Source organism: Eucyclogobius newberryi, unplaced genomic scaffold (assembly GCF_026437365.1).
Source record: "Eucyclogobius newberryi isolate DKJ021-1_F unplaced genomic scaffold, fEucNew1.0.hap1 SCAF_7, whole genome shotgun sequence".
In the NCBI taxonomy this organism is placed as follows: Eukaryota; Metazoa; Chordata; class Actinopteri; order Gobiiformes; family Gobiidae; genus Eucyclogobius; species Eucyclogobius newberryi.
Genome location: NW_027316389.1, coordinates 41,136,855 through 41,204,883, shown reverse-complemented (window position 1 = coordinate 41,204,883; position 68,029 = coordinate 41,136,855). Strand labels below are relative to the sequence as shown.

General features: G+C 48.3%; 2 protein-coding genes across 2 annotated transcripts; both read left to right on the top strand.

Annotated features, from left to right (window-relative positions):
* The first annotated feature begins 38,582 nt into the window (after positions 1 to 38,582).
* On the top strand, positions 38,583 to 62,787 carry LOC140348529 (cadherin-12-like). The gene is made up of 3 exons (XM_072434456.1): positions 38,583 to 38,746; positions 62,412 to 62,536; positions 62,739 to 62,787. Exons 1-3 carry the CDS (start codon positions 38,669 to 38,671, stop codon positions 62,785 to 62,787), a joined length of 252 nt encoding a protein of 83 aa, XP_072290557.1. The 5' UTR covers positions 38,583 to 38,668.
* A 2,588-nt stretch (positions 62,788 to 65,375) lies between these two features.
* On the top strand, positions 65,376 to 66,675 carry LOC140348528 (uncharacterized). The gene is made up of 2 exons (XM_072434455.1): positions 65,376 to 65,533; positions 65,597 to 66,675. Exons 1-2 carry the CDS (start codon positions 65,376 to 65,378, stop codon positions 66,279 to 66,281), a joined length of 843 nt encoding a protein of 280 aa, XP_072290556.1. The 3' UTR covers positions 66,282 to 66,675.
* The last annotated feature ends 1,354 nt before the right edge of the window (positions 66,676 to 68,029 follow it).

The following is a 68,029-nucleotide window of genomic DNA, read 5'->3' as shown; positions in this document are numbered from 1 at the left end:
GATGAAAAGAAAAGAGATTGAGGAAAGTGAGATAAGGTACCCACACCAGGCAATGCACATGTGGGCCTCCTGCATGATACCACTGAACCACCAATGCGCACAAGGCGCATTTGTATGGCCATCTATTTTTTATTTTTTTTCCTTCAACCACATTTACGGACGCATTTTGCCCTCGGACATGGCTATAACAGGAGCTGAAAAGAAAAGATAAGAAAAGATAAGAGATGAAATGAAATGAAATGAAATGAAATGAAATGAAATGAAATGAAATGAAATGGAATGGATATACAGCCCCGGATTATTTTTTCTTGATGCAAAGAGCTCGTCTATAACGTATAATTTGCAATATACGGCATATAATCTTGTACATTAAACCAAATTAACCCTTTAAGCGCCAAAGTCGCAGAAATGCAACTTTACCGTACAAGGAAATTAATGAAATAATAGTAGAAAATGAATCACTTCAGTCATTGGTCGGTTCGGTGCAACTTCCCTTTATTAGCCAGGTATGATCCAGGGCAGATCCGGTAAGGAAAAAAATGGCTGGAGGAAGTACACGTGGCATGCAATTTACAGCAGATTCTGACTCTGAAGGGTATTATCTCCCCGAGAGTGACGATGGATTTCCAAGTGGAGATGAAGGGACTTCGAAACAACGGACAGGTGCAAAGGACAGACGGAGGCGAGGAACCAGTGGAACCAGTGGCTGCAGTAAAACTTGCCCGGTGGATGAGAGCTGGGACATGCTGAGAGAGGTCGAGGTATTTGAGGCATGGATCAAACCTTTTGAAGACCCAGTTGGCTACACAGGAGAGATGGATCTGACGGATGCTAATCCATTTGATATTCTGTCACTCTTTCTGACCGATCAGTTTTGGACTTTCATTACTGATGAGACAAATAGATATGCACATCAGTGTATGGCACCTATGATTCTGAAGCCACATTCAAGATTTCTTGAGTGGTATGATGTATCAGTCACCGAAATGAAAGCTTTCTTCGCTTTGCATCTCTCCATGGGCCTTGTTGAGAAACCTGAAATCGAGGATTACTGGGGAACATTTTGGCTTACACAAACGCCTGGATTTGGAAATGTAATGTCAAGAAACAGATTTGAAATCATTCTTTCGTTCTTTCATTTTGTCAACAATAATGATTATGTGAGAACAGGCGAGCCCGGGCACGATAAACTGTTCAAAGTCCGCCCAATAATAGATTTGATTATTCCCAAATTTGCAGCAGTTTACAGTCCAATCAAGGAGCTTTCTTTAGATGAAATGACAATAGCTTTCAAGGGGAGATCTTCACTAAAATGTTACTCTCCGAATAAACCTGACAAATATGGCTATAGAGTGTATGCCCTGAGTGAAAGCTGTTCAGGGTATGTTTTGCGCTGGTCAATGCACACTGGACAGTACAAAAATAATGCAAGCAACATCAGTGCAACACACGCAGTTGTCCGTGAGTTGGTTTCTCCCTTTACGGGCAAAGGACACGAGATTTACATGGACAGTTACTATACCTCGCCTGTAATTGCAAATGAATTAGCAGATTTGGAAACTGGACTGTGTGGGACGGTAAGGATTACCAGGTTGGGGATGCCAAAATGCCTTGGTAAAAGTGTCTTACAGCTGAAAAAAGGAGATGACCCAGTTTTTTGCAGAAAGGGAAAACTCCTGGCTTGTGCTTGGCACGATACTAAACGTCTCACCATGTTGTCCACAGTCCATGGAAATGATTGTGTTCAGAGGAGGATCCGATCCAAGACAGATGACACTGGCTTCCGTGACATCAAAAGACCTGTATGTGTCGACCAGTACAACGCCTACATGGGTGGAGTGGACACTGCTGACCAGAGGATGAAGACATACCTCTTTCCACACAGGTCCCGGAAATGGTATCATCGCATATTCAATGCCATTATAAGCATAAGTATTGTCAACTCACACATCATATACACCAAATCCACTCCAGGCCCACACAAACCTTTAAAGGTTTACATTCAGAAGATTATTGATGCATTACTGGCTGATCACTCCAAAAAACAAGAAAGGCGCTCAAGACCGGAGGGTGAAATGCCACAGAGACTCTTGGCTTTGTCATTTGTCAAGCAGAGGGACGTCCAGACTGCGCCGTGTGCTCTGACCGCTCTCGTACCAAAGGCAGGCGGCAAACAAAGTACAGGTGCCGTCAGTGTGGCGTTGGCCTCTGTGCGGTTCCACGCAACGAGAGATACCATACGCTAAAAAACTTTAAATGCTGTCATTTGGATATGTAAAAGTGCAGGGTACCTTGACCCTGGATGGACATCTTTTCTGTGATGGCTCTCTCCTTTCTTCACTGCTTTCTCCACAACCTGCCTGGCACCAATGATGGATGTATAAGTTGGAAAAATAAAAAAAAATGAAAAAAATACATAATAAATACCGTGTTTGTCATCATTTGGTCAGAACTTGTAATCAGGGCCCGAGTTTGAAGATGTGAGCAAAAGGGGTGAAAATGGGTTAAAATGTGAAAAAACACCAAAATGAGCAAAATGAAATAATCCCCCATCATCAGTGCACAGTTTGCCCCCAGAAAAGCACTCCCCTGGGGCCTGGAGGTGAACTGACCACCAGAATATAGTACCATATACCCCTGCTGGTCTTAGAAAAAAAAACGAGCTTCCAGCCAATAGTACACTATACCCGAGGGACTCTGTCGTTTTTCGGCAATAGTACACTATACCCGAGGGACTCTGTCGTTTTTCGGCAATAGTACACTATACCCGAGGGACTCTGTCGTTTTTCCGGGCCGTAGTATGAAGTTGTGAGCAAAAGGGGTGAAAATGGGTTAAAATGTGAAAAAACACCAAAATGAGCAAAATGAAATAATCCCCCATCATCAGTGCACTGTTTGCCCCCAGAAAAGCACTCCAATGGGGCCTGGAGGTGATCTGACCATCAGAGTATAGCACCATATGCCCCTGAGGGACTTAGAGTAAAAACCGAAATAGTACACTATACCTGAAAAGACTCTGTCATTTTTCGGCAATAGTACACTATACCCGAGCGACTCTGTCGTTTTTCGGCAATAGTACACTATATACCGTTGGACTTAGTCGTTTTTTGGGCTCGTGGGAATAAGCGTTCAGCTCAAAATTCCCGGGCTAAATCACGCTGCTCCCGAGAAATTCTTACGCTGCTCTCACGCGGAATGTGCAAAATGGTAATGCTGGGAGGGAGGGGCGGGCGGTTTTTGAGAATGACGTTTTTCGCAATCGAAACAGGTACATTTCCTGGTTGTGCGGCTACCGGGCAAGGAGCTCGTTTGACGGGCACACGAGAACCGCGATCGATGGGCCCCGTTCTGGTTTTATCCAGCTTCCAAGGCTCCTTCACAGCCGTAATGTCAAGTCATGGTTCGGAGGTGCGGAGGTGAGCGTCGGATCACGGAGCCTCTGAATGGAGCCCCGCGCTCCGCGCTCCTCCGGGCTCTAAGCGCCGCTCAGACCCGGCATGAGAGGGTCTATTTTCGGCTTGATTTTACCAGACTCCCGGGCACTTCCAGAAGCTTCCTGTTTGCTCTGATTGCTCGGGGCAGAGCACGGTGTCACGCTGACCACGGGCTGTACGCGGAGGTGACCCGCTCCGTGATCTTAGCGCCGCCCAGACCCAGGGCCATCCACCCCGCATACGGCCAGACTTTGCCCGGCCAGGGAGCACCTTCTGCGGGTCGGAGGCTCCGGGTCGGAGCCCCTGGAGCCTGGAGCCCTCACCGGGCCCCGAACTCGGCTGCCGGAGGCAGTGCAGTGCCTCATGGATAAAAGGCACCCAGCCGTCCAACTCGCGTGAGGCGGAGCAGGGATCATCCGTGAATCAACCATGAAAATGGTACAAATCATGGTTCTATGTATACCAGACAAGGAGCTTGGTCTATTGGCACTCAAGACCCGCCATCGTAGGGCCCCGTTCTGGTTTTATCCAGCTTCGAAGGCTCCTGCGCACTGCGGGTTTGTTTACATTTTGCGGCTGTGGTTTGCTCCGGCTAACCTCACGCCGGACACGTTGGAAGCGAGGCCGAGACAGAGGTCCCACCAGGCGCGGGGCTTCAGTCTGACTGGCTTCCCCCGCGCCTGGCCCCTTGTCTCCGGAGATGGGACCGTCACTCACCCCCGCACTGAAGGACGCGCGGCTTGAAGGATGATGGCTGCGCTTAGCCCCTGTGCCAGGGGCTCTGAGCCAGTCCCCTTCAGCCTCAACGCGTCCGGTGGGAACACAGTCCGGGTCCATTGTCACTCACCCCTGCGCAGAAGGACGCGCGGCTTGGAGGATGATGGCTGCGCTTAGCTCCTGGCACAGGGGCTCTGCACCAGTCCCCTTCAGCCTCAACGCGTCCGGTGGAACAACAGTCCAGGCCCTCTGTCACTCACCCCCGCACTGAAGGACGCGCGGCTTGAAGGATGATGGCTGTGCTTAGCCCCTGTGCCAGGGGCTCTGAGCCAGTCCCCTTCAGCCTCAACGCGTCCGGTGGGAACACAGTCCGGGTCCACTGTCACTCACCCCTGCGCAGAAGGACGCGCGACTTGGAGGATGATGGCTGCGATTAGCCCCTGGCACAGGGGCTCTGCACCAGTCCCCTTCAGCCTCAACGCGTCCGGTGGAACAACAGTCCAGGCCCACTGTCACTCACCCCCGCACTGAAGGACGCGCGGCTTGGAGGATGATGGCTGCGCTTAGCCCCTGTGCCAGGGGCTCTGAGCCAGTCCCCTTCAGCCTCAACGCGTCCGGTGGGAACACAGTCCGGGTTCATTGTCACTCACCCCTGCGCAGAAGGACGCGCGGCTTGGAGGATGATGGCTGCGCTTAGCCCCTGGCACAGGGGCTCTGCACCAGTCCCCTTCAGCCTCAACGCGTCCGGTGGAACAACAGTCCAGGCCCACTGTCACTCACCCCCGCACTGAAGGACGCGCGGCTTGGAGGATGATGGCTGCGCTTAGCCCCTGTGCCAGGGGCTCTGCGCCAGTCTCCTTCAGCCTCAACGCGTCCGACGGAACCACAGTCCGAGCCCATTGTCACTCACCCCCGCGCAGCAGGAGGCGTGGCTTGAAGGATGATGGCTGCGCTTAGCCCCTGGGCCCAAGGGCTCTGCGCCAGTCCCCTTCAGCCTCAACGTGTCCGATGGCTCTGCGCGGGACGGGGGGCAGGGCCGGCGCATATTTTTGGTCCGACTCCGGTCCCTTCCTCGTCTCTGAGTTTGTCAAATGCAGCGCCTGTCCAGGGCTCACTTTGCTATCAACTGGCTGGTCACCGCCATCGTAGGGCCCCGTTCTGGTTTCATCCAGCTTCGAAGGCTCCTGCGCACTGCGGGGTTGTTGGCATTTGTGGTCCTGATTTGCGCTGGCTCACCCTTACGCTGGACACAGCGCCAGATGATATATTTGGTCCGACTCCGGTCCCTTCCTCGTCTCTGAGTTTGTCAAATGCAGCGCCTGTCCAGGGCTCACTTTGCTATCAACTGGCTGGTCACCGCCATCGTAGGGCCCCGTTCTGGTTTCATCCAGCTTCGAAGGCTCCTGCGCACTGCGGGGTTGTTGGCATTTGTGGTCCTGATTTGCGCTGGCTCACCCTTACGCTGGACACAGCGCCAGATGATATATTTGGTCCGACTCCGGTCCCTTCCTCGTCTCTGAGTTTGTCAAATGCAGCGCCTGTCCAGGGCTCACTTTGCTATCAACTGGCTGGTCACCGCCATCGTAGGGCCCCGTTCTGGTTTCATCCAGCTTCGAAGGCTCCTGCGCACTGCGGGGTTGTTGGCATTTGTGGTCCTGATTTGCGCTGGCTCACCCTTACGCTGGACACAGCGCCAGATGATATATTTGGTCCGACTCCGGTCCCTTCCTCGTCTCTGAGTTTGTCAAATGCAGCGCCTGTCCAGGGCTCACTTTGCTATCAACTGGCTGGTCACCGCCATCGTAGGGCCCCGTTCTGGTTTCATCCAGCTTCGAAGGCTCCTGCGCACTGCGGGGTTGTTGGCATTTGTGGTCCTGATTTGCGCTGGCTCACCCTTACGCTGGACACAGCGCCAGATGATATATTTGGTCCGACTCCGGTCCCTTCCTCGTCTCTGAGTTTGTCAAATGCAGCGCCTGTCCAGGGCTCACTTTGCTATCAACTGGCTGGTCACCGCCATCGTAGGGCCCCGTTCTGGTTTCATCCAGCTTCGAAGGCTCCTGCGCACTGCGGGGTTGTTGGCATTTGTGGTCCTGATTTGCGCTGGCTCACCCTTACGCTGGACACAGCGCCAGATGATATATTTGGTCCGACTCCGGTCCCTTCCTCGTCTCTGAGTTTGTCAAATGCAGCGCCTGTCCAGGGCTCACTTTGCTATCAACTGGCTGGTCACCGCCATCGTAGGGCCCCGTTCTGGTTTCATCCAGCTTCGAAGGCTCCTGCGCACTGCGGGGTTGTTGGCATTTGTGGTCCTGATTTGCGCTGGCTCACCCTTACGCTGGACACAGCGCCAGATGATATATTTGGTCCGACTCCGGTCCCTTCCTCGTCTCTGAGTTTGTCAAATGCAGCGCCTGTCCAGGGCTCACTTTGCTATCAACTGGCTGGTCACCGCCATCGTAGGGCCCCGTTCTGGTTTCATCCAGCTTCGAAGGCTCCTGCGCACTGCGGGGTTGTTGGCATTTGTGGTCCTGATTTGCGCTGGCTCACCCTTACGCTGGACACAGCGCCAGATGATATATTTGGTCCGACTCCGGTCCCTTCCTCGTCTCTGAGTTTGTCAAATGCAGCGCCTGTCCAGGGCTCACTTTGCTATCAACTGGCTGGTCACCGCCATCGTAGGGCCCCGTTCTGGTTTCATCCAGCTTCGAAGGCTCCTGCGCACTGCGGGGTTGTTGGCATTTGTGGTCCTGATTTGCGCTGGCTCAACCTTACGCTGGACACAGCGCCAGATGATATATTTGGTCCGACTCCGGTCCCTTCCTCGTCTCTGAGTTTGTCAAATGCAGCGCCTGTCCAGGGCTCACTTTGCTATCAACTGGCTGGTCACCGCCATCGTAGGGCCCCGTTCTGGTTTCATCCAGCTTCGAAGGCTCCTGCGCACTCGGGGTTGTTGGCATTTGTGGTCCTGATTTGCGCTGGCTCACCCTCACGCTGGACACAGCGCCAGATGATATATTTGGTCCGAATCCGGTCCCTTCCTCGTCTCTGAGTTTGTCAAATGCAGCTCCTGTCCAGGGCTCACTTTGCTATCAACTGGCTGGTCACCGCCATCGTAGGGCCCCGTTCTGGTTTCATCCAGCTTCGAAGGCTCCTGCGCACTGCGGGGTTGTTGGCATTTGTGGTCCAGAGCCCCGGCTCTAAATTAAACCTGTTACCCTAGTAGGCCGGCCTCCGGGTCCCCCTCTCATCTTCGGTTATGGAGTACATTGGGCGCGGGGGCAGCCAGTGGAGGGCAAGGGCCCTGCCTCCAAGTGTGGTGTAGGGGACAGGGGAGCCAGGGCCTTGGGGTCCTGGTGCTTTTTATCTTTTAAAGTGGCTCAGAGTACCAAGGGCACGGACTTCCAGGGGGCTGCACCAAGGGTGTGTAGCTCGTGTTGGGGTGCTTAAGTGTGGGTACCCGGGGACGAAAGGTGGGCCGGGGCCGGCGCGAGCCTCTGTGGTGAGTGCTGGGCCGTTCCCTTGGTACTCCAGTCGGAGTACCAAGGGCACGGACTTCCATGGTATAGTACCAAGGGCACGGACCTCCAGGGGGCTGAAACAAGGGTGTGTAGCCCGTGTGGGGGTGCTTAAGTGTGGGTCCCCGGGTTCGAAGGGAGGGCCTGGTCCCCGGTGGTCATCCCCGGAGTCCCAGAGCCTGCAACCCGGGGAAGAGTGGCCCGTCCCCAGACTGAGTTTGGGGGAATGCGGGGTGGCTCTGGAGGGGCTCCAGGGGTTCCAGGGGGTGCTCGGCGGAGGCCATGCCCAGCCAGAGTGGCCCTTCCCCGGGCAGAATCTGGGGAGAGTGGGGGGTGGCTCTGGAGGTGCTCCGGGGGCTCCAGGGGTTCCAGGGGGTGCTCAGTGGGGGCCATGCCCAGCCAGAGTTGCCCTTCCCCGGGGTGAGTCTGGAGGAGTGGGGGGTGGCTCTGGAGGGGCTCCAGGGGTTCCAGGGGGTGCTCGGCGGAGGCCATGCCCAGCCAGAGTGGCCCTTCCCCGGGCATAGTCTGGGGAGAGTGGGGGGTGGCTCTGGAGGTGCTCCGGGGGCTCCAGGGGGTGCTCAGCGGAGGCCATGCCCAGCCAGAGTGGCCCTTCCCCGGGCAGAATCTGGGGAGAGTGGGGGGTGGCTCTGGAGGTGCTCCGGGGGCTCCAGGGGGTGCCCGGCGGAGGCCATGCCCAGCCAGAGTGGCCCTTCCCCGGGCATAGTCTGGGGAGAGTGGGGGGTGAATCTGGAGGTGCTCCGGGGGCTCCAGGGGGTGCTCGGCGGAGGCCATGCCCAGCCAGAGTGGCCCTTCCCCGGGCATAGTCTGGGGAGAGTGGGGGGTGGCTCTGGAGGTGCTCCGGGGGCTCCAGGGGGTGCTCAGTGGAGGCCATGCCCAGCCAGAGTGTCCCTTCCCCGTGCAGAGTCTGGAGGAGTGGGGGGTGGCTCTGGAGGTGCTCCGGGGGCTCCAGGGGTTCCAGGGGGTGCTCGGCGGAGGCCATGCCCAGCCAGAGTGGCCCTTCCCCGGGCATAGTCTGGGGAGAGTGGGGGGTGGCTCTGGAGGTGCTCCGGGGGCTCCAGGGGGTGCTCAGTGGAGGCCATGCCCAGCCAGAGTGGCCCTTCCCCGGGCAGAGTCTGGAGGAGTGGGGGGTGGCTCTGGAGGTGCTCCGGGGGCTCCAGGGGTTCCAGGGGGTGCTCAGCGGAGGCCATGCCCAGCCAGAGTTGCCCTTCCCCGGGGTGAGTCTGGAGGAGTGGGGGGTGGCTCTGGAGGGGCTCCAGGGGTTCCAGGGGGGTGCTCGGCGGAGGCCATGCCCAGCCAGAGTGGCCCTTCCCCGGGGTGAGTCTGGAGGAGTGGGGGGTGGCTCTGGAGGGGCTCCAGGGGTTCCAGGGGGTGCTCGGCGGAGGCCATGCCCAGCCAGAGTGGCCCTTCCCCGGGCATAGTCTGGGGAGAGTGGGGGGTGGCTCTGGAGGTGCTCCGGGGGCTCCAGGGGGTGCTCAGTGGAGGCCATGCCCAGCCAGAGTGGCCCTTCCCCGGGCATAGTCTGGGGAGAGTGGGGGGTGGCTCTGGAGGTGCTCCGGGGGCTCCAGGGGGTGCTCAGTGGAGGCCATGCCCAGCCAGAGTGGCCCTTCCCCGGGCAGAGTCTGGAGGAGTGGGGGGTGGCTCTGGAGGTGCTCCGGGGGCTCCAGGGGGTGCTCGGCGGAGGCCATGCCCAGCCAGAGTGGCCCTTCCCCGGGCATAGTCTGGGGAGAGTGGGGGGTGGCTCTGGAGGTGCTCCGGGGGCTCCAGGGGGTGCTCAGTGGAGGCCATGCCCAGCCAGAGTGTCCCTTCCCCGGGCATAGTCTGGAGGAGTGGGGGGTGGCTCTGGAGGTGCTCCGGGGGCTCCAGGGGTTCCAGGGGGTGCTCAGCGGAGGCCATGCCCAGCCAGAGTGGCCCTTCCCCGGGGTGAGTCTGGGGAGAGTGGGGGGTGGCTCTGGAGGTGCTCCGGGGGCTCCAGGGGGTGCTCAGCGGAGGCCATGCCCAGCCAGAGTGGCCCTTCCCCGGGCAGAATCTGGGGAGAGTGGGGGGTGGCTCTGGAGGTGCTCCGGGGGCTCCAGGGGGTGCTCAGTGGAGGCCATGCCCAGCCAGAGTGGCCCTTCCCCGGGGTGAGTCTGGAGGAGTGGGGGGTGGCTCTGGAGGAGCTCCAGGGGTTCCAGGGGGTGCTCGGCGGAGGCCATGCCCAGCCAGAGTGGCCCTTCCCCGGGCAAAGTCTGGTCGTGTGCGGGGTGGATGATCCCTGCTCCGCCTCACGCGAGTTCGAGACCGGCTGGGTGCCCTTTTATCCATGAGGCACTGCACTGCCTCCGGCAGCCGAGTTCGGGGCCCGGTGAGGGCTCCAGGCTCCAGGGGCTCCGACCCGGAGCCTCCGACCCGCAGAAGGTGCTCCCTGGCCGGGCAAAGTATGGCCGTGTGCGGGGTGGATGATCCCTGCTCCGCCTCACGCGAGTTCGAGACCGGCTGGGTGCCCTTTTATCCATGAGGCACTGCACTGCCTCCGGCAGCCGAGTTCGGGGCCCGGTGAGGGCTCCAGGCTCCAGGGGCTCCGACCCGGAGCCTCCGACCCGCAGAAGGTGCTCCCTGGCCGGGCAAAGTCTGGCCGTGTGCGGGGTGGATGAGCCCTGCTCCGCCTCACGCGAGTTCGAGACCGGCTGGGTGCCCTTTTATCCATGAGGCACTGCACTGCCTCCGGCAGCCGAGTTCGGGGCCCGGTGAGGGCTCCAGGCTCCAGGGGCTCCGACCCGGAGCCTCCGACCCGCAGAAGGTGCTCCCTGGCCGGGGAAAGTCTGGCCGTGTGCGGGGTGGATGATCCCTGCTCCGCCTCACGCGAGTTCGAGACCGGCTGGGTGCCCTTTTATCCATGAGGCACTGCACTGCCTCCGGCAGCCGAGTTCGGGGCCCGGTGAGGGCTCCAGGCTCCAGGGGCTCCGACCCGGAGCCTCCGACCCGCAGAAGGTGCTCCCTGGCCGGGCAAAGTCTGGCCGTGTGCGGGGTGGATGATCCCTGCTCCGCCTCACGCGAGTTCGAGACCGGCTGGGTGCCCTTTTATCCAAGAATCAACTGGAGTGTGGAGCTTCTACGGGCCTCCAGGGGCACTGCCGACCCAGAGCTGTGCCCCGGCTTAAGTTCTCTGTATCTCAGGAAGTTTTTTATTTATACATTTATTTCATCCATAATCTCTGGCGCCTAAAGGGTTAACAATAGGTCGGGATCTAGATGAGTCTTTTTCAGAAGAGGTTTAATGACGTCCTGTTTGAAGGACGTGGAACATAAGCACTTTCTACTGAAGTATTTATTATATGAAGAATAGGGTCTATAATTAGGGGGAGAATGTCTTTGAGGAGCTTGGAATGGGGTCTAGGACACAAGTGGAGCTTTTAGAGGACATAATGGCTGAAGTTATCTCTCTTGATCAACAGCTGAACATTTCTAAATTTACTGGTGGATTTATGTGACACTAGTTTTACAGTTTGGGCTTGTTCAGGGCGAATAGTGGGAGTCATTTCATCTCATTTATCTCTGATTGTTTTTATTTTATAGTTGAAAAATAGAAGGAAATCAGAGCGGAGAGAAGCTGGGAGTGAGGGCACTACTTGGGCGGCAGTAGCTCAGTGGTAGAGTGCTCGTCTTCTGATCCAAAGGTCGGCGGTTCCAGATCCACTGGCCCGCAGGTTGGCGGTGCGATTGCAGCTGCCTCATGTAAATACTGCCATTGTGTCCTTGGGCAAGACACTTAACCCAACTTGCCCCCCAGTGTCTGTCGGAGTGAATGGGTGACTGGTTCCTTGATGTAAAGCGCTTTGAGTACCTTGACAGTAGAAAAGCGCTATATAAATGTGACTGCGCTGTGACTGTTAGCCTTTTGGCTTAGATCAAGTGTAGTATCTTTACTATATTTGGTTTTAGTTTGGGGTGAGACAGCGGTCACCTCTGGGGTCAACCTGGGGTTTGCCTTTGTGGCACTCACCTTTGGCCTCAGAGGATAAAGTGTACCGTTTTGTTAATTGTAACTTTTGTTTATATTTTTTCAGCACTTTAAGGCAGCCCAGCACTTTATTGTTCGTAAGTGCAATCTTAACTGGTTTTAGCTGCACATATTTATTTTTTAATTGGTTTTATCTGGTTTTAAGCTAATTTTAGTGAATTTTAGTTGGTTTTAAGCTGTTGGTGCCCCCAGAATGTCGGCCTCCCATGCCGGCAGGAGGAGGCACCACACCTGAAGGAGGTGTCTGGAAAAGTACCACAGTTTTCACGTTTGGACTTTTCCAGACACCTCGTCCAGAAAGCTCTGAATTTCAAAGCCGATGACCTGAACTGTATCTTGACCCTGCCTTTCAACAAAGACTTTGATGTGAGCTTTCGCTCTGCGATCATTCTGAAAGAATTCTGCACAGTGAAAGGCCGGGCTATTAAGGTCAGAGATGTGGACGGCATTTGGACAGGCAGCTTGAGGGTCCCCATTCAACAATTGGCAGGACCCTCGGTTGGGAGACAACTGGGGCTATATTCACTACCAAGGACAACCCAAGCTCTGCCGGCGGTGTGGGGAGCATGGGCACTGTGACAGAGCTGCCTAGTCTTGAGAGGACTTACATGAGACACGAGCACACTGGTGGGAGATGGTCAAATCTAGGACTAGGACTTTTTTTAGACACATGGGGAAAATTAAAAAGAGAATAGCCGCATGTTGGGACTGCAGAAGCGTTTACAAAGATATTTTAACTTGATAAAAGAAGTTGATTTTAATGAAGAAATAAAAGAGATCAGACCTATCTGAAATAAAAAGTAAAGGAATCATTTTAAATCTCTACAGTACCAAAGAAATTAATGAAACCGTCTGCCACACTTCTTAACTCCATCGAAAATATTTGATCAGACAGTGAGCTTTTAACCCGCATTTTAACAGTTTGATATAGTTTTATTATAAACTTATTTTATTATTTTAAAATGACATACCCGTTTTTAATCATACTCATGGCGATCACACTTTCTACAATCAATGTGAGAAGTGAAGAGTCTAGAGTGTTTGATCCTGTATTGACTCTGTATTGACCTTGATGCGTTTTAATTACATTTTTAAATCACTACAGGAACTGGGAGGAGTTGTGGCCACACACACATCCATTAGGAGTAGCTCTAACCAAAATACCCCTAGATGACTGGCAGCACTGTGGTGAGAGACCGGACACTTTTGACATACCCATCAGCCATTTTACCACCGCTGTTTTAATAGATAATTCATTTATTGAAGGAAGGTTTTTATTGTTCATGTGCATTGCAGCATCTCTGGGAACGTTGCACCTCCACTTTCAGGTCAAACATTCAGCCTTCTTTTTTGTCTTCCTTTTCGACCCTTTTAACATTACATTCCAAAAAGTGTGCCATCATAAAGTCATGTTAAACACAAGATGAACTCACCAAAAATGAAAGGGCCTACGACTCCCCACATCACTATGCTCTTCTGCCATAATCCAATATCCATTTTTAGTACCTTATGAAGTAAACGTACTAAAACAAATACTTTATGCAGGTTTGTTATCAATCCCGAGAGTTTGAACCAAACATGGGTTTCCCAAACATGCCCGTCTGAAATCAACAACACAAACGTATAGAGTATGTATGTCTATATAAATGCCAATGCCATTCTGTTGTCACTATCATCATCGTAATAAGAGAATATGGACTTCTCGAAGCCTCTTTTCACCTCTAGTTATGACTGGACATCATCTGATGAATTTACCGCTACACTACAGAAACAAGACCCAAGATGGCCATGGAAGGGATTTCCTGTGAGGAAATCCTTGGTAGGACAAGTTTAAGCCCGATTGCAAACCTTTCCTGGTTTGTAAAACATAATTCATCTCCCTGTCTGGGACTTGTCTTGTGCATGACAAGCGAAGATACTGTCCACTATACTAACGAGTACATAAGAGAAAAAGTATGAAATGTTTTTCATCTTGACAGTTTTCATCCCGGCCACAGGGTTAAATTCATTGATCTCTTTGATGTAAAGTTAGAAGAACTACACCAACAATTAGGCCATTTACAAGACCCTTTGAGGATGCAGAACGTCTAGATTTGCTGCCAAGGCTTGGTTTCTCATAAAAGATCATCAAATTGTGTTGGGCAGGGCCAAAAACACAGAGCCTAACCACATGCTGAATGCAGAGCACATCGCACTGGGCTCCGCAGGCTGCCTCCATTCCAAGAGGACAAGGAGAACGCCACAAAGCAAAGAGGAAGTATAGGAGGAGATGACCAATTATTCTATTTTGATTTCTTATTGGTGCCCGTCACGTCAGTATCGCCAAGTCTCTTTTTAGTTCCAACATTAAAGTCCATCATTCATAAAGGAGCTCAGCGCGTTGTGTGAGGCAGAGCTACATGCGGAGGATGGTGGATTGTGGGCTTAATTGAGGGTAGTTTGGAGGCAGTGGGGATCAAGGAGGTGTAGCCGCCCTGCACGGCAGAACATTCCGACTCCTGCCACCCGCTCACCGCGTCCAGCTGAGGATTCACGCTGGCCGTGCATGGCAGTGCGCTCCCCGGCCTCTGCGTTTTGTGCCTCACCGGAAGACACTTTCCCTCTGGCTTTTTGAGCCGCTGGTCCACCTGTCCTCTCTTACCACAGTCAGAAACGAGCTTAGGATCACCACCCGGAGCCCGAGAGATGTCCCCCCCCTTTGGAGGTAAGGTGCAGGGCCTGTTCCGCGCCCATCCTCCTCCCGGGTTCAGCCTCGGCCTCCACAGGTCCAGGAGGTAGACCCTCACGGGTCCCACCCTCCGGTCAGGAGGAGCAGTGGACACTGGTTGTCCTGCCTCTACCTTCCCAGACGCCAGCGCTGTGTTGGAAACCTGCTCCTGTGACACCCCCACCACCCACGCCATCCACTTCTCTTCGATTGAGAGCTCAATTTCGGGCACGTTCCAGGCACCACCACCACTCCTCAAGCCTCTCTATCGTCCCCACCAGCGTTCTCCTTGTCCTCCTCCATGTCACCCGCACCACATGGTTAAAATGTCTGAACATGCGGCACTCTCTGTATTTCAGAGCCCTCTGCGCGAGAATGAAGACATCCTCTACACACCCGCTCTATCGTGAATTACCAACGTCACATGATGTCTGGGTCTCTGTCTCTGGGTGGAATCTGCATGTCCTCCCCGTGGGTTCTCTCCGAGTCTCCGGCATCCACCCACCATCCAAACGCATGCATGTGTGAAATTAAAAGTGTTGTATAAGACAAGACAGATGAGTCTGAAATGGAGGATGAGAGAGAAGGGAGGACATGCAGTAAATTGTCGGAGTCGGAATCCAAACTCACGACACTGTGCCGACTGCACATGGAGCCTGACATAAGTGTGCTGTGCCCTGGCAGCACTCTTTGTTACTATGTTACCTTTTCATCTGATTCCTGTTCATTTGTTGTGTTCAACCAGAGAGTCTAAAAGCATTTAGAATCAATCTATTAATGGCATCAGATCTTAGCAGCATCCTTTAACAGCACACTGAACCCAATCAAACGATCAAAAATGTTAACAAAAATGAGAAGAATAGACATTGAACATCAAAACAAAATGTTGTGGTATAAAATGCATTATATTCATCATACAGAGGGAAACATAAGAGGGGATTAGCTATACTGATTGCAAACCCAATAGCTTTAAAACAGCGTTCTTGAACGCAAGGACAAAGAGGGCAGATATTTACTGATTAAAGGAAGTATGAAAGGAAAGGTTTTTGCCCTGATGAATGTGTGTGCTCCACCAGGGAGTGACATCATCTTCTATACGGATATTATGCACCTGATTGTAAACCACTCTGAGGGAACCCCAAGTTGTGGCGGCGATTGGAATTTCCGCATCCAACCTACATTGTACTTGACAACTTTGAAAGGCACTGGAGGAAAAATAAACTTGAAGTTCCATAAATGAATGAAGGTTATCGGAGCGAGTGAAATCTGGAGGGAGATGAACCCTTTATGTATGCCAACATACCCAATTTTCTAATCGACATGCAATTTACTACAGAATAGACTTCATTTTCAAGAGATCTAAAATGACTGAAGCAGATACAGGCACAATAGACCTAAGCGATCATGCTTTACATTTCTGTAGATTTGGAGGAAAGACAAAAAAAACACACTGGAGGTTCAATGCAGCTGCTTAATGACCCTTTGTTTAAGGACAAAATGTCCAACAACATTAAGACTTATCTGGGCAAAATTAGACATTTTCCCACCCACACTTTGGGATTTGTTTGTTGTGGGATTCTCCAGATGTTAAGTGGATTCAAATTAGTTTTCCACAAGATGCTCAGAGACATGGCACGGCAGCCAATGTGGGCGGAGCGACTTGAGGGGACGCTTCCAAAGCAGTCTTGAGAGGACAAATTATAGCCATAGCCTCTGAAAAAAAGAAACAAAAGGGAGCAAAAGCTAAAAGATCTGCAAGAAAGTTTAAAATTGCTGGAAGAAAACCTTGCCAAAAATGGGTGTCTTAAAATGCTACAAGAAACTAAAAAGATGAGAAATTAATGATCAGACTTCACACAAAATAGCTAAGAAAATGCTCTTTTCCAAACAATGATTATGAAAGTGGATCAATATTTTCTAAATTACCATCTTGAAAACTAACAACTGAAAAAACATGGGACAGGTAAAGTTATGTAATCTTCAGCACTTGAAACCTTCTTTAAAAAAACCTTTCAAAATTTCCAGACAAGAAGAAAGTATACATTCCTTTCTGGACACAATTTGCCTGTGAAGCTGAAATGACAGGGAAATACAAGGCACAATCAAAAGATTAAAAGAACCAAACATCGACAGGAGCAATGGGTTCACTTCAGAGTGGTATTTAACCTGCTGCAGACGATGTATTTGACCAAACCAGAAATTTAAATACCCAACGTGATTCATTTTTTCAAGAAGTTTGTACATTTAATTTTATCCAGACATTGAACCAACAAACTGAGATTCTCCCTTACTGGCTCTGACCTTTGGCACAAAAAAACTCTTTGATATTAAAGTGTGGTACTTCATAGAGACCCATCAACAATTCTGGAGAAACATTATACCCCTCTTTATACTTTGTTAAATAAAAATATCTGGAAACATTGAACTTTTTACCCTATTTATGTTAAAGGATTGAAACTATAAATTGCATATTTTGCCCTGATTTCTCCATCCGTCCCAGATTCTTCGATTTTCATCCACAACCGGCTGTTTGATGAGTGGAATAAAACAATCTCTAGATTTATATGGCAAGGGAAAAACGCTGTACAGTGAACCCTCGTTTATCGCGGGGGTCACGTTCCAAAACGAACCCGCAACAGGCTAAATCCGCGAAGTAGAAACCTATATTTTTTTAGTTATTATACAATGAAATACTCCATAAAACATTGAAGCTCACGCTCGCTCTCACCGGCCTCGCAAACTTCAATTTGGCAAGCGGTTTTACGTACGTGTCCATATGAATCCATAACGTTATTGACACAGGTAGAGAAGACGCAGAGAGACTGTTTAGCCAATCAGAATGCAGAACACAATGCATGATGCAAATCCGCGAAGCAGCGAGAGCGTGAAAAGTGAACCGCGTTATAGCGAGGGATCACTGTACATGATTTAAAACTTTACAATTATCAAAAGAAAAAGGAGGCGGAGTTTACCTATGAAAAAATACTTTATTTCAGCTCAAATCAGAGCGTTGCTGGTGTGACTCAGAATATGAAGCTCAATGGTCTTATACTGAGAGTCATGTGGTGCCTGAGGTTCCTGTACAGGTCTTATACTGAGAGTCATGTGGTGCCTGAGGTTCCTGTACAGGTCTTATACTGAGAGTCATGTGGTGCCGGGGGTTCCTGTACAGGTCTTATACTGAGAGTCATGTGGTGCCTGAGGTTCCTGTACAGGTCTTATACTGAGAGTCATGTGGTGCCGGGGGTTCCTGTACAGGTCTTATACTGAGAGTCATGTGGTGCCGGGGGTTCCTGTACAGGTCTTATACTGAGAGTCATGTGGTGCCGGAGGTTCCTGTACAGGTCTTATACTGAGAGTCATGTGGTGCCTGAGGTTCCTGTACAGGTCTTATACTGAGTGTCATGTGGTGCCTGAGGTTCCTGTACAGGTCTTATACTGAGTCATGTGGTGCCGGGGGTTCCTGTACAGGTCTTATACTGAGTGTCATGTGGTGCCTGAGGTTCCTGTACAGGTCTTATACTGAGAGTCATGTGGTGCCTGAGGTTCCTGTACAGGTCTTATACTGAGAGTCATGTGGTGCCTGAGGTTCCTGTACAGGTCTTATACTGAGTCATGTGGTGCCTGAGGTTCCTGTACAGGTCTTATACTGGGAGTCATGTGGTGCCGGGGGTTCCTGTACAGGTCTTATACTGAGTAATGTGGTGCCTGAGGTTCCTGTACAGGTCTTATACTGAGTCATGTGGTGCCGGGGGTTCCTGTACAGGTCTTATTCTGAGAGTCATGTGGTTCCTGTACAGGTCTGACTTGCAGATGACAGACGCTTGAGTCATTTGGAGGAAGTTAAGAATCCCTGGGTCAAATCTGTTCTTACAACATGGAAGGAGCTGATCAAGACATAAACTAAACAAAGACGTTAAAATCTTTAACTGGTTTTCTTATGATCAAATGTCACAGTAACAGCTCAGACTCAAGATTTAAAGTCTGGACACCAAACTGTATAAAGGTCTTTTACCAGATTGTAAAGGAGAATCATCTGAAGACAATGGGCAGCATCTTTGGAGCATCCTCCTGGCAGCAGCAAAAAAGCCCCGCACAAAAAAAAGGGACATAAAACGCACATTATATTGAAAACTAGAAAAATGAAGAAAAGAAATTTTTATATATATATATATATATATATATATACACACATTCAGACTAAAAATGAGCACATTTGACATTTTGTGGGCAAAAATGGAATTTTTTTGGGTGTACGTGTGTTTTAGCTTCGATTGTTTTATTTTATGTCTTGTAGTAATAATAAATAAAACAAATCTTGATAAAATAAAGACAATTATCCTGAATGCAGACGGTCTCAGAGCCGCAAACCTCCTGAGTCGCCTTTAAAAATGCCGGTGGTGTGATATGTGCTCCCTCAGACACTTCCAACTCCACAATGAGTTCATTCATAAACTTCCCTTTTCTTTTTTGTTCTTCCCTTCTAATATGATATAACAGTCTTACCTTCTCCACTTGTCCATGATCCAAAGCTTTTGTCTTGTCCAAGCTGGGGTCCGATGCCATGTGGTTTGCATGTTTTGCAAAAAAAGAGCAAACTAAACCCAAACTACACAAAAAAGCACATGAATGTGAGCGTGCTCTGCTCCCACAGCTGCACTGATGACTCCCTCTGTGGGCCGTCCTCCAAGCTGCTGTGGCTGAAGTGAAATACTGAGGCTCAGAACTCCTCTAAATATACACTGGCCATAGTTTATTGCATACAATACTCTGTGACACCACTTGCCTTGTCAAAAGAAAGTCCCTGTTCCCGTCAGCTGATTGTTATTGATTGTTTTTGCGTCTATGAAGTGGCCACAGAGTATTTAAGCTTCTGTTTTATCAGTGTGTTTGAAGTAGGATTGACTCTAGCATTAGTTTTTGCCCCGAGAACATCGACACGGAGCATGTCTGCTTCAGGAGCACTTTTCTTTCATGGATCTATTATATTATCTGCATAAGGCTCTGCCCGCCATCCAAACTGAGTAGTGGCCACTACGCGGGACTGCAGCCTCACGGTCGGACCATTTCAAGAGTTCGGCCTCGAAAATTACCCAAAATGCTAAATTATTTTTAGTCTAAGAATAAAATAGAAGGAATTTGATTGTTTCTAAAATCCTTAAAAAATATTTTTTTGATCTCACGGTGAACGGTGTACGCGCACCGAGCGCGCACGCAATCCTCGTGAACGAGCCTCAGAAGAACATGTGACGAAAACTAAACACAAGCAGAAGAAAGTGGACGAGACGAGACCACGATCCACGTGTTTTATGTCCTCACGTTTTCACACATTCAATAAGAAGTGTAAATCAGCTATTACAGTTAACACAAGCTAACGTTTAGCTACACAAGCTAACACAAGCTAACACAAGCTAACACAAGCTAACCTTTAGCTACACAAAAAGTTGCATTTGGAATGATACGCCGTGATTTCACGGCTCATGCCTTCTGCAAATAAATAACTCATTATTTTCTCCGTCCAAGATAAATTGTTTTAATGTTTTGTGTTTTCTTCAGGTGAAGTTTAACACAGACCAGGGGAAATAAAGTGATGTTTTTATTATGTGCAATCAAAAACTACCATTAATTCAAATATAACCTGCTGAAATGGGTCATATCTTACACATATAAATGTAAACCTATTACAAGTATGACGTATTACGTAAAAGTGACAGTGGTGTACTCACAGGGCTGATAACACCACATTTGAGCTTTTATTACATATTTAATAATGAAGTGTTTAAACAGCAAAGCACACGCTTGTTTTCTATAGGAATGTCATGGATTTACTTCCATGGAATATGTAGAGATTTAGAAAACATGTGAGTTATGCTCTAACTTCTAATGTTTAAACTTATGCAAAAGTAACAACTTTTGGTTCTAGCTTTAAAAATGATGTGAAAAGAGGAACTTTTGTGTTAGAGAGCGAAATGTAAATGTGTCAATCACATATTCCAGCTTTTCTCTGTTAAATGTACAGAATATATTAATGTTCTAATGAGAATCTTTCATCTTCTCCAGAGTGAAGCAGCCGTCCAGAGCAGAGCTGAGCGTCCAGAGCAGAGCTGAGCGTCCAGAGCAGAGCTGAGCGTCCAGAGCAGAGCTGAGCGTCCAGAGCAGAGCTGAGCGTCCAGAGCAGAGCTGACCGTCCAGAGCAGAGCTGAGCGTCCAGAGCAGAACTGAGCGTCCAGAGCAGAGCTGAGCGTCCAGAGCAGAGCTGAGCGTCCAGAGCAGAGCTGACCGTCCAGAGCAGAGCTGAGCGTCCAGAGCAGAGCTGAGCGTCCAGAGCAGAGCTGAGCGTCCAGAGCAGAGCTGAGCGTCCAGAGCAGAGCTGAGCGTCCAGAGCAGAGCTGAGCGTCCAGAGCAGAGCTGACCGTCCAGAGCAGAGCTGAGCGTCCAGAGCAGAACTGAGCGTCCAGAGCAGAGCTGAGCGTCCAGAGCAGAACTGAGCGTCCAGAGCAGAGCTGAGCGTCCAGAGCAGAGCTGACCGTCCAGAGCAGAGCTGACCGTCCAGAGCAGAGCTGAGCGTCCAGAGCAGAGCTGAGCGTCCAGAGCAGAGCTGAGCGTCCAGAGCAGAGCTGAGCGTCCAGAGCAGAGCTGAGCGTCCAGAGCAGAGCTGAGCGTCCAGAGCAGAACTGAGCGTCCAGAGCAGAGCTGAGCGTCCAGAGCAGAACTGAGCGTCCAGAGCAGAGCTGAGCGTCCAGAGCAGAGCTGAGCGTCCAGAGCAGAGCTGAGCGTCCAGAGCAGAGCTGAGCGTCCACTCTTCTTCTTCATTAACTCTTTTTGTTATTTGACAACTTCTCATTACAAAGCAAACATGCAGTCAATCCTTCTGCATTGGCAATGAAAGCAATTCATTCTTCCTTTAATCCTCCGCCCACGTGCCCCGCCCACGTGCCCCGCCCACGTGCCCCGCCCACATGTGTTGCAGGCTATGACGCAAATCTTCGTTGACAGAAATGCTGAAATTGAATATTTATTATAAAAATGTTCAGAATGTTTGCGTCATGTTTGTCCTCCGACAGAAACCATATTAAAACAACAAATATATCCCCCCATCTGTTTCTGTTTTCAGAGAGGCACTAGAAGACTAACCCTAACCTCAAAGAGACGCATGCGGCTCCGGAGCCGCGGCTCGCCGATCCCGGCCCTAGGAGTATGATATTTGTAAAAACTCATGAGTCATGTTTAGCGGATTTCATCCTATTTTTTACTGGTGTTGTCACCATCTCCCTCTGCGCCAAATGTCATCATTCTATGATCAGATTTTTTTGGGCCATCTCCTATACTCTGCAAGGTGTGTCACAAGAAGACCGCTGCTGGCTGCAAGTCTTGTAACATTCCTCTGTGCTTTGTGCCGGCCCAAACTCTTACGGCCAGTGGCACAAAGACATGAGACTGGAGTAAACCTTTTTCTATTTATCATTTTTGTGAATAGTTTTACATTTTGCACAAGTTTTTGCCTGTTTTTTTCATGGTGACACTGATGTTTACATCATCGAGGAGCTAAAAATGTAATAAAACAGTTTGGCACAGTTGGCACATATTTGGATCACTTGTTCCGAATATACTTTTTGATACAAAAAGGTCAAAGCACCAAAATGCCTGTTTCTAGAGATTTGAAACTTGACACAGTTGTTGTCATGACAACAGCATGTGCAGTGAACAGCATAAGCACACAATGAAGTATGTCATGCTCAGGACCATTACACATGGACATTATTCAGGCGAGACTAAAAAAAGGATGTTTTGTTCATGTTTGTGCTTCTGTAGTGTAAGTTCTGAAGCCCTGACAGTTTGACATCTGCACATCTGCAGAAACTAGAAGCTTTCCCATGATGCATCACACTCACATTTGGGCTGTAAGATCTTCTTTTAATAAGCAATGACATTTGGGTCTGATCATTGTGCACAGGGCCAAAGAGGCTGATGGAAACAGGTTAAAGACACTAGAAAAAATATACACATCAAGCTTAAAAAAAAGAGTCAATAAAAAATATAGAGATAATGTAGAGTGTTTGCAGCCTTTTGACCCTCTACTTTTGTATTTAAGGTTATTGGAATATAAAGTAAAGTACAGACATAAAATAAAGGCGGCAAATAAACAGAAATACAAAACCAATTCAATCAGTAAATTTAAAATATGAAGCTATTTTTTATCACAAACAAAATGTCAAAGCAGCCAGTAAACAAGAGTACAAAGCCAATCCCCTTCATACATAAGAAGGTTAAAGCAATTTTTAAACAAAAATACCACAATTATGAACCATTCAAAATGAAACTCTTAACTCTTAAACAGCTTACAGGAAAATCATGAACAATTTAAACTTCACTTTTGTCATGTAACAGCTTTTAAAGAAAGCTGAAGATGGTCCACAATATGTTTGTTGTGTGTGTTTAAGAACCAGGACTTACCTTTTAAAAGGAAGACTTTATGACTAAAGCTAAATGTGCTGCTGTAGCTGATGCCTGTATCTCAGAGGCGTATTTACACGTGTGCAACAATAACTGCTCAACTGCTGAGCTAGTTTATGGATCTGCTCCACATGTAACTCCAAACGCCAGCTGAAAGTTCAGTCAATCATTTGCAATTGGACGACATTCCAGCCGAACTTGTATGTTTGAAACCATTGAACAGCATTTAGTGGCACTTAATATACATTTGATTCAAGTTGTAACCTTTCCAAAGGGGGGTCAGTGGAGGGGGCCCTCGACCTGTGTCCCCTCCCCAATTACACGGACCGTAAAGCTCTTGCCATGTAGCAATGTGGACGGTTGTTTGTTGTCAGTAAAACTTTCATATAAAGGACATTAGGAGTCTAAGTATGTGGAGACAGGGCGGCTAAGGGTACGGGAGCGGACGTTAACGTAGCGGCTAAGGGTACGGGAGCAGACGTTAACGTAGCGGCTAAGGGTACGGGAGCAGACGTTAACGTAGCGGCTAAGGGTACGGGAGCAGACGTTAACGTAGCGGCTAAGGGTACGGGAGAAGACGTTAACGTAGCGGCTAAGGGTACGGGAGCAGACATTAACGTAGCGGCTAAGGGTACGGGAGCAGACGTTAACGTAGCGGCTAAGGGTACGGGAGCAGACGTTAACGCAGCGGCTAAGGGTACGGGAGCAGACGTTAACGTAGCGGCTAAGGGTACGGGAGCAGACGTTAACGTAGCGGCTAAGGGTACGGGAGCGGACGTTAACGTAGCGGCTAAGGGTACGGGAGAAGACGTTAACGTAGCGGCTAAGGGTACGGGAGCAGACGTTAACGTAGCGGCTAAGGGTACGGGAGCGGACGTTAACGTAGCGGCTAAGGGTACGGGAGCAGACGTTAACGTAGCGGCTAAGGGTACGGGAGCAGACGTTAACGTAGCAGCTAAGGGTACGGGAGCGGACGTTAACGTAGCGGCTAAGGGTACGGGAGCAGACTTTAACGTAGCGGCTAAGGGTACGGGAGCAGACGTTAACGTAGCGGCTAAGGGTACGGGAGCGGATGTTAACGTAGCAGCTAAGGGTACGGGAGCAGACGTTAACGTAGCGGCTAAGGGTACGGGAGCGGATGTTAACGTAGCGGCTAAGGGTACGGGAGCGGACGTTAACGTAGCGGCTAAGGGTACGGGAGAAGACGTTAACGTAGCGGCTAAGGGTACGGGAGCAGACATTAACGTAGCGGCTAAGGGTACGGGAGCAGACGTTAACGTAGCGGCTAAGGGTACGGGAGCGGACGTTAACGTAGCGGCTAAGGGTACGGGAGAAGACGTTAACGTAGCGGCTAAGGGTACGGGAGCAGACATTAACGTAGCGGCTAAGGGTACGGGAGCAGACGTTAACGTAGCGGCTAAGGGTACGGGAGCAGACGTTAACGCAGCGGCTAAGGGTACGGGAGCAGACGTTAACGTAGCGGCTAAGGGTACGGGAGCAGACGTTAACGTAGCGGCTAAGGGTACGGGAGCGGACGTTAACGTAGCGGCTAAGGGTACGGGAGAAGACGTTAACGTAGCGGCTAAGGGTACGGGAGCAGACGTTAACGTAGCGGCTAAGGGTACGGGAGCGGACGTTAACGTAGCGGCTAAGGGTACGGGAGCAGACGTTAACGTAGCGGCTAGGGTACGGGAGCAGACGTTAACGTAGCAGCTAAGGGTACGGGAGCGGACGTTAACGTAGCGGCTAAGGGTACGGGAGCAGACTTTAACGTAGCGGCTAAGGGTACGGGAGCAGACGTTAACGTAGCGGCTAAGGGTACGGGAGCGGATGTTAACGTAGCAGCTAAGGGTACGGGAGCAGACGTTAACGTAGCGGCTAAGGGTACGGGAGCGGATGTTAACGTCGCGGCTAAGGGTACGGGAGCAGACGTTAACGTAGCAGCTAAGGGTACGGGAGCAGACGTTAACGTAGCGGCTAAGGGTACGGGAGCAGACGTTAACGTATCGGCTAAGGGTACGGGAGCAGACGTTAACGTAGCGGCTAAGGGTACGGGAGCAGACGTTAACGTAGCGGCTAAGGGTACGGGAGCAGACGTTAACGTAGCAGCTAAGGGTACGGGAGCAGACATTAACGTAGCGGCTAAGGGTACGGGAGCAGACGTTAACGTAGCGGCTAAGGATACGGGAGCAGACGTTAACGTAGCGGCTAAGGGTACGGGAGCTGACGTTAACGCAGCGGCTAAGGGTACGGGAGCGGACGTTAACGTAGCGGCTAAGGGTACGGGAGCAGACGTTCACGTAGCGGCTAAGGGTACGGGAGCGGACGTTAACGTAGCGGCTAAGGGTACGTGAGCAGACGTTAACGTAGCGGCTAAGGGTACGGGAGCAGACGTTCACGTAGCGGCTAAGGGTACGGGAGCAGACGTTAACGTAGCGGCTAAGGGTACGGGAGCAGACGTTAACGTAGCGGACATTATTGAAGTAATGGTAAATTGGGTGGAGCAGGATCCTGCAGAAGAATTAGATGATGAGCTTGTCCATGATCGACAGCGGCACTGCATGTACCAGGACACATTCTTCATGCCTGTTGATATAACTCAGGAGGCTCTTGATAACTTTTTTGAGGGTGTTTTAGATTTAGCTCCGGCTGAGGGTAACAGCCCGGTAAGTTTGTTAAAGGATAAAGAAGATGAAGCTAAATGCTTTTCAAAAGAGTTTCTCTTTGAAGGCGATACATTTCATACCCCTCGGAAAACACTTTTAACCTTGTGCCGATATTTCGTTAACAGACTATTGCATGTGGATGGCAGGTTTGCAGAAAATGTTAAGTTTTTCTTTTTGGCATTATACATGTTGGAAGTTGAGCAGGTTGTGTGCCCATAGCTTTGCGAAAAGCGACATTCCGGTCATGGTATTGCTGCTTTACAGGAATTACTACAGTTTGATAACGGTTATCGCTTTATGACACCTATAAGAGGAACGCCGCCCTTCTTGCAGTCGGCACACTTTTTTTGTTGTATTCATTCGTCAGCTCGGTATTCCGTGGTGGTTTTGCTCCTTTAGTTCTGCAGATCTCCGGTGGCCAAGCCTCTTGAAAACACTCTTAAAGCAGGAGGGTTGGACCCGGAGGGTGCAGATTTGGACTGGGCTGAGAGATGTGACCTTTTGCATCGTCACCCTGTAACCGCGGCTTGCATGTTTGACTCCCGTTGGCACAGATTTTTACATAAAGTTATTATGTCACAAGCTCAACCATCAATAAAGTCATAGATTATTTCTATTGCATAGAATTCCAGCAGAGGGCAAGTCCACACTGTCACCGTCTCATTGGATAGACCAGGCTCTGAAACTTGGGGTAAACTCTGACCGGGAGGTCTTTACGTTTGTGGATAATAATAATAATAATAATAATAATAACTTTTATTTATATAGCGCTTTTCAGTGACCCAAAGACGCTGAACATAATAAAAAAAGGGGGGGGTATTTACAGACAGGGGGGACAACACGTACAGAACACATTAATATACAGATAAAATGAACAAGACAGACGAAGTAGAGAGAAAAAGATGGGGATGTAACAGGGGGTAGAAGAGTAGGCAATGGGGTAGAGGAGGCTAGGGGTAGGGGAGGTCATAGGCTTGGGTGAAGAGGTATGTTTTTAGGCGGGATTTGAATGTTGTGAGTGAGGGAGAGTGGCGGACAGGTTGGGGGAGGGAGTTCCAGAGTCGGGGTGCTGTTCGGGAGAATGCTCTGTCGCCAAAAGTTTTGAGTCGGGATGTTGGTGCAGTCAGGGTGAGAGAGGAGGAGGATCGGAGAGCTCGGGTGGGGCGGTGGGGGATGAGGAGGTCAGACAGGTAGGGGGGGGCAAGGTGGTGAAGAGCTTTGAAGGTGAGGAGGAGTATTTTAAAGTTTATGCGCTGCTTGATGGGGAGCCAGTGGCGAGAGCGGAGAACGGGAGTGATGTGATCACGGGACCGGGTGTGGGTGAGGAGGCGGGTGTGGGTGAGGAGGCGGGCAGCGGAGTTTTGGACCATTTGGAGTCTATGGAGGGAATGGGAGGAGATGCCAGTGAGGAGGGAGTTGCAGTAGTCGAGGCGGGAGGAGATGAAGGCATGGATGAGGGATTCAGCAGCGGGGAGGGTGAGGCAGTGTCGGATTTTGGCGATGCGGCGGAGGTGGAAGTATGAGGTCTTGACAATGTGGCTGACATGGGGAGTGAAGGAGAGGGTGGGGTCCATGATGACACCGAGATTGCGTACCAGGGTAGAGGGGGTGATGGTCGAGGTGTCGATGCTGAGTGAAAAGGGACCAGTTTTATTGACAGTGGATTTGGTGCCAATGAGGAGGAGCTCTGTTTTGTCACTGTTCAGTTTGAGGAAGTTGAGAGTGAGCCATGATTTTATTGTAGAGATGCAGGTTTGGATTTGGCTGAGGGGAGGGTTTTGGGTGGATTTGGTGGTGAGGTATATCTGGGTGTCGTCAGCGTAGCAGTGAAAGTCCAGGTTGAGTTGGCGGAGGATGTGACCAAGGGGGAAGATGTAGCAGATGAAGAGGAGGGGGCCGAGGACTGAGCCCTGGGGGACCCCCTGCGTTACTGGGGAGAGGGTGGATGAGTGACCGGAGAGGGAAATGAACTCTTGCCTGTTGGTGAGGTAGGATGTGAGCCAGTCAAGTGCAGAGCCCTCAACACCCAGTTGGCGCAGCCTTTGTAGGAGGATGGAATGGTTTATAGTGTCAAAGGCTGCGCTGAGGTCTAGTAGTAACAGGATGTTGAGGGCCCCGGAGTCTGCAGAGGTGAGGAGATCGTTGAGTACTTTGACCAGGGCTGTTTCAGTGCTGTGAAGTGGGCGGAAGCCAGATTGGAGGGGTTCATAGAGGTTGTTTGACTGGAGGTGGGTGTGAAGTTGGGCGGCGACGATGCGTTCCAGCGTTTTTGAGAGGAACGGCAGGTTGGAGATGGGGCGGTAGTTGGAGAGGTTGGCGGGGTCTAGGGTGGGTTTTTTGAGGATGGGGGTGATGGAGGCCAGTTTGTAGATGGAAGGAACATGGCCGAGGGATAAAGACTGGTTGAAGAGGGTGGTGAGATGGGGGATGAGAGCAGGGAGGCAGGCCTTGGTTAGAGTCGTTGGGAGGGGGTCGAGAGAGCAGGTGGTGGTTTTGGAAGCGGTGATGAGGTCTATGATATGAGAGGGGTTAACAGAGGAGAAGGTGGTGAGGGGAGGGAAGGGTGGGTGGTGGGTGGAGGGAGAGGAGGGGGGGTGGGGTGATGGAGTTAATGGAGACGGCAGTCATGGAGCTGTTGATTTTGGAAATTTTGTCATTGAAAGCAAGGAGGAAAGAGTTGCAGAGGTCAGGGGAGGAGGGTGGAGTAATGTCCGGTGGCTGGAGCAGCTTGTTGACGGTGGAGAACAGGGTGCGAGGGCTCCGGTGGGAGCTGTTGATGAGGGTGGAGAGGTGGGCAGATTTGGCGGCTTGGAGAGCGTCACGGTAGGAGGAGATGTGTAATTTGAAAGCTTCGGCGTGGACGGTGAGGCGGGTTCTTTTGAGGAGTCGTTCGAGTTGGAGGCCAGTCTGCTTCATGGTGCGGAGTTCAGGGGTGTACCAGAGGGCGGGGTTGATGTATGAGACGGAGGAGGTTTTCCAGGGGGCTAGGGAGTCAAGGGAGTCGGAGAGGGTGGTGTTGAGCATGACAGCATAGTCGTCGGGGGAAGAGGGGGGGGAGTCAGGGGGGAAAGCAGAGGATATGAGCTGGGAGAGCGTGAGGGGGTTGACTGACTTGATATTGCGGTAGGTGATGGTGCGTTTTTTGGGGTTGTGGGGCGAGGGTAGGGGGGCGGAGAAAAGGATGCAGAGATGATCAGAGAGTGGGAAGGGGAGGGGGTGGGGCTTAGATATGGGTAGGAGAGAGGAACAGACTAAGTCCAGAGTGTGGCCTTTGGTATGGGTGGGGAAGTCAATATGTTGGGTGAGATGGAAGCAGTCCAGGAGAGAGAGGAAGTCGGATGTCAGTGGGGCGTTGGGGCAGTCAATGTGGATGTTGAAGTCACCAGTGAGTAGGAGGCGGGCAGAGAGAGAGGATGCAATGGTGAGGAGTTCAGACAATTCAGTGAGGAAAGAGGGGTGGGGCTTTGGGGGACGATAGATCAGGATAGCGGTGATAGAGTTGGGGAGGGAGAAGGCGAGGTATTCAAATGATGAGATGGATGGAAGGTTGAGGTTCAGTTCAGTGATGGATGTAGATTTTTTATGAATAACAGCAAGACCTCCCCCACGCCCGGAGAGGCGGGGTTTGGCAGTGTAAGTGTAGTTGGAGGGAGTGGCTTGGTTGAGAGCATAGAAGTCCAGGGGCTGTTGCCATGTTTCACAGAGGAGAAGCAGATCAATGTTATTGTCCAGTAGCAGTTCAGATATAACAGGTGATTTGTTGGAGAGGGAGCGGCAGTTCAGCAGTGCAAGGGAGATGGATGGGGGCGCGGAGATGGATGGGGGCGCGGAGATGGATGGGGGCGCAGGGGTGGGGGGGCGGAGGTTGCTGAGGTTGGCAGTGCGGCAGGTGGGGGTGACGGGGGGGCGAAAACTAGTCCAGAGTGAGGGGATAGGTGAGCCGTCGTTGGAGTGTTGGTTATGGGAGAGACCAGAGCCCCTGTGGATGTAGCGGGGCCGGCGAAGGATCCCAGCTGAGCTAGCTGCAGAGGCAGCAGCAGCTGGGAGACGGTGGTTATGGTTGAGGAGGTGAAGGTCAGCAGCGGTGTAGGTGAGTAGGCGAGAAGTTGGTGGAGCGGTGGCCTGGAGGCGCGGGAGTGATAGTCCGAGGAGGAGATGGAACGTAGCAGCAGATGAGAGTAATCCAGTTAGTATGTTGGCGGTGGCTAGAGGCTGGTTAACTAGAAGCTGGTGGGCAGAGAGTTGTGAAAAAGCGGCAGTGGACCGGGTGTTGAAGCTGGTGGAGTGAGTGGCGTTGGTTGCCCCAGACCTTGTCTGCACGGCAGGGAGGCCCCGCGTTACCATGACGGACCTCAGCAGGTGTTAAGCCAGCTGTTAGCTGGCGGCTAGGGCAGTAGATAGTCCAGGAGTGAGGGAGGAGATGAGCGATGGACGGTGCAGTAATGTCCGATGAAGTTAAGGAACAGGGATGTAGACAGAAGACAACACAGAGACGCGGGAACAAAACAAAACAATGGAAACGACTAACAAAACAAAGACATTGGGACAGAAGCGGCAGTCCACATACCAGACGCCGGCGTTGCTCTAGCCCAATCAAGACGCATTTGAGTCCAGTTTTGTGACCAGATCGCCCCCGTCTGTGGAGCGGGGAAAGCAGAGAAACGGGGCTGTACCTTGGTTGTATGGGGCTGCTTTTCTCCGGGTGGAGCCGGTGCCCCGCTCTCCGTGTCTGCTCCTGTGGCGGGCTGGGGCCACACCTTCGCCCAGGTACAGACCTCCGGGGCGGCGGGTGCGGGAGCGCGGAGCCGGTGTTCGGGCGTGGAAACGCCGGTGCAGCGGAGGAGAAGCGGAGCCGCGTGCGGCTCGTGGTGGTGCGTGCCGCTCGTGGTGGAGCCGGTGATTGGACGTGGAAACACCGGTGCAGCGGAGGAGAAGCGGTGACGCTCGCTCGTGGTGCGTGCGGCTCGTGGTGGTGCGTGCGGCTCGTGGTGGAGCCGGTGTTCAGACGTTGAAACGCCGGTGCAGCGGAGGAGAAGCGGTGCCGCTCGCTCGTGGTGCGTGCGGCTCGTGGTGGTGCGTGCCGCTCGTGGTGGAGCCGGTGTTCGGACGTGGAAACGTCAAACGTTCCCGATGAAGGAATGTTGTGAACAACAGACAGGAAAACAAGAGAGCGTCTTCAGACGACTGCGCCTTTTCTAACTTTGCGCCGGGGGCGTGACTAAAAAGGAAAAGGGGCGGGGGCTGCTGCAGCACGGTTTCTCTTTGGCAATAACTTTGTGTTAACATTTCATTCAGGTTAATACAATTTTAGATGTTTGTGTATATTATTCCCTTAGAAACATACATTTTCTTCTACCTTTGGTGCATATACTCTGGTTTCACTCTAAATAACATAAAACAGTGTTAATTATAAGACAAAGTTAGGAAACAGTACACTTCACATGAAATTCTTGGTAGTTCACACTTCTTCTCATTTTCATCAATTGTAGCATATCTGTAACACATTGTCCACGCAAAGAAGGTTAATGTCCGTCCAGAGTTATTCTGGCTGGTCTCAGATTGTTATCTAAGACTTAGCCAGGTCACTGCATATGGCTCCGCCCACAGGCACTAGGAACCCCTGTGATCCTTCAGGAGGTGTTCCTCTGTCTGATCTGCAGTTTGCCGTAGATCAAACAAGGCGTTCCTGAGGAATGTCAGATGGTCATTCATTCCTCTATTTTATGTTACATCATCATGCTGTTGCGCCGTGCGTCAGTTGGTCATCGGCTGCATATAAACCGGAAATAAGTTGCGGCTCGGGACACGCCGGTCGGGGAATTGGTTTCACTTCCTGCTTCTGAAGAGTGCAGACGCGTTCTTGCTCGCTCCATCCAGCTTGCCATCGCTTCTTTACTTATTTTTCCAGTTTTAACGACATATCTGACGCCAGCGACATGTCCGGGAGAAGAAGGGAGAGAGACTGTGAACGCTGTCGGAAATATCAACAAGAAATTAATGAGTTGAAAACACGGATATTTGTTTTGGAATCTGAAAAAGGTCTTCACGATACAATTCCTGTGTCAACCGATGGTAAGAAGAGCACACTTTTTACAACTAAACCTCAGTGACTCTTTGTCGTTTCCAAAACTGTCTAAAAACCAGAAGGACCAGGCTGTGTCTTGGAACAAACTTGGGGCAAAGCCTAAACAATACAAATATAACGTAAAGTCACCTAAAATACAGCTCACAAACAGATTTTTTTATTTTTTTTATTTTAACATTAAAATGTAATACATGACGTGGCCAAAATGCCGCAGACAGTGGGAAGTTCTGTGCCATTCTTCAAGGTCACAGAGACACAGGCTTTGCTTATTGGAGATGGTGCGATAAGTCACGTGACGCATGAAAAGATCAACACACACTGTTTTCCAAGCACCACAGTGAGTGAGATAACGTCACTCCTTCCAAATGTTTTGGCTAAACATCGAGGAGTTAAACAGCTGGTTGTGCTCGTGGTGCAGTGGACATGCGGCGAGAACAGACTGAAGTTTAGAAAAGAGACTTCTTGAAGTTATTCGACGTGCTGATAAAATGGAAATCAAAACATTCATAAGTGGACCTCTTCCAAACATCGACAGGAAGAGAAATAAGTTTAGCTGCTTCAGCTGAACACATGGCTGTCCAAAGAGTGTTCCCCGAGAGGACTACACTACATTGAGAACTTCTATCTATTCTGGAAACGAGAGGGGCCCCCACCTATGCAGAGGTGGAGTGAGGGTGCAGAGGTGGAGTGAGGGTGCAGAGGTGGAGTGAGGGTGCAGAGGTGGAGTGAGGGTGCAGAGGTGGAGTGACGGTGCAGAGGTGGAGTGAGGGTGCAGAGGTGGAGTGACGGTGCAGAGGTGGAGTGAGGGTGCAGAGGTGGAGTGAGGGTGCAGAGGTGGAGTGAGGGTGCAGAGGTGGAGTGAGTGGAGTGCTGACAGAGAACCTGCTCCACGCTCTGAGGCATTGGACTGGGCCTGGACAGGGTCCTGAGCAGATAGTTAGAGAAGAGAGGAATGAGAGAAGAATTCCTGCTCCATCAGCCAGAGACCGAGCCAATGTTTCAAGATCAACAGCACCACAACCTCAGCCTCCACCAAAGGATTCATCAGCAGCTGCTCCACCACCACCAGCAAAGGATTCAGCTCCAGCTGCTCCACATTCACCTCCACCGCCTCCAGCGAAGGACTCATCAGCAACAGCACCGCAACAATCTTCAAAGGCCTCGGACCCATCTGTGACAGGCTCGACTACATCCCTGTCATCGCTCCTGCCTTCAGACCAGCCCTGGGTTCCCCCTGCAACTACTCCCACTGCAGACTCCTCACTCTCCTTCTCATCGCCACTCTCACCCATGGGCCTTCCCAACCATTTCGAAAGTCTGATCAAATCAGGACTTAAGATGGCTCCACTCACGCCCATAATAGCAAGATCAAGAGTTATGTCAATTCATAACAACTCTTCCCTGCACAAGCCGACTACACCAACAAAAGCCCCACCACCCATCCCCCCTTGCCTTTCACCTGGGATCTCCCATAGCTAGGATGCACTGGGTCTCAGCGTTGCCGGGACTTATTGTCACATTAAAAATCTAACCAACCTGGGGCCCTATGTAAAAAGAGCCCCCCCTAGTGCTATTTCTGTGTCACATCATGACACAGATGGAAAAACAAAATGCGAGTCAGGCCCAATCTGAGAAATTTGATTCATATTCTGTGAAAAGATAAAGCCCAGTCCCACTGAAACTAGTCTGAAACTTGCTGTGCTAAATGTCAGATCCTTATGTAACAAATCTCTCTTAATTAATAATTTTATTTCTTCTTATAATCTTGATTTTATGTTTTTAACTGAAACATGGGTTGACAAAAACACAGGGTTAACCCTGAACTCAGACAAGACTGAAATCATCGTTTTTGGCACACAGAAACAAAGAGAAAGTGTCAGCGTCACCTCCAGAGTCTCGCTCTAAAACCTACAAACCAAGTTATAAATCTGGGGATAATAATGGACTCAGACTTGAACTTTAACAGCCACATAAAATCAATAACATCAGCAGCTTTTTATCATCTAAAAAACATTGCCAAAATCAAAAATATAGTGTCTAAACTAGATTTAGAGAGACTTATCCATGTGTCTGTCTCCAGTAGATTAGACTGTAACGGCCGCTCACTGGTCTCTCCAAACGAGCTGTAAAACAGCTGCAGTACATCCAGAACGCTGCTGCTCGGGTCCTGACCAGGAAGTACCATCACATTAGTCCTGACCAGAACCAGGGAGAACCATCACATTAGTCCTGACTAGAACCAGGGAGTACCATCACATTAGTCCTGACTAGAACCAGGGAGTACCATCACATTAGTCCTGACTAGAACCAGGAAGTATGATCACATTAGTCCTGTTCTCAGGTCTCTGCACTGCCCCCTGTGGCTCAGAGAAGAGACTTTAAAGCAGCTCTGCTTGTGTACAAGTCTCTCCATGGCCTAGCACCAAAGTACATCTTGGATATGTTAGTGCCATATGAACCATCTCAGACTCTGAGGACCTCAGGGACCGGCCTCCTGCTGGTGCCAGAGTCAGGACTAAACATGGACCGGCCTCCTGCTGGTGCCAGATTACACCCTATTGTTGACGGGGCGGGCGGACTCATCCCTTCCCCACGTAGTTGTAACCCTTTTACCAACCGGCTCACTATAATGAGGTAAAAACTCATTTGGATAGAACATCAAACTCAAATTCAACTCTAAGGTAAAAGAGACATTCCAGTGTATTAAAAAATATGATCTCACTGAAAACGATTAAAAAAGGCTTCCCAGAAATGACAATGTACAAGAACTAACATTCAAGCGATTCTAGCGATGACAGAATTCTCCCATGTTATCCCTATGGGAAAACCGCAAAATCTCTCAAATATCCACATTTTTATGTTTCACACTTTAACGAACTCCTCCTAGTGCGTTTTGCCCACCAACCTCAAAATCGATGTACGAAGTGGGGCATCTAAAGTTATCCAAATTTTAAGGATGACTTTTACGGTCTCTGTGCGACGGAGCCGCAAACGTTTCCCAGAATTCTGACTATTTGGCCTTCAGAGTGGCCTATAAACAATAGAGTTTTTCCAAATGACATGATATTTTGAACAAAATTCTAATTTGCCATCCTGATCATAAAAGTATGAGAGCCAAAGTCATATTTTGTACGGCGTAACCGTAGCGATGACAGAAACATCCCATGTTATCCTTATGGGAAAATCGTAGAATCGCTCAAATCACCACATTTTTACGCTTCACACTTTAACGAACTCCTCCTAGGGCGATTGTCCGATCAAGTTCATATTTGGAGAATATCATCTACACAAGCGGGGCATCAAAACTTACCCATATTTTGATTCTAAGTGCTACGGTCTCTGTGTGGCGGACCCGCAAATATATGTCAGAAATGTACAAGAACTAACATTCAAGCGTTACCTTGTGTATATTTTGACAGTGCTCAGGGGAAGACACACAGTCGTGGCTTATCTATGTCAAGTATTGAAAACTAAAAAATATTTGGCAAAACAAAAAATACAGATATACATCAAACCCTCCAAGAGTCAAAATGATTACCACGAGATAGAAGGTGATCCAGCCTTCCACCTCTGCAGGGCCCGTGCGTCCGCAGGGCCCCAGGATCCGACCCTTCTCACCATGGACTTTTGGCCACTCCCTTCAGTCAGGAGGCCCCTCCCTCAGGCAGGAGGCCACTCCCCTCAGGCAGGAGGCCCCTCCCTCAGGCAGGAGGCCACTCCCCTCAGGCAGGAGGCCACTCCCCTCAGGCAGGAGGCCACTCCCCTCAGGCAGGAGGCCACTCCCTTCAGGCAGGAGGCCCCTCCCTCAGGCAGGAGGCCACTCCCTCAGGCAGGAGGCCACTCCCCTCAGGCAGGAGGCCACTCCCCTCAGGCAGGAGGCCCCTCCCTTCAGGCAGGAGGCCCCTCCCTCAGGCAGGAGGCCACTCCCCTCAGGCAGGAGGCCCCTCCCTTCAGGCAGGAGGCCCCTCCCTCAGGCAGGAGGCCACTCCCCTCAGGCAGGAGGCCCCTCCCTCAGGCAGGAGGCCACTCCCCTCAGACAGGAGGCCACTCCCCTCAGACAGGAGGCCACTCCCCTCAGGCAGGAGGCCACTCCCCTCAGGCAGGAGGCCACTCCCCTCAGACAGGAGGCCACTCCCCTCAGGCAGGAGGCCACTCCCCTCAGGCAGGAGGCCACTCCCCTCAGACAGGAGGCCCCTCCCTCAGGCAGGAGGCCACTCCCCTCAGGCAGGAGGACACTCCCTCAGGCAGGAGGCCACTCCCCTCAGGCAGGAGGCCACTCCCCTCAGGCAGGAGTCCACTCCCCTCAGACAGGAGGAGGCCACTCCCCTCAGGCAGGAGGCCACTCCCCTCAGACAGGAGGCCACTCCCCTCAGGCAGGAGGCCACTCCGCTCAGGCAGGAGGCCACTCCCCTCAGACAGGAGGCCACTCCCCTCAGGCAGGAGGCCACTCCCCTCAGGCAGGAGGCCACTCCCCTCAGGCAGGAGGCCCCTCCCTCAGGCAGGAGGCCACTCCCCTCAGGCAGGAGGCCACTCCCCTCAGGCAGGAGGCCCCTCCCTCAGGCAGGAGGCCACTCCCCTCAGGCAGGAGGCCCCCCCCTCAGGCAGGAGGCCACTCCCCTCAGTCAGGAGGCCACTCCCCTCAGACAGGAGGCCACTCCCCTCAGGCAGGAGGCCACTCCCCTCAGACAGGAGGAGGCCACTCCCCTCAGGCAGGAGGCCACTCCCCTCAGACAGGAGGCCACTCCCCTCAGGCAGGAGGCCACTCCCCTCAGGCAGGAGGCCACTCCCCTCAGACAGGAGGCCACTCCCCTCAGGCAGGAGGCCACTCCCCTCAGACAGGAGGCCACTCCCCTCAGGCAGGAGGCCACTCCCCTCAGGCAGGAGGCCACTCCCCTCAGACAGGAGGCCACTCCCCTCAGGCAGGAGGCCACTCCCCTCAGGCAGGAGGCCACTCCCCTCAGACAGGAGGCCACTCCCCTCAGACAGGAGGCCACTCCCCTCAGACAGGAGGCCACTCCCCTCAGGCAGGAGGCCACTCCCCTCAGGCAGGAGGCCACTCCCCTCAGGCAGGAGGCCCCTCCCTCAGGCAGGAGGCCACTCCCCTCAGGCAGGAGGCCCCCCCTCAGGCAGGAGGCCACTCCCCTCAGGCAGGAGGCCACTCCCCTCAGACAGGAGGCCACTCCCCTCAGGCAGGAGGCCACTCCCCTCAGACAGGAGGAGGCCACTCCCCTCAGGCAGGAGGCCACTCCCCTCAGGCAGGAGGCCACTCCCCTCAGGCAGGAGGCCACTCCCCTCAGACAGGAGGCCACTCCCCTCAGGCAGGAGGCCACTCCCCTCAGACAGGAGGCCACTCCCCTCAGGCAGGAGGCCACTCCCCTCAGGCAGGAGGCCACTCCCCTCAGACAGGAGGCCACTCCCCTCAGGCAGGAGGCCACTCCCCTCAGGCAGGAGGCCACTCCCCTCAGACAGGAGGCCACTCCCCTCAGGCTGTTGGATCATGAACACTTCTTAAACACTGTCACTTTAACCATCATTTAATCACTCACTGTCACTTTCTGCACTACATATGTAAATTCAACTGTACATTTTGCGTACATAGCAAAGTAATAATCATAAAGCATGTTTTTATTGTTATCTATAGTAGCTTCATATAGGTTGTTTTATTATTGCTCATTCTTTTATGTTGCACCGTATCACCAAGTAAGCAAGTTCCTATGTTTGTGAATTCTGTTCATTGACCATAAACCTTTTCTGATTCTGATTGAGCTTTTTAAGAAGCTTTTAAGACAACTGGGAATTACATTAGTCTAATCTAGATGTCACAAATGCATGAATAAGTTTTTAAGTAAGATTTTTCTGATTTTGGCTATATTGCATAGTTTTACAAGCTTGATTTATACCGTATTTTCCGGATTATAAGTCGCACCAGCCAAAAAATGCTGGTCAAATATGAAGAATTTATCTCCTTCACACGAGCACTAAGTCTGTCTGATCACTCTGATCAGGTTCATTGATAAATACAGCTGAGTGTCGTCTGCAGAGCAGTGGAAGTTAATGCCATGTGACCTGATCATGTGACCTAACGTTACTTTAGAACAAGGGGAGGAGCTCCGGGTTACATTAACAAACTGGTACTTTTAAACCAGCTCGGTTTTCAAGGACAAAAAGTCCTTGAATCCTTTTTGTATGAATTCTCAGTCAAAGCCAGTCTGATGCAGTGTGGCTGCCGAGGACAGTGAGCCAGGAGGCTGACATGTTGTCTGCAGCATTTGACCCATTCATAAACGCCACTCGGGGAACCTGATTCTAATTATTGGGGCCATACACTCCACAGACCCTATTGGCTCAAAGTTCCAAGATTTTTTGCTATGTTACTTGAGTTTTGTGTCATTGCCCAAGTCATGTTTGAGTCCTATTCACTGACCTTTAGTCGAGCCGAGTCCAAGACTCAAGCCTCAAGTCTCCCAGTGGAAGTCTGAGTCAACATTGAACATACATCCACCCTAACCCTCGAACAGAGGTGATTTTCCATTTATAAGAACATGGCTCATACATCCGTGCTGTGTGGATGTTTCATAATGAGTTTTACGGTCTCCCTGTATCTTATTTTTGTTGTATAATAATATTTATCTTTTTATTTCAGATTTGCAGGAATGAACATAACCATGGCTGACCTGAATGTTTCACTCTGAGCAGCAGCCCAGGCTTTCCACAGTCAACAGAATACCATCTGTCCTCTGGATCTTATATTTCCATGTCTACAACCCTACTACCTTTATGACTGGATGTTAACTGCTGGATACTGTTTTTCACATCATATTTGGACCCAATGATCACTCTGAACTCTGCTGCGCTGCTTCTCCTTGTCCTAGGCTTGCTTTTGGACTACAGTTGTCAGTCTGGATACCAAGGCAGGACTAAAGCCGGACACGTGTCACCTGGTGGAGCGGTAAAGAGGGCGGCGGCTCAGAGTAGGCGGGGCACGTCTTTAGGGGAAGAGACTTTATCCACAGGGGCAGTGCTGAGGCGATCCAGGCTGAGGAGACGTGGGAGACCGAGGGTGCAGAGGATGAAGAGAGGATGGGTCTGGAACCAGTTCTTTGTGCTGGAGGAGTACATGGGCTCAGAGCCGCAGTACGTGGGGAAGGTAAGAACAACACTGTCTTATGTTACAATACAAACTCTTATTAGGCCCGAGCCCCAGCAGGGCGGAGGGCCTATTTGACCCCCTGAACATGCTCAAAAACTCACCAAACTTTGCCCAAAATTCAGAATCGGCGAAAAATTAGATTTTTTCTGGGCCATTTTTTTTTTTGTTAAAAAATGGCGCGACAGCGCCACCGACAAAAGTCAAAATACATTGCGCCTATGGGAGACGCCCCGAGGTCAACTTTGGCGTAAAGCTACGAAATTCGGGACACGCATTCCTCTCGTGAGGACAAAAAAAATATATTATTGTTGCCATGGCCCCAGACTTACCCTATGGCCGCCATCTTCCTTTGAAAATGAAAACAAGCTGAGTTAGCCATTTTGTTCACGTCAAACTTTGACGAACTCCTCCTAGGGCGTTTTGCCCACCGACTTCAAAATCGGCGGACGTCCTCTGGACAAGTGGGGCATCTAAAGTTATCCAATTTTTAAGGATAGCTTTTACGGTCTCTGTGCGACGGAGCCGCAAACGTTTCCCAGAATTCTGACTATTTGGCCTTCAGAGTGGTCTATAAACAATAGAGTTTTTCCAAATGACATGATATTTTCAACAAAATTCTAATTTGCCATCCCGATCATAAAAGTATGAGAGCCAAAGTCATATTTTGTACGGCGTAACCGTAGCGATGACAGAAACATCCCATGTTATCCTTATGGGAAAATCGTAGAATCGCTCAAATCACCACATTTTTACGCTTCACACTTTAACGAACTCCTCCTAGGGCGATTGTCCGATCAAGTTCATATTTGGAGAATATCATCTACACAAGCGGGGCATCAAAAGTTATCCATATTTAGATTCTAAGTGCTACAGTCTCTGTGTGGCGGACCCGCAAATATATGTCAGAAATGGGAAAACAGCAAAATCTCTAAAATGACCACATTTTTATGCTTCACATTTTAACGAACTCCTCCTAGGGCGATTGCCCGATCAAGCTCATATTTGGGGAAAATTATCTACACAAGCGGGGCATCAAAAAGTAGTCATATTTTGATTTTAAGTGCTACGGTCTCTGTGCCGTGGAGCTGCAAATATACTGTCATAATGGGAAAAACGCCAAATCCTTGAAATGTTCACATTTACGCTTCACACTTTAACAAACTCCTCCTAGTGCGTTTGGCCCACCGATCTCAAAATCGGTGTACCTCCTCTAGACAAGTGGGGCATCTAAAGTTATACAAATTTTATGGATAACATTTACGGTCTCTGCGCAGCTGAGCCGCAAACTTTTTGCAGAATTTGGACTATTTGGCCTTCAGAGTGGCCTATAAACAATAGAGTTTTTCCAAATGACATGACATTTTGCACACAATTCTCATTTGCCATCCCCAAATTAAAAGTATGGGAGCCAAAGTCATATTTGGTAAAGCGTAGCCGTAGCGATGACAGAAACATCCCATGTTATCCCTATGGGGAAACCGCAAAATCTCTAAAATGACCACATTTTTACACTTCACACTTTAACAAACTCCTCCTAGGGCGATTACCCGATCAAGTTCATATTTGGGGAGAATCATCTACACAAGTGGGGCATCAAAAGTTATCCATATTTTGATTTTAAGTACTAGGGTCTCTGTGCGGTAGAGCCGCAAATATATGTCACAAATGGGAAAAACGCCAAATCCTTGAAATGTTCACATTTATGCTTCACACTTTAATGAACTCCTCTGTGGGCAATAGCTCGATCAAGCTCATATTTTGGGAAAATAATCTACACAAGCGGGGCATCAAAACTTATCCATATTTTTATTCCAAGTGTCACGGTCTCTGTGCGCTGGAGCCGCACATTCGACCGACATTTGTGTTCATTAGCACTGGTTAAGCACAGCATTGTACATGTCCAATGTGTCACTGTCTTAGTTCTTAGACAATTGCAGTAGCGCCAACTCTGTAAAATGCAGAGAGCAGAGTCGGAAGGCCGGCGGCCCGCGAGGGCCGTTGGATGCCGCTTGCGGCTTTAATTACCTATTTACATTTCATATCTATTTTTATTTTTTCATTTAAAAAGTATTTAGCAACTTGTTTATACTTGTATTGATTTATTGAATCATTTTCAAAATGTGGTGTGTACTTGACTGTTGCAGAGGTTAACGGAACATTCTTAAACTGTGACGTCAAATTCTGAAGGAAGTCTGTGATTTTGATGGATTGAAAATCAAGCATAAATATAGTAGAAAAAGCTTCAATTGTTTCATCTGGACTCAATTAGAAAAAATAGACGTTTCGACTTCATCCAAGAGTCATTGTCAATAAAAGAATTTAGATCGAGAACTCCGATATTTATACTATTCTGTGGTAAGCCCCGCCCATTGGGAGGAGCCTTCCTGAAGTAGAAAGAGTTGTTTGTTTCAACAGAAACTTACCCTCTTGTATCTACCGAGCCTATTCAGTCCTTTAATGGGCTCTTAGTCTCCCCTTTGTCTTTGTGAGACCCTGGCTCACCCTGAGGACCTGAGGACATCTAAATGTCCTGGTCCTGGTCCTCTAACTCTCCAGGGGTTCAGGATCCCATTGTACACTACAGGAAGATTGAACCTTAGACCTCCATTTCTGTTTAAAGAAGGTCTTTCTTTTTTAACAAAAATAGCTTCCTTAACTCCTCTTTCAAACCATCTTTTCTCCTGCTTCAAACCTTCACCTCACGTCTTCAAACGAGTGATTAGAGGCATAGCATAAACATAGCACCGGGACCGAGGGTTGATTTTCATGCGGCGGAGGGACCACGGTCCGGTCAGTCAGAGGAGCTGTCCGAACACTGTTTATTTCCCTGCTTATTTATGATTTATGAAAACACTGCATACACTACAATGGTTTTGTAGTTTTTTTTCTTCAGAATGACAAGTTAAAAGTTTCCCTATTAAGCGGATCCAAACCTTACAATTATAAGAACTACAAAGTGCCACGATCATTGCATTATTGAAGTCGTGCAATCATCGAGAAATCCTGAAAATACTAAAAGACCAAGGAATACGACAAAAATGTGACCTGTGAAACCTATGAATAACATGTTTCTATAATAATAAAGATCTTCTAGAACTAGTAGTGATTGTGTAATGTATTACGCAGTCACTATGACTCAAAAATGTGTTTGAATTGATGGTCAAACTGCAGGGGTCAGAATCATCCTCTCGTTGAGCAAATGTTTCCCCCGTTCAGCCCTTTGACTCAAGTCATCTAACCACAGAAATATAAAGTGCTGCACCAATATGAACATTTTGGACCGATATCGATACTGATGTTATGGGAAAAGCTTTTGTCAATAACCACTGTTCTCTCTAAGCTCCAAGCATGCTCCAAAGGTTTGCACACTAAATAAAAATCCACCCTGAATTGAAACTAAACTAAACACATAAAAATGTATAGAATATCTTTGTAGTGAGTGATAAATGGGCAGGTGTCCCGAGCTGTAGAGGAGGCGAGCAGCGGTGGCCCCTGCCTTGGCTGTGTTGGCCCCTGCCTTGGCTGTGTTGGCCCCTGCCTTGGCTGTCTTGTCCCCTGCCTTGGCTGTGTGGGCCCCTGCCTTGGCTGTCTTGTCCCCTGCCTTGGCTGTGTGGGCCCCTGCCTTGGCTGTGTTGACCCCTGCCTTGGCTGTGAGGGCCCCTGCCTTGGCTGTGTTGGCCCCTGCCTTGGCTGTGAGGGCCCCTGCCTTGGCTGTGTTGGCCCCTGCCTTGGCTGTGTTGGCCCTGGGAAGAAACCTGTTGGGGTTCCCATGGGTAAAATGCTGCAGGATCAGGTAGATTTGTGTGGCCTTTGGCAGGGGCCCTGTCCCTGAGAGCAGAGGCCTGCGCAGAGTCAAGCGGCTGCTGCAGAGTGGTGTAACACAGGACCGAGCAGGTGGAGATGATGCTGCTCTTTATGAGATCTGGGCTCAGTTTGTAAATGAGCTTTTTCATGTCAGACATTTCTCCCTCTGAACAGTTTCAGTGCGATTAGTTCAGTTCAGTTTATACATTAAAGACCCCTGTGGGTCTCAAGCTCAGAGCTGTCTAAACATGGGCCATTTACGGACTGTCTCGCTGTAATGTGATCGTAATGGCCGGGACCAGGCCATAAGCCTCAAATACTAGGCCTATTTATATATATATATATATATATATATATATATATATATATATATATATATATATATATATATATATATTTTACAGGGAAACTCCAAGTTATAAAAGTTATATTTTTCATGGATATCTTATAAAAACACACAGAATAAACAACAAACAGTCACAGGATACTGAAACACAAATAACACTTTCACTAAAATGAACCAATACATAAAAACACATTTACACATTCACTAAGAGAGAAACAAAATATACAAGAGCACCGGCACCGGCACCGGCACCGGCACCGGCACTGGCACTGCGGGTCATCCTTGACCATTGCTATAAAATCATTACAAGGCATAAAATGATTTTCCTGTCTCTGTGTTGATACCATTAGACTAGAAATTGAATTGAATAAAAATGAGATCTGAGACTCTCAAACTGCCAACTTGACCTGAACAAACTTAATGAATGATCAGGCAAAATGCCAAAAAGAGCTGAACCTCAGAGCTGAACCTTAGAGCTGAACCTTAGAGCTGAACCTCAGAGCTGAACCTCAGAGCTGAACCTTAGAGCTGAACATCAGAGCTGAACCTCAGAGCTGAACCTTAGAGCTGGACCTCAGAGCTGAACCTTAGAGCTGAACCTTAGAGCTGAACATCAGAGCTGAACCTCAGAGCTGAACCTTAGAGCTGAACCTCAGAGCTGAACCTTAGAGCTGAACCTTAGAGCTGAACCTTAGAGCTGAACCTCAGAGCTGAACCTTAGAGCTGAACCTCAGAGCTGAACCTTAGAGCTGAACATCAGAGCTGAACATTAGAGCTGAACCTTAGAGCTGAACCTTAGAGCTGAACATCAGAGCTGAACCTCAGAGCTGAACCTTAGAGCTGAGCCTTAGAGCTGAACCTTAGAGCTGAACCTTAGAGCTGAACCTCAGAGCTGAACCTTAGAGCTGAACCTTAGAGCTGAACCTTAGAGCTGAACCTTAGAGCTGAACCTCAGAGCTGAACCTCAGAGCTGAACCTTAGAGCTGAACCTTAGAGCTGAACCTCAGAGCTGAACCTTAGAGCTGGACCTCAGAGCTGAACCTCAGAGCTGAACCTTAGAGCTGAACCTCAGAGCTGAACCTTAGAGCTGGACCTCAGAGCTGAACCTTAGAGCTGAACCTTAGAGCTGAACATCAGAGCTGAACCTTAGAGCTGAACCTCAGAGCTGAACCTCAGAGCTGAACCTTAGAGCTGAACCTTAGAGCTGAACCTTAGAGCTGAACCTTAGAGCTGAACCTTAGAGCTGAACCTTAGAGCTGAACCTCAGAGCTGAACCTCAGAGCTGAACCTTAGAGCTGAACCTTAGAGCTGAACCTCAGAGCTGAACCTTAGAGCTGGACCTCAGAGCTGAACCTTAGAGCTGAACCTTAGAGCTGAACCTCAGAGCTGAACATTAGAGCTGAACCTCAGAGCTGAACCTTAGAGCTGAACCTCAGAGCTGAACCTTAGAGCTGAACATCAGAGCTGAACATTAGAGCTGAACCTTAGAGCTGAACCTTAGAGCTGAACATCAGAGCTGAACCTCAGAGCTGAACCTTAGAGCTGAACCTTAGAGCTGAACCTTAGAGCTGAACATTAGAGCTGAACATCAGAGCTGAACCTTAGAGCTGAACCTCAGAGCTGAACCTTAGAGCTGAACCTTAGAGCTGAACCTTAGAGCTGAACATCAGAGCTGAACCTTAGAGCTGAACCTCAGAGCTGAACCTTAGAGCTGAACCTTAGAGCTGAACCTTAGAGCTGAACCTTAGAGCTGAACCTTAGAACTGAACCTTAGAGCTGAACCTTAGAGCTGAACCTTAGAGCTGAACCTTAGAGCTGAACCTCAGAGCTGAACCTCAGAGCTGAACCTCAGAGCTGAACCTTAGAGCTGAACCTTAGAGCTGAACATCAGAGCTGGACCTCAGAGCTGAACCTCAGAGCTGAACCTTAGAGCTGAACCTCAGAGCTGAACCTCAGAGCTGAACCTTAGAGCTGAGCCTTAGAGCTGGACCTCAGAGCTGAACCTCAGAGCTGAACCTTAGAGCTGAACCTTAGAGCTGGACCTCAGAGCTGAACCTTAGAGCTGAACCTTAGAGCTGAACCTCAGAACTGAACCTTAGAGCTGAACCTTAGAGCTGAACCTCAGAGCTGAACATTAGAGCTGAACCTTAGAGCTGAACCTTAGAGCTGAACCTTGGAGCTGAGCCTTAGAGCTGGACCTCAGAGCTGAACCTTAGAGCTGAACCTTAGAGCTGAGCCTTAGAGCTGGACCTCAGAGCTGAACCTTAGAGCTGAACCTTAGATCTGAACCTCAGAGCTGAACCTCAGAACTGAACCTTAGAGCTGAACCTTAGAGCTGAACCTCAGAACTGAACCTTAGAGCTGAACCTTAGAGCTGAACCTCAGAGCTGAACATTAGAGCTGAACCTTAGAGCTGAACCTTAGAGCTGAACCTTAGAGCTGAACCTTAGAGCTGAACCTCAGAGCTGAACCTCAGAGCTGAACCTTAGAGCTGAACCTTAGAGCTGAACCTCAGAGCTGAACCTTAGAACTGAACCTCAGAGCTGAACCTTAGAGCTGAACCTTAGAGCTGAACCTCAGAGATGAACCTTAGAGCTGAACCTCAGAGCTGAACCTCAGAGCTGAACCTTAGAGCTGGACCTCAGAGCTGAACCTCAGAGCTGAACCTTAGAGCTGAACCTTAGAGCTGAACCTCAGAGCTGAACCTTAGAGCTGAACCTCAGAGATGAACCTTAGAGCTGAACCTCAGAGCTGAACCTCAGAGCTGAACCTCAGAGCTGAACCTCAGAGCTGAACCTTAGAGCTGAACCTCAGAGCTGAACCTTAGAGCTGAACCTTAGAGCTGAACCTTAGAGCTGAACCTTAGAGCTGAACCTTAGAGCTGAACCTCAGAGATGAACCTTAGAGCTGAACCTTAGAGCTGAACCTTAGAACTGAACCTCAGAGCTGAACCTTAGAGCTGAACCTCAGAGCTGAACCTTAGAGCTGAACCTCAGAGCTGAACCTCAGAACTGAACCTTAGAGCTGAACCTCAGAGCTGAACCTTAGAGCTGAACCTCAGAGCTGAACCTTAGAGCTGAACCTCAGAACTGAACCTTAGAGCTGAACCTCAGAACTGAACCTTAGAGCTGAACCTCAGAGCTGAACCTTAGAGCTGAACCTCAGAGCTGAACCTTAGAGCTGAACCTCAGAGCTGAACCTTAGAGCTGAACCTTAGAGCTGAACCTTAGAGCTGAACCTCAGAGCTGAACCTTAGAGCTGAACCTCAGAGCTGAACCTTAGAGCTTTACCTTAGAGCTGAACCTCAGAGCTGAACCTTAGAGCTGAACCTTAGAGCTGAACATCAGAGCTGAACCTCAGAGCTGAACCTCAGAACTGAACCTTAGAGCTGAACCTCAGAGCTGAACCTTAGAGCTGAACCTCAGAGCTGAACCTTAGAGCTGAACCTTAGAGCTGAACCTTAGAGCTGAACCTCAGAGCTGAACCTTAGAGCTGAACCTCAGAGCTGAACCTTAGAGCTGAACCTTAGAGCTGAACCTCAGAGCTGAACCTTAGAGCTGAACCTTAGAGCTGAACATCAGAGCTGAACCTCAGAGCTGAACCTTAGAGCTGAACCTTAGAGCTGAACCTTAGAGCTGAACCTCAGAGCTGAACCTTAGAGCTGAACCTCAGAGCTGAACCTTAGAGCTGAACCTTAGAGCTGAACCTCAGAGCTGAACCTTAGAGCTGAACCTTAGAGCTGAACATCAGAGCTGAACCTCAGAGCTGAACCTTAGAGCTGAACCTTAGAGCTGAACCTCAGAGCTGAACCTTAGAGCTGAACCTTAGAGCTGAACCTTAGAGCTGAACCTTAGAGCTGCTGTATAATGCATTTATACAATATCAACATCATCTAGAACTGTGAGAAAAGTGCCTGGATGAACTGGGTTCTACAATTAAGAGGAAACACGTTGACATCTCTATGATATCTGGCTTTACCATCATTTGTCAGCTCTTTGTCTGTTGAAGGAGAGTTTATCACTGATCCAGACATTTGTAATAGAGTACAATCATATTACCATCATACGCGAGAATAGATGCCTTTTTTGAGTCTCTACTTTTTGTTTTATTTGAATTCATGAATGGATTAGGGTGAGTTTTGTTGGATGGAGTGAACATCCTCTTGATTATCTGGAATCACTTGTGCACAAGAAGGAGCCTTAGCAGACAGAATCACATCATCTGCACAAGTGGATGCTACTGTGTTTTAGATTATGCCCAATGAGTTTATATATATATATATATATATATATATATATTGTAAATAACAGTGATCAAAGGACAGAGCCTTGAGGAACTCCTTTATTAAGGTCAGAACATTCAGATTGAAAGCATCAGCAGAAACAGCTTGAGCTCCATTTGTGAAGTATCTGCAAATATTTCTCCCAAAGCCTTCTCTTCACATCCAGATAATCCAAGATATTTCAATGATCCACTCAATTCAATTTCATTTATTTTTGTAACGCCCAAAATCACCACAGTGAAAAAAACAGATTAAACAATGTTCATAGGGACTTGGCCATGTCCCAGCGTCCCCCGTCCTTTGACCCTCATTCTCGTTCAGGAAAAACAACAGAACCTCTTTGATTATGATGCGTTCTGTCTGGCGTTGGACTGTATCCTGAGGACAAGCTGACCGTGGCTCCCAGGAGAGAGCTGAAATCTCTCCAGAATACTGAGGCAAATTGAGGGCCCCGATCAGAGACCACGTCCAATGGGATGCCGTGGAGACGGATGACAAGGAGGAGGAGGAGTTTAGCCGTCTCTTTGGCAGAAGAAAGCTTGGGAAGGGGCACGAAATGTGCCATCTTGCTGAACCGATCGACCACAGTCAGGCAAGGCAAGGCAAGTTTATTTGTAGAGCACATTTCATACACAAGGCAATTCAAAGTGCTTCACAGCAGGAAAAATGCATTAAAATCACAAAGAAATGACAGAAACAGAAATACAATAAAATTAACTGAATTAAAAATTATCAATCCAACTGATTTTCTAAACTAATAAAATCACAAACAAAAGAGAAGAGTGCAAAGAAAAAATCCTTTCAGTCAAACACAGCTAAACAAAACTGTTTTTATCTTAGATTTGAACATTGTCAGAGCAGAACCTGTCTCACATATTCAGGAAGAATGTTCCAGATTTTAGCTGCATAAAACTGAAACGCAGATTCTCCATGTTTAGTCCTGACTCTGGCACCAGCAGGAGGCCGGTCCATGTTTAGTCCTGACTCTGGCACCAGCAGGAGGCCGGTCCATGTTTAGTCCTGACTCTGGCACCAGCAGGAGGCCGGTCCATGTTTAGTCCTGACTCTGGCACCAGCAGGAGGCCGGTCCATGTTTAGTCCTGACTCTGGCACCAGCAGGAGGCCGGTCCATGTTTAGTCCTGACTCTGGCACCAGCAGGAGGCCGGTCCATGTTTAGTCCTGACTCTGGCACCAGCAGGAGGCCGCTCCATGTTTAGTCCTGACTCTGGCACCAGCAGGAGGCCGGTCCATGTTTAGTCCTGACTCTGGCACCAGCAGGAGGCCGGTCCATGTTTAGTCCTAACTCTGGCACCAGCAGGAGGCCGGTCCATGTTTAGTCCTGACTCTGGCACCAGCAGGAGGCCGGTCCATGTTTAGTCCTGACTCTGGCACCAGCAGGAGGCCGGTCCATGTTTAGTCCTGACTCTGGCACCAGCAGGAGGCCGCTCCATGTTTAGTCCTGACTCTGGCACCAGCAGGAGGCCGGTCCATGTTTAGTCCTGACTCTGGCACCAGCAGGAGGCCGGTCCATGTTTAGTCCTAACTCTGGCACCAGCAGGAGGCCGGTCCATGTTTAGTCCTGACTCTGGCACCAGCAGGAGGCCGCTCCATGTTTAGTCCTGACTCTGGCACCAGCAGGAGGCCGCTCCATGTTTAGTCCTGACTCTGGCACCAGCAGGAGGCCGCTCCATGTTTAGTCCTGACTCTGGCACCAGCAGGAGGCCGCTCCATGTTTAGTCCTGACTCTGGCACCAGCAGGAGGCCGGTCCCTGAGGTCCTCAGAGTCTGAGATGGTTCATATGGCACTAACATATCCAAGATGTACTTTGGTGCTAGGCCATGGAGAGACTTGTACACAAGCAGAGCTGCTTTAAAGTCTCTTCTCTGAGCCACAGGGGGCAGTGCAGAGACCAGAGAACAGGACTAATGTGATGGTACTTCCTGGTTCTAGTCAGGACCCGAGCAGCAGCGTTCTGAATGTACTGCAGCTGTTTTACAGCTCGTTTGGAGAGACCTGTGAGCGGCCGTTACAGTCTAATCTACTGGAGACAAACGCATGGATAAGTCTCTCTAAATCTGGTTTTGACACTATATTTTTGATTTTGGCAATGTTTTTAGATGGTAAAAAGCTGCTGATGTTGTTGATTTGACGTGGCTATTAAAGTTCAAGTCTGAGTCCATTATTACCCCCAGATTTATAACTTGGTTTGTAGGTTTTAGAGCGAGACTCTGGAGGTGACGCTAACACTTTCTCTTTGTTTCTGTGGAACAAAGACGATGATTTCAGTCTTGTCTGAGTTCAGCTGGAGAAAGTTGTTTTGCCTCCACAAACTGATCTGTTGGATGCAGTGACAGAGTGAATCTACTGGTCCATAGTCACCTGCCGATAGTGAAACATAGATCTGAGTGTCGTCTGCATCATTGTGATAGGACACATTTTCACTGCGTATCAGCTGACCTAACGGCAGCATGTAGAGGTTGAACAGAAGGGGACCCAGGACTGACCCCTGGGGCCCTCCACAGGTCATGGTCATGTTGTCTGAGACACAGCTACCAATTTCAACAAAGTACTTCCTGTCTTCCAGATAGGACCTTAACCAGTTTAGGGCAGTGCCAGTGATGCCCACCCAGTCCTCTAGTCTCTGTAAGAGGATCCCATGATCGACAGTGTCAAAAGCAGCACTCAGATCTAACAGAATTAAGACTGAGGCTTTGCCCGTGTCAGTGTTCAGGCGGCTGTCATTTGTCACCTTGACAAGAGCAGTCTCAGTGCTGTGATGAGGTCTAAAACCTGACTGAAAAACATCAAATGAGTTGTTTATTAAGAGGAAATCTGTGAGCTGTTGGTAAACAACCTTTTCAAGGACTTTGGCCCAAAATGGCAGATTAGAGATGGGCCGGTCATGACTCAGGACTGCAGCATCAAGACTGCTCTTCTTTAGGAGAGGCTTTATGACCGCAGTTTTCAAAGACATTGGGAATGTTCCAGATTGAAGCGACATGTTAACTATGTGAGTGAGTGGTGCTAACAAACTGTTCAGCACAGACTTTAGAAATCTGGAGGGTCACACATCGAGGCAGCTGTAGATGAACTCAGACTGGTGATGATCTCATGGACAGTTTTGTCAGTTACTGGTGCAAAGTGAGTTAGCTCTAAGTGTCTTGGTGGTTTTAGGGTAATTTTTTTGCATTGTGGGATTTATAGCATTTTTAATGCCCTGAACTTTGTCATTAAAGAATAATGCAAACTCATTACACTTGATGTGGAAATGAGTTCTAACAGCAGCTGAGCTGGAGGGTTTGTTAATCTATTTTACTGTGGCAAACAGGACACGCCCCTTGTTACTGCAGCTTCAGATTATTTCAGAAAAATATCTTTCCCTAGTTCTACATAAAATGAGGTTGTACATGTTCAGCTTCTCTTTGTAAATCTCTTTTTGAACCTGGAGCTTTGACTTGCGCCATTTCCGTTCGGCCCTGCGGCACTCCCTTTTCTGTGCCCTGACCGAATCATCATTTCTCCACGGTGCCTTCTGCTTATTTTGAACATTTTAGCCTTCATAGGGGCGATGGTGTCCAGAACATTCAAAACACTAGATGTAACAGAGTTCAACAAATCATTTACATTAGAACATGAGATATTTTCAAAGTTTATCATTTCCATAAACAGTGCACCTGTGCCATCACTTATGTGTCTCCTCTGAACAACTGCAGGACTAACCGGTGGTTTGGGAGAAACAGACAGGTCAAAGAAGACACAGAAATGATCAGACAGAGCAACATCGACCACATTAACATTTGAAATATTTACCCCCTTTGTAATTATGAGATCTAGAGTGTGTCCTTTGCTGTGGGTGGGGCCTCTCACATGCTGAGTAAGACTGAAGGTTTCAAGGACAGCATCAAGCTCTTTAGCGTTTCTGTCACAAATATTATCAACATGCACGTTGAAATCACCTGTAATGACCAAACCATCAAAGTCTGTGCATATGACTGAAAGCATCTCAGTAAAATCATCAATAAAACTTTGGCAGTGCTGGGGAGGCTTGTATAAAACAATGAAGAGAATGGATGGAGACCGTTTTAGCTCCATTTTAAAGGATACATACTCAAATGATGAAAACACCCCAAAAGACAACCTGCGGGTAATTATTTCATCTCTAAAGACAGCACAGACTCCACCCCCTTTTTTGTTTTCTCGTGTTTCAGATTCAAACTTAAAGTTGGGTGGAGCAGATTCTATCAGAACTACATTTCCTGTGTTTTTGTCAAGCCATGTTTCAGTTAAAAACATAAAATCAAGATTATAAGAAGAAATAAAATTATTAATTAAGAGAGATTTGTTACATAAGGATCTGACATTTAGCACAGCAAGTTTCAGACTAGTTTCAGTGAGACTGGGCTTTATCTTTTCACAGGGAATATGAATCACATTTCTCAGATTGGGCCTGACTCGCATTTTGTTTTTCCATCTGTGTGATGATGTGACTACAGAAATAGCACTAGGGGGGGCTCTTTTTACATAGGGCCCCGGGTTGGTTTGATTTTTAATGTGACAATAAGTCCCGGCAACGCTGAGACCCAGTGCATCCTAGCTATGGGAGATACCAGGTGAAAGACGAGGGGGGATGGGTGGTGGGGCTTTTGTAGCCAAGGAGAGTTTGGGACCAGGTGAGAGGCAGTCAGGACAGTAGAGTTGTCTCTGGACGGTGGTGACGAAGTCCAGAGACATGTGCGTCCAGGGACAATGAGGCAGAGGATGTAGAAAACCGGCTGGAGCATGGTGAGCCGGCTTGAGTTGGTTGTAGGTGGGGCAGGCGATAATATAAGATAAGACAAGCCTTTATTTGTCCCACAATGGGGAAATTCCAGTGTTGCAACACAAAGTAGGTACAGAAGTAAACAACAAAGAACAGATATTATCGAAAACTTAAAAAAACACTCTTAATAGAAAAGCTCTTACGAAAACTCTTATTAAAAACCTCTTGTATTCTTAATGAAAAGTGAAACAAATAATAGTAATAATAGAACGTAACAGTCTTATTTACAGCTATATTGCACCAATATGATGTGTATGGGTATGACAGTATTGCACATGGGTATGACAGTATTGCACATGGGTGTGACAGTGTTGCACATGATTATGTCAGTATTGCACATGATTATGTCAGTATTGCACATGGGTATGACAGTATTGCACATGTGTATGACAGTATTGCACATGGGTTTGACAGTATTGCACATGGGTATGTAAGTATTGCACATGGGTATGACAGTATTGCGCATGATTAAGTCAGTATTGCACATGTGTATGACAGTGTTGCACATGGGTATGACAGTGTTGCACATGTGTATGACAGTATTGCACATGGGTATGACAGTGTTGCACATGTGTATGACAGTATTGCACATGGGTATGACAGTATTGCACATGTGTATGACAGTATTGCACATGTGTATGACAGTATTGCACATGGGTATGACAGTATTGCACATGGGTATGACAGTATTGCGCATGATTAAGTCAGTATTGCACATGTGTATGACAGTGTTGCACATGTGTATGACAGTATTGCACATGTGTATGACAGTATTGCACATGGGTATGACAGTGTTGCACATGTGTATGACAGTATTGCACATGTGTATGACAGTATTGCACATGGGTATGACAGTGTTGCACATGTGTATGACAGTATTGCACATGTGTATGACAGTATTGCACATGTGTATGACAGTATTGCACATGGGTATGTTAGTATTGCATATGGGTATGTTAGTATTGCATATGGGTATGACAGTATTGCACATGGGTATGACAGTGTCTGTTGTAGAGTGTGACAGCAGCAGAAGGACAGACTGTGAAACGTCTCCTTCACACAGCGAGGGTGGATCAATCACTGAAGCTGCTCTCCAGAGTAGACAGAGTGTCCTGCAGGGGACAGAGTGTCCTGCAGGGGACAGAGTGTCCTGCAGGGGGCGACACTCATGGTCCAGAATAGATGTGAGTTTAGCCAGGACCCTTCTGTCCCCCACCTCCTGCACCGAGTCCAGAGCACAGTCCAGGACGGAGCTTTGTCCAGCTTCTTCCTCTCCCTCTCTGTGATGACCACACCTACAGGAGCTGATGCACCACAGAGTCAGAGAAGGTCTTCAGGAGTGGCCCTGTCAGGAGTGGCCCTGTCACTCCAAAAGACCTGAGTCTCCTCAGGAGGTAGAGCCCACTCTGGCTCTTCCTGTACAGTCTGTGTTATGAGTCCAGTCCAGTTTGTGGTTCAGATGAACACCAGGTAATTAAGAGGGAGTGTTGCAACGAGCAGCCGGCTCTCACCAGCGCCGGAAGTAGAATGACATGACATTGACAAAACCCCGAATGTCCTCATCCAGTGACATTCATGTAGCATGTATAACTCACTGACCATTCATGTAGCATGTATAACTCACTGACGATTCATGTAGCATGTATAACTCACTGACCATTCATGTAGCATGTATAACTCACTGACCATTCATGTAGCATGTATAACTCACTGACCATTCATGTAGCATGTATAACTCACTGACCATTCATGTAGCATGTAGCATGTATAACTCACTGACCATTCATGTAGCATGTATAACTCACTGACCATTCATGTAGCATGTATAACTCACTGACCATTCATGTAGCATGTATAACTCACTGACCATTCATGTAGCATGTATAACTCACTGACCATTCATGTAGCATGTATAACTCACTGACCATTCATGTAGCATGTAGCATGTATAACTCACTGACCATTCATGTAGCATGTATAACTCACTGACCATTCATGTAGCATGTATAACTCACTGACCATTCATGTAGCATGTATAACTCACTGACCATTCATGTAGCATGTATAACTCACTGACCATTCATGTAGCATGTATAACTCACTGACCATTCATGTAGAATGTATAAATCACTGACTATTCATGTAGAATGTATAACTGGAGGTACGTTTAATGCCATAGTGTGGAACACTTAAGGCAAAGCAATAACACAAACAGACATTATCACCAAGAGTCTGACATCATTACAATCTACTTTGACCGTCAGTATTTACACACCTCATTCTAATCCTTTGTCGTCCCCACTTTTGGCCAGGTTGAACTCACATGTGGTGATTTAGACCTGAGGGGAGGGGCTAACAGTAACAGTAAAACAGGGGGGACCCAATCACATTAGGACAATCCAGTCACAAGACACAGGCAGACAAGCGGCTTAGGAGTGTGAGGAAAGGTCAAGACATGAACTTTTAAATCTGGATTAATCACAGCTTTGTAAAACTCAGTAATGCCTATAAACATGTACCAAGGATGTAGCGCTTTAAGATTCTGTCGTACACATTATTCAGTCTTAATTAAGACTAATGCATACTACAGAATATTGCTGGACACATTGGTATAACATATTTTAAATCATGAGTACTGGATGTAACAATGCAATACTCTCTAATTGGGCAGGTTGTGGCTTAATAAATACCCAATATATAATACTTCTAAGAATGTGTTAAAAAGTAACTAGTACTCTGAGTAATGTGTACTTTTTACTCGTACAAATATGGAAGATGTTTATGACTTAAAATAATTCAAATCAAACTATTAATAGCTTTTCATGTGAAAAATGTAAAACAAAGTACTTTACAGTAAAAATCCCAGACTTCCGGTTATGGAGATGAGCTAGAAGCAGAAATCTGCTTTAAAATCACCATTTGACCCACACAGTCTCAGAAAAGAAGAACAAGAGATGACTTAACAGGGAAAAGACAAAACGGGTCATGATACGGGACAAATGGACAAATATGTGTAAAGGGCGGTGGTGGACTGGGATGTTAGTTGTAGTATCCAGTATCTAGTTCTTTATGAGGATTGGAGCCTGGAGCGACAGGGTCTGATGATATCGTGACACTGCATTAATGCTTACATTATCACAGGATAAAAGTATTGCCTCATCACTAAATTCAGCAAACATTTCAGAAAACATTTTTACAGTGGAGCGACAATAATGGATCTCCACATGCTCCTTGACTAATGTGTTTCTTTTATGTGGCACTTTGGCATTTACATACCCATGGTCATTTTTAGAAGCTATTGTCCCTTTTTGTGGTGGTTCAAGTAGTCTATGTACTGAATCAAGAGACATCCCATGGCTTTTTAAACCTGGAATAACCAATAATAAATGATCACGTATCTGTGGTAGAGAAACACCACAAGAAGCTGTTGTCCCCCGTCTCCTTTGATCGGCTGAGTCGCTGTGCTGTTGTATGAAAGCCAGGGTACTATCAACAATACCTGGAAACTTTTCAGCTATCCTTTTTCTCCCACATTTATTTCCCTTCTTCTCCACAGTATCTTTTGGCACTTCTTGTGGCATTTCTCTATCATCATCTGGGCAATCATTCACATCAGCAGTTGACTGAACATCACTGGTAACCGTACAAAATGTGTCACTGGAATAGACATAATTGTGAATATCAATGGCTACATAAGATGGACCTTTTTTCAGGATGAGGATAGGCAAATTACTACAGAGATCAAAAACACACTCCTTCACCACTGACGATTTAACACGATCAGCTACATGAATTCTTTCAAGCAATATTTGTACATCAATACCTACAGACGATCTTATAATGTCTGCAGCAGACAATAAATCCTCTACTGCCAAGTTTCTTAATTCACTAGAGCCCAAAAGTAATTTATCAGTTGCTTCATCCCAGGAACACACTTGAAACAACAAGGCATTATAAGAATCTGAGCCAATATCAAGGTCAAGATTTTTATGAATTTGGCAGTTTCTAACCTTTAGTCTTCTAAATCACATCACTCATAATATTACACTTTTCCTGATACACCTTCGACATGGCCAGAAGTCCTTTTGGTGTGTCCATCTTGCTTACACTATCAATTTTGCCAGAAATTTGTTTTCAGGGGGACCGAGATCAATCCCTTATGTCTCTGGCCTGTCGGAAAAACTGCAGAGAATTTTTAGACAACACGAAGTCCCTGTTTATTTTAAACCAGGAAACACTTTAAGACAAAAACTGGTTCACCCTAAGGACAAGTTGCCGACTCAAAAACTGAGCAATGTAGTTTATTCTGTCCAATGCAGTGAAGAAAGTTGTAAAGAACGTTACATAGTGAGACTAAACAGCCTCTACACAAGAGGCTCTATCAGCACAGAAGAAATACAAGTTCAGGACCACAGAAGACACTGGAGTTCAGGACCACAGAGCGCCGTGCATCTCCATCTTGAAGACGTGAGGTGAAGGTTTGAAGCAGGAGAAAAGATGGTTTGAAAGAGGAGTTAAGGAAGCTATTTTTGTTAAAAAAGAAAGACCTTCTTTAAACAGAAATGGAGGTCTAAGGTTCAATCTTCCTGTAGTGTACAATGGGATCCTGAACCCCTGGAGAGGTAGAGGACCAGGACCAGGACATTTAGATGTCCTCAGGTCCTCAGGGTGAGCCAAGGTCTCACAAAGACAAAGGGGAGACTAAGAGCCCATTAAAGGACTGAATAGGATCGGTAGATACCAAGAGGGTAAGTTTCTGTTGAAACAAACAACTCTTTCCTCTTCAGGAAGGCTCCTCCCAATGGGCTGGACTTACCACAGAATAGTATAAATATCGGAGTTCTCCACCTAAATTCTTTTATTGACAATGACTCTTGGATGAAGTCGAAACATCTATTTTTTCTAACTGAGTCCAGATGAAACAACTGAAGCTTTATATCTTGTGTTGTACATTCTCTCAGTGTTGTAGAGCTCCCATTTCTGTGCTGTGCCGTTAAGGACGTCAATGAATTCTTGTTCAGATGCCAGTTCCATGTTGACACAGGTACTCAGTCCGAGGCCTAAGATGAAATCAAAATATTTTATATCAAATCTGTGAAGCAGTTGCAGTACTAGGCCTACAAATAGGCCCATTTTAAGATTGTTTATGCAGGAGGTACAATATCTACTCCTACGTTGTGGTGGTATTTCATGCAAAAATAGGCCAGATCATGTGGCTGACATTCAATGAATAAATAATGAGATAAGAAAGTAATAAATAAATAAAATTTGCAAGACAATTTTAGTACTGACCTTTAGACAAAAACTCCATGAGTGTGACAGATGGTTTGAATTCCATGGTGGTAGAGGTGGAACACAAATTGCTGTTGTCATTTTGGCCGCATGTCCTTGGCTCTGCATCCGATTTAGTTGGATCCACTGCCTCCTCTTCAGGTGGAGGTGGAGTGGCTGTAGGGTCTGAAATCACGGTAGTGGTGGCAGTTGCATTTCTCCAAAAAATCCACGCACTAGTGGCCTTTTTAGGGCACAAAAGTTTATCCTTCTCAGCCTCAAGCTGTTTGACCATCTCCATAAATGCTCCATGGTCAGAATTGGACAGTGATTTGATGGAGCATTTCCATTTATTCTGTCCATCAGTGAATATGACTTGTCGTTTACGATCGGGACATTTCACTTGCTGCAGTGCGACGTACGCTTCACTAGCAAGGACCACAACCCCAGATCCGATGCAAGGTGTTTATTGGCAGGGGAGAAACGTGAACAACACGAATATACGAAGTTGATGCCGTTTTGGGTCTTCTTGCGATGAGGGCTGAAGGCTCCCGGGCCTCGATACCCCCATCTAGGAGATAAATTAGAATTAGAACAGTTTAAAGAGGGTGGGAGGGAGGGGCACGAAAATCACGAACACAGGTGTGTGTGATCTGGATGATTAAGTAGTGTAGCCGCAGGAAAGGGCGTAGAAAGGGGTGTGGTCCTGCTCCCGAACTTAAGATAACAAACTTATCTTCATGTTGATAAAAGATCGTAATTTGATAGCGCTTGCGCGCCTCTAGTCCCTGAACAGCCTTTGGTATTTGTATTAGTAGAAGCAAAGTCTCCAAATAATGTCACGTGTCACGACATGTTTTTTGCGGAGAACTGTCGTCTTACCCGGAGATCGTCACGTTATCCCGGCGGACATCCTAAGGAAAACGCAACGAAGCAGACGGGCTGGACGTAAACTCCGAGAGAAGAGAGGGACAAACAGGAAGTCGGTTCCCGCCGTAGTCATGGGTAACGTGAGGTCCCTTCAAAATAAAATGACGGAAATAGCGAGCCTCATGCGGTTCCAGAGGATTTATAGGGACAGCAGCGTTTTGATTTTCACAGAGACCTGGTTAACAGCAGAAATGCCAGACTCTATTGTAGGTTTGGACAATTTTCATCTGCTGCGGGCGGACAGAACGAGAGAATCCGGGAAGAAAAGAGGTGGAGGTCTGGCGGTGTATGTGAACACGAGCTGGTCCAAACCCGAACACTGCACAGTGAAGGAGCAGCTATGTAACTGGGATATTGAACTATTGGCTATTGGCATGAGGCCATATTATCTGCCCCGGGAGTTCTCACATGTGATTTTGATCGCAGTCTATGTGGCCCCGTCTGCCAATGCTGAAGATGCTTATGAAGCACTGCTCTCCTGCACTTGTAGGCTGCAAACACAGCATCCACAGGCTCTCTTCCTCATCTCTGGTGACTTTAACCACGCTTCTCCCTCTTCTGTTCTACCAACATACACCCAGTATATTACCTGTCCCACCAGAGAGAATAGAACATTGGAATTGTTTTTTGCCAACACCAAGGAGGCTTATTCCTCTTCTCCCCTCCCTCCCCTGGACAGCTCGGACCACAACCTTGTACATCTGAGGCCTGTGTATGAACCCATCGTGCGCAGGCAGCCTGTGGTGCCCCGTGAGGTGAGGATGTGGTCTGCTGAGAGCGAGGAGGCTCTGAGGGACTGCTTCAGCACCATTGTCTGGACTGAGCTTTATGACCCACATGGGGAGGACATCAACACCATCACAGAGTGCATCACGGACTACATCAACTTCTGTTTTGAGAACATTGTTCCCTCCCGGACGGTGCGGTGTTTTCCAAACAACAAGCCATGGATTAACCGTGAACTGAAGGCTCTGCTGAAGGAGAAGAAGAGAGCCTTCAGGTCAGGGAACAAGGAGGAGCTGAGGACTGTGCAGAAGGAGCTGAGGAGGAAGATCAGGCAGGCTGAGGCCGGCTACAAGAGGAGGATGGAGGAGCAGCTGTAGCAGAAGAACATTCAGGGAGTGTGGAGGAGCCTGAAAACCATCTCGGGCTTCAAAATCCCCCCTGCCCAGACAGAGGGGGATCTACAGTGGGTGATTAATTTAAATGCTCACTTCTTGAGGTTTGATCGGTCACCCGCCCCTCCCCCTGCACAGCTGCATGCTCCCTCTTCCACAGCTGGACAATGCCCTGCATCTGTTCCTCTTCGCTTATCTGCCCCGGACTATCAGCTCCCCACTTCGCCTGGACTCACCCATCCCCCCAGCACACGGTCCCCCTGCCAACCACTGACTGTCACAGCAGCACAGGTGAGGAGTGAGCTGAAGAGGATTAAAGTGAGGAAGGCAGCAGGACCTGATGGCATCAGCCCCAGGCTCCTTAAGTCCTGCGCAGATGAACTGTGTGGAGTTATGGAGCATGTCTTCAACATGAGCCTGAAGCTGAGGGTGGTACCACAGGTCTGGAAGACCTCCTGTCTGGTACCTGTGCCTAAGACACCGCGCCCCAAAGACCTCAACAGCTTCAGGCCAGTGGCTCTCACGTCCCACCTGATGAAGACACTGGAGCGGCTAGTCCTGGACCACCTCCGCTCCACCGTGAGCTCAGCCATGGACCCGCTGCAGTTTGCATATCGATCTGGCATCGGAGTGGAGGACGCTGTCATCTCCCTGCTGCACCGCTCTCTCTCTCACCTGGAAAAGCCTGGCAGCTCTGTGAGGATTCTGTTCTTCGATCTTTCCAGCGCCTTCAACACCATCCAGCCGCTGCTCCTGAGGGACAAGCTGGAGACGGCTGGTGTGGAGTATGACCTGGCAGAGTGGATCCTGGACTACCTCACAGACCGACCCCAGTTTGAGAGAGCCCGGAACTGTGTGTCTGACACTCGGACCTGCAGTGTGGGGGCGCCCCAGGGCACTGTCCTCGCGCCCTTTCTCTTCACCCTTTACACTGCAGACTTCAGACATGACACGGACAGCTGTGTCCTGCAGAAGTTCTCTGACCACTCTGCCATCATCGGACTCATCACGGACGACGATGACGCGGAGTACAGAGGACTGGAGCAGGACTTTGTGGACTGGTGTCAGCGGAACCACCTCCTCATCAACGCGGGGAAGACCAAGGAGATGGTGGTGGATTTCCACAGAGGCCACGCCCCCCTCACCAGTGAACATTCAGGGACGGGACATTGAGAGAGTGGACTCATACAAGTACCTGGGTGTTCATCTGAACCACAAACTGGACTGGACTCATAACACGGACGCACTGTACAGGAAGAGCCAGAGTCGGCTCTACCTCCTGAGGAGACTCAGGTCTTTTGGAGTGACAGGGCCACTCCTGAAGACCTTCTATGACTCTGTGGTGGCATCAGCCCTCCTGTGTGGTGTGGCCTGCTGGAGCAGCAGCATCACAGAGAGGGAGAGGAAGAGGTTGGACAGAGTCATCAAGAAGTCCAGCTCCGTCCTGGGCTGTTCTCTGGACTCGGTGCAGGAGGTGGGGGACAGGAGGGTCCTGGCTAGATTCACATCTATGCTGGACCATGAGTGTCACCCCCTGCAGGACACTCTCTCCGCTCTGGAGAGCAGCTTCAGTGAGACACTGATCCACCCTCGATGTGTGAAGGAAAGGTTCCGTAGGTCTTTCCTTCCTGCTGCTGTCAGACTTTATAACAAAAACTGTTAGTACTGAACACTCGCAATACTGACCTAACCTAATACTGATGTGCAATTCTGTCATATGTGCAATTACTGTGCAATTACTGTGAAATTCATGTGCAATCTATGTGCTGTCGTGACACATATTCATGTGCAATTACTGTCGGGATCACATGCAATGGTATTTATGTATTTATTTATTTGTCTATGGGAGTTTTTATTTGTAGGAGATCTTCTACTGAAAGTGTTTTTCAGACTTCCTATAAGTGATCTGTTCTTCTGTATCTACCTCTGGATCTACCTGCATTGCACCAATGAAATTTCCCCATGTGGGACAATAAAGGAATATCTTATCTTATTTATGGTGAAATTACGACGAAATTATTTCCTCATTGCGCGAGTTGATTGGCTGCTGTAAAGCGCTATGCGCATTACATTTCAATATAAGCAAAGTCATGAGTGTCTGATGTCATGGATGTTGGCCTAATGCTCGTTGCTGAGAGTTTTTTAGCATTTCAAAACAATTACTGCCACAAAAATGTATTGAAGCTTCAAAGCAACAAAAAGACGAAAGTCTTTTCAGCTTCCATCCATTTTGAGATGATCCCTAACACAATGGTCAGGCGGGACAAAGGTGTGCCGGGGTGGTCAGGTTTCGATGGCGAGCGTGGGGGAAGGTGGTCGCGCAGGTGGCGAGAGCCATCATCGGCATTTGTGGCTTTAATTGTTATTCTTGAGTCATATAGATATGATCTATAGATCATATATTTAACCCTGTCAGTGACCAGATGAAAATCCTCTTTGAGTTGGTAAACCAGGTATGGACAAAACTAAATGTCTTGGCAGCGTCCTCTGGAATTTGGCCCTATCGGAATGTGAACATGCTTTTTCTGGGGAAAGCATCTGGTGGTGGAGCACACTGAGAAGACAGGCTTAAAATAAGACTTGTAGCTCCATCCACGGACAAACAGGAAGTCCTTCACCAGATATTTTAATGAAGTAGTCCCTGGTTTTGAATCCAAATTAGATACACTTTAGTTGGCAGCATCTGGAGACATGGAACTGTAATAATCATTGCAATGTTTTGGATACTCTGTGGTTTTTTCATAGCGTCCTGGCAATAAACATTCTTTTTGTTTTTTAATATCTTGCCTTCCCTTCAAACCCTAAGACGAAGTGCACAAAATTGGCTATGAATTTACCTAAATGTCAGACAATTTATTTTTCTCTTCTGCTCATAAAAGTAAATGAAGCCTTCTTTTGCCCTGCTGTTCTTGTAGGACAAGAAACATCCAATATAATCCAATAGGAACCAGAGCATATTTCACATGCTTTAATTGTAAAAACCTAGTCCCAGAGTTTTACAGTCACTGTTGTGGAGGCAGGAGACGTTGTGAGGGAGGGTGGTTTGTGGATTAGGGAATATAAAACTTCTGGTTTGTTTTTTGGTTTTAGCTCCACTCGGACATGGACCACGGGCAGAATGCAGTGAAGTACACGCTCTCAGGAGAAGGGGCTGGGTCTATCTTCACCATTGATCAGCTGACTGGAGATATCCACGCTCTGGTGGGGCTCGACAGGTGCACACCAACACACCAACGTTCACCGACCGCCAAGTTCTTTCATTGTGTTCTTAGGCAAAACAAATCATCTACTTTACCTAGTATGAATGAGATGTAAAATAATGATTTATATCAAGGAGTTGATATAAGTTCATTGTTCAACCACCACTAACAGACAGAAAGTGCTTTCTCTAAGTCTCTTGTATTCTAACTGTAACAGGGAGGAGCACTCCTTCTACACTCTGAAGGCCCAGGCCGTGGACATCTGAACAAACTGCTGCAAGTGAACACAATAATGCACTGCTAAACTCTGAAGAGAATCAAGGCCTTGAAAGAGAAGTTTGAAGGCACAATGCGGAGGTGCATGACAAGAAACTACAAGATGCTATATTCTGAGAGGAACCCGCGCTCTAGTGGAGGAACCAGAATGGAATCGGACATATCTGCAAATTTGAGGGCGAGAAGAAAGAGTTTTGGCCTCTGAGAGAGCAACTGCACCTGAACATTGAGGACACGTGATTAATTTATTTATTTCTACAGGGAAAACCCAATGAGAAAAGTTCTCTTTTTCATGGACCTGTTGAAACACAGAATAAACAGCAAACACAGGAAACTAAAACACAAATAAAACAATCAATGAAATGAATCAATACATAAAAACACATTTAAACATACAATCTGAGATACAATGATGTAAAACAAGTGCATTGTGGGTCGTCCTTGACCAGTTCTTTAAAATCAATAAAAGGCATAAAAGGATTTAATTTAAAAAGTCTCTGTGTTTGTTCCACAGGAGCAAAGTTGTTGAGTCTTTTGTCCTGTTTCTGTTTGACACGATGAGATTGTACAATATAAATGTGAGACTCAAACGGTGAAAACCTGAACTAATGTGAAATAAACTGGATAAATAATCAGGCAAAATGTCGGTGTAATCCCTCATTGGTCCAGGCGTGTTCCATAGTAGAAAAAGCTTCAGTTGTTTCATCTGGACTCAGTTAGAAAAAATAGACGTTTCGACTCTCATCCAAGAGTCATTGTCAATAAAAGAATTTAGATCGAGAACTCCGATATTTATACTATTCTGTGGTAAGCCCCGCCCATTGGGAGGAGCCTTCCTGAAGAGGAAAGAGTTGTTTGTTACCCTCTTGTATCTACCGAGCCTATTCAGTCCTTTAATGGGCTCTTAGTCTCCTCTTTGTCTTTGTGAGACCCTGGCTCACCCTGAGGACCTGAGGACATCTAAATGTCCTGGTCCTGGTCCTCTACCTCTCCAGGGGTTCAGGATCCCATTGTACACCACAGGAAGATTGAACCTTAGACCTCCATTTCTGTTTAAAGAAGGTTTTTCTTTTTTAACAAAAAAGCTTCCTTAACTCCTCTTTCAAACCATCTTTTCTCCTGCTTCAAACCTTCACCTCACCGTCTTCAAACGAGTGATTAGAGGCTTCAAGATGGAGATGCACGGCGCTCTGAGGTCCTGAACTTGTATTTCTTCTGTGCTGATAAAGCCTCTTGTGCAGAGGCAGTTTAGTCTCACTATGTAACATTCTTTACAGCTTTCTTCACTGCATTGGATCGAATAAACTACATTGCTCTGTTTTTGAGTCTGTAACTTGTCCTTAGGGTGAACCAGTTTTTGTCTTAAAGTGTTTCCTGGTTTAAAATAAACAGGGACTTCGTGTTGTCTAAAAATTCTCTGCAGTTTTTCCGACAGGCCAGACACATAAGGGATAGAGACACCCTTCCTTCTCTGTTCAGTTTCCCTTTTGTCCTGCTTCTTGGTTCTCTTCACTCTGTTGAGAGCCCAAGCGGGGTAACCACAGGCTGAGAGGGCATTTCGGACATGTTTTTCCTCTTTCTTCTTGCCCTCTGAGCTGGTGGGCACACCTTGAGCTCTGTGTTGTAAGGTTCTGATCACACCCAGCTTGTGCTGTAGTGGGTGGTTGGAACCAAAGAGCAGATACTGGTCCGTGTGTGTAGGTTTCCTATATACTTCTATTTGGAGTTTCCCGTCCTCTCCTCTGATCGTGGAACAATCAAGAAAGGCCAAGCGATTCTCCTTAGCGTCTTCTCTTGTAAACCTGATATGTGGGTCCACAGCATTGATGTGATCAGAGAAGGTTTCCAGCACTTGTTTCTTGATTGTTACAAAAGTATCATCGACATAGCGAAGCCACAGTTTTGGGGCTATGCCTGAGAATGAGGACAGTGCCTTCTTCTCAAAGTGCTCCATGTACAGGTTGGCCACTATGGGAGAGACGGGCGAGCCCATGGCACAGCCATGAATCTGTCTGTAAAATTGTCCCCGGAATTGAAAGTAAGTGGTGTTCAAACAGAAGTCCAACAGTTTACATATGTGTTCAGGTGTCAGTTTGGTCCTTTCCTGTAGGTGGTGTCTTCCTGCAGTCTGGTCCTCACTGCTGCTACTGCATCAGAGGTCAGAGGTCAGATGCAGGTGAACAGGGACACATCATATGAAATCATGAGGTCATCTGGCTCCAGTTGGAGATGTTTCACTTTATCCACAAAGTTGTGTGTGTTTTCCACATGATGTTCCAAATTCCCCACAAGTGGAGCCAATATTTGTATTTATATAAGTAGTTGGGTTTCCGGTGACGTCATTTCCGGTGAGTGTGTCGTGTTTTCAGAGCTGTTCGTTCTTAGAGCCTTTTACCGATTAATCCACAAATTATACACACTATTTACGCATCATATACACGAAAGTGAACGTTTGATTTCTCCGCAAACAATCCGGAGCCTCAAGCCGCTCGCTTTTCAGTATTTCGTGGATTAAAAAGCCCTCCTCACTTTCTAGCTCCAGCCTGAACTAGCCTAGCGTAGCCTAGCCGCTAGCGTCATGGCTGGATCTACCTTTACCTGTTTGAGCTGTCATATGTCGAGTCAGAACCCTGGCTCCTTCTCTGATGATAGGTGCGTGAAGTGCAGTGTAGTGGTAGTTTTGGTTGCCAGGGTTACGGAGTTAGAAGCGCGGATCCGCTGTTTAGAGGAGCTTAAGTCCAGTTATAATTCGGTTTTAGCGCGAGGGCTACCGGACCGCGCTCCAGGGCGTAGCATTAGCATTAGCAGTAGCAGTAAGGCCGAGCTCAGCCCCTCAGCGTCTCCCGTGCAGCCGGGATTAGACCAGGAACAGAATAGGGACCAATTTGTGACAGTTCGGAGGGGACAAGGCACTAAACGCCGAACCTCAGAGCGCCGTGAGCTTCACGTCTATAATAGGTTTTCTCCCCTCAGCGATCACACGCCCGCTGAACAGACTAGAGAAACTCTTGTAATCAGGAGTTCTATTGTTAGAGACGTGAAGCTGCCAGCTGCTAGCGTTAGGAGTTACCCGGGGGCCAGAATGGGTGACATCGAAGGAAATCTTAGGCTCTTAAAGCAGAGTAGGGACCGTTTCCGTCGAGTGGTGATCCACGCAGGCGGTAATGACGCCCAGCGGAGACAATCAGAGGTGCTCAGAGTACAAGTAGCTGCGGTGTGTGAATTAGCGAAGTCGATGTCAGACACTGTAATATTTTCTGGTCCCCTGCCCAATCGGATCAATGCTGAATTGTACAGCCGTCTCTCAGCATTCAACAACTGGTTATCCAGATGGTGCCCTCAAAACAACGTAGTCTTTATTGATAACTGGAGTGCGTTTTGGGGAAAGCCCGGGCTCATACGCAGGGATGGCATCCATCCGACTTCGGAGGGTACATCCCTATTAGTTCGGAATTTGACCGATAGTCTTAGTCGTGTTAAGTGACCATCTAGGGATGAGCCCCAGGTGCAGAGCAGCAGTTCAAGACGCTCCTCTGTCGCCGAACTCTCGCCCGTTCTGTTACATGTGAAGTGTTCAGATTCAAGACAGATAGAGACTGTGTGTGTCCCTCGTGTCCCTCGTGTCCCTCGTACAAATAATGCCAAAAAGTCACATCTCAGAAAAAATATTTCAGGCGTCAGACCAAATAACTTAAGGAAAATAACAATCACAAATGACACAAATACACAAATGAATAAACACGTAAAATGTGGACTGCTAAACATTAGAGCAATTTCCTCCAAATCGCTCTTAGTTAATGAATTAATTAGTGACTATAACATAGATCTTCTAGCTCTAACTGAAACGTGGCTTCAACAAGACGACTACGTCAGACTAAATGAGTCCACCCCACCCACCATGTTAACCCCACCCACCCATGTTAACCCCACCCACCCATGTTAACTCCACCCACCCATGTTAACTCCACCCACCCATGTTAACCCCACCCACCCACGTTAACTTTCAGACCTCCAGGAGCACAGGCCGAGGTGGTGGTGTGGCAGTGATCTCACACTCAAGCGACTCATGAGCCCTAAAACTAACAATGCATTTCACTCATTTAAAGCCTTATGCTGTCGATCACATGTCCAAATATGAAAAACCTAAAAGGAGTTTTGTTCATAGTTATCTACCGACCTCCTGGTCCCTACTCAGAGTTTTTAACAGAGTTTTCTGACTTTATATCAAACTTAGTGTTAGCCTGGGATAAAATAGTTATAGTTGGAGACTTTAATATCCACGTGAACATGAGTGATGACGCTTTCAGTAATGCCTTCAGCGCCTTGTTAGACAGCATTGGTTTCACTCAGAATGTAAATAAAGCGACTCACACTCACAAGAACACTCTGGATCTTGTCCTAACGTATGGAACAGAGATTAGTGACCTCATTGTCCTCCCTCAAAACCCTATATTGTCAGATCATTTCCTAATTACCTTTCAGTTTATTCTTAAAGATCATCCAGTCCCACAAAATAAAGTTATAATGAAAAGGACAATATCTGAAAAATCTATCTCAAAATTCAAAGAAATAATAGAGCCAATATTCAGTGACATGTCATGTGATCCTGCTGAGAACAGTTTTAGTCCCAGTTTAAGTGATCAATGTGTCGACTTGACCATGAATTCTCTGAAGTCTGCTCTTGACGTTGTCGCGCCGTTAAAACAGAAGGTCATTAGGCCAAAGCGCGCCTCCCCATGGTACAACCAAGAACTGCGTTCACATAAACAAAGAGTTAGAAAGTTAGAGGGATTATTTCGTCGCTCTCACACCGAAGAACCCCTAAAAGCAGGAAAAGTTGCCTGCTGTCCTATAAGCAGGCTCTGCGTAAGGCCCAAACCAGATATTATTCAAATCTAATAGAAGTCAACAAAAGTAACACTACATTCCTTTTCAGCACTGTAGCTAGGCTAACAAACTGTCACAGCAGTAGAGCCCTCAATCCCAGCTACACTCAGCTCTGATGATTTCCTCCTTTTTTTTAATAATAAAATAAAAACAATCAGAGATAAATTAGATGAAATTACCCCCGCTATTAGCCCTGAACTAGCCCAAGCTCTAAATCTAACGTCCCATATAAATCCACCTGTAAACCTAGAAAGGTTCACAGCTGTTGATCAAGCAGAGATAACTTCAGCCATTATGTCCTCTAAAAGCTCAACTTGTGTCCTAGACCCCATTCCAAGCAGACTC

Excerpts from the sequence above, each read along its gene's own strand:
- LOC140348529 (XM_072434456.1), top strand. The coding sequence starts at position 38,669 with ATGAAGAGAGGATGGGTCTGGAACCAGTTCTTTGTGCTGGAGGAGTAC. Across the intron at positions 38,747-62,411 it reads AGCCGCAGTACGTGGGGAAG|CTCCACTCGGACATGGACCA; the intron begins GTAAGAACAACA and ends TTTTGGTTTTAG. Across the intron at positions 62,537-62,738 it reads GCTCTGGTGGGGCTCGACAG|GGAGGAGCACTCCTTCTACA; the intron begins GTGCACACCAAC and ends TAACTGTAACAG.
- LOC140348528 (XM_072434455.1), top strand. The coding sequence starts at position 65,376 with ATGGCTGGATCTACCTTTACCTGTTTGAGCTGTCATATGTCGAGTCAG. Across the intron at positions 65,534-65,596 it reads CGCTGTTTAGAGGAGCTTAA|CATTAGCAGTAGCAGTAAGG; the intron begins GTCCAGTTATAA and ends GCGTAGCATTAG.